Source organism: Somniosus microcephalus, chromosome 8 (assembly GCF_052327205.1).
Source record: "Somniosus microcephalus isolate GS21.2 chromosome 8, FLI_Smic_1.0, whole genome shotgun sequence".
Taxonomy (NCBI): domain Eukaryota; kingdom Metazoa; phylum Chordata; class Chondrichthyes; order Squaliformes; family Somniosidae; genus Somniosus; species Somniosus microcephalus.
In genome coordinates this window covers 68,490,229-68,562,317 of record NC_140994.1, presented here as the reverse complement: position 1 = coordinate 68,562,317, position 72,089 = coordinate 68,490,229, and the positions used below count along the sequence as shown (strand labels likewise).

The window sequence follows — 72,089 nt, the reverse complement described above, 5'->3', positions numbered from 1 at the left end:
TTTTTGGCTTTTAGTGGAATATGTTTCTCTTGAACTCTATCGATTATCCTTTTAAAGATTTCCCACTGTTTTTCAGTCTCTTTGTTTTTCAAGATTTTCTCCCAGTTTATCTTCTTTAGTTCCACCCTCATATCCTCATAATTTGCTCTTTCCAATCTATTACCTTAGTCTTTGACCTACTTATGTCACTCTCAATCCTATGTGTTTTGGTTCATTACTCATTACAACAGCGATTCTTTTCTTGTTGGACTTACATACTGAGTGAGAAAGACGTCCTGTATACATGGTAAAAACTCAATTCCCTTTTCTCCCTTTGCTACTTCTTCCTGCCAGTTTTGTTGGGGGTAGTTGAAATCTCCCGTGATTATTATTCTATGCCTGCTACTCAGCTTGTAGATTTGCTTACATATTTATATCTCAAATTCCCTTCCACTATTTGGTGGTCTATAGTATTCCCCTATTAGGGTGATGGATCCCTACTTACCTTTTAACTCAATCCATTTGCATTCTGTATCTATCATACTTGGCACATCCTAGGCCCTAAACTAGTTACATCCTTTTTTTCTACTGCCATTATGTTATCATTAACTACTACAGCTACTCCACCTCCCCTCGTTCATTCCCTTTCCTTCATGAATGTGTTGTATCCTGGAATATTTAGTTGCCAATCCTGTTCTCTATGTAGCCATGTTTCAGCCATCCCGACTATATCCAGATACTCTCTACAATTATTGCCTCCAGTTCATCCATTTTGTTTTGAATACTACGTACATTGCTGTACAAACAATTTAAATTGTTCTCATTTATTATTCCTCTCTCTTTGTTTTTAGTAGTTATTTTACCTTTATGCTCTATGATTTGATCTGATCGCTGGCCATTCGTGTTATCCTTGTTCCTTCCTTTAGTTTGTCCTTTACTCTCTTTTCCTGGTTCTTTTATTGTTAGATTTCTGTAATTTCTAGCAGTTCCCACCACCCACACCCCATGTTATTAGCTTAAAGTCTTATTTAAAGCCCTTGTTATCCTTTGTGCAAGGACCTTGGTCCCAGCCCGGTTCAGGTGCAGCCTGTCCCAATGGTACAGCGCCTGCCTGTCCCAGTACTGGTGCCAGTGTCACAAGAAATGGAGGCCCTACTTCCCAAACCACTCCTTTAGCCATGTGTTGACTTTCCTAATCTGTTTGTCTCGCTGCCAATTTGCATGTGGTTTGGTTAATAATCCTGAGATGGAGGACAACAGCATCCGCCCCCTTCCGTTCCAGATTCTTTTCCAGCTGTTTCGAGTTGTCCACCTGAGAGGGCAGTTGGGGCCTCGGTTTAATGTCTCATCTGAAAGATGGCACCTCCGACAGTGCAGCATTCCCTCAGTACTGCACTAAACTGTCAATCTAGATTAAGTGCTCAAGTCTCTGGAGTGGGATTTCAATCCACAACCTTCTGACTCAGGGGCCACAGTGCTACCCACTGAGCCAAGTTTGCTTCAACCTGTCTTAGTTTATCCTTCATTTTGATATTTTTGTTAATTTTAAGCCTAATGAGCTGGTTTTACACTCAGCAGAAACATTGGTGACGTATTTATTATTTGGGTCAACCCAGACACTTTGATCCCTAGAAGTTGCTCATATTTTGTTGGAGATTAAAGATTACCCCTTTTCTGTTCATACATGTCACCAATTTCCACAGTTCTCTCTCCATGTAATGTTGCAGTCATTTCTCTAACTTTGTTCTTGAATGCTAATTTCTGCGCTTTGACTGTCTTGTATTAAACACATGAGATTAGTGTTAGTTTAACTCAAGTTAAAAAATCACATTCTGAACAGCTCAGCAGTAAATCAATGCAGTCAGCCTACACTGCCCTGGAAATTGGTTTCGGCCTGTTTTCAGACACAGAATGGCCAGCACACTCAGACTCACACCAGACACCTGAGACCCGAGGCTCGACTGACGTTGGACCTCGGACCTCCTCAGCATATTTCTGTCGAGCTGTGAACACCAATCGAGTGTCGAGAGAAAACTCGCTGCACTCTGGAGCACCAATTTGGGCCAGCTGCCTCTCCAGGCAGTGACCTCAAGGTGGTCCTGGGAAGGAGGAGCGAGGAGACTGGGAGCGGGTGAACGCAGGCCGGCAGTGGCTATGCAGCAGAAAATAATATCAACAGAGCAGCCAATATGCACACAGCAAGTTCTAACCAACATATTACTTTTTTATTCATTGGATGTGGGCGTCGCTGGTAAGGCCAGCAGTTATTGCCCATCCCTAATTGCCTTTGAGCAGGTTGTGGTGAACTGCCTTCTTGAACAGCTGCAGTCTGTGTGCTGAAGATATTCCCATAATGCTGTTAGGGAGGGAGTTCCAGGATTTTGACCCAGTGACGATGAAGGAACGGCGATATATTTCCAAGTCAGGATGGTGTGTGACTTGTACGATAGCAAAATACTGCAGATGCTGGAAATCCGAAATAACAACAGAAAATGCTGGAAAAACTCAGCAGGCCAGGCAACTTCCGTGGAGAGAAAAATAGAGTCAATGTTTCGGGTGAACCCTTTGTCAAGACTAAAGAGGCACAGAAAATGAAATAGATTAAAAGGCCAGGCTGGGAGAGAACAAAAGAGAAGAGACATTAAGAGGTATTCAAAACGAGACGAGATGGTGATAGGACTAGTGGAGACAAAAGACGGCTCTAGATTAGGTGTGAAATGCGCTGGCAGAATGGGAGACAGCTGCCATGCGGGAGAGAGAAAAAAAAAAGAAAGGGGGGGAAAGTCCAAAACAAAGCTGTGGATAAAAAATATAAGTAAAAATGTAATAGGGGCCGAGGTTATGATCTGAAATTGTTGAACTCGATATTGAGTCCGGAAGGCTGTAAAGTGCCTAATCAGAAGATGAGGTGCTGTTCCTCGAGTTTACAGTGAGCTTCCGTGGAACAATGCAAGAGGCCAAGGATGGTGAGGTCCGAGTGGGAATGGGGCGGTGAATTAAAATGACAGGCAACCGGAAGCTCGGGGTCACCCTTACGGACTGAACGGAGGTGTTCCGCAAAGCGGTCACCCAATCTGCGTTTGGTCTCCCCAATGTAGAGGAGACCACATTATGAGCAGTGAATACAGTATACTGTGTGTGACTTGGAAGGGAACTTGGAGTTGGTGGTGTTCCGATGCGCCTGCTGCCCTTACCCTTCTACATTGTAGAGGTCGCGGGTTTGGGAAGTGCTGTCAAAACAGCCTTGGTGAGTTGCTGCAGTGCACCTTGTAGATGGTACACACTGCAGCCACAGTGTGCCGGTGGTGGAGGGAGTGCGTGTTTAAGGTGGTGGATGGGGTGCCAATCAAGCAGGCTGCTTTGTCCTGGATGGTGTCGATCTTCTTAAGTGTTGTTGGAGCTGCACTCATCCAGGCAAGTGGAGAGTATTCCATCACACTCCTGACTTGTTTCTTGTAGATGGTGGAACTGCTTTGGGGAGTCAGGAGGTGAGTCACTCGCCACAGAATACCCAGCCTCTGTCCTGCTCTTATAGCCACTATTTATGTGGCTGGTCCAGTTAGGTTTCTGATCAATGGTGATCCCCAGGATGTTGATGGTGGGGAATTCAATGATGGTAATGCCATTGAATGTAAAGGGGAGATGGTTAGACTTTCTCTTGTTGGAGATGGTCATTGCCTGGCATTTGTGTAGCGTGAATGTTACTTGTCAATTATCAGCCCAGGCCAAAATGTTGTCCAGGTCTTGCTGCATTCGGGCACGGACTGCTTCATTATCTGAGGAGTTGCGAATGGAACTGAACACTGTGCAATCATCAGTGAACATCTCCATTTCTGACCCTATGATGGAGTGCAGGTCATTGATGAAGCAGCTGATGATGGTTGGACCTAGGACACTGCCCTGAGGAACGCCCGCAGTGATGTCCTGGGGCTGAGATGATCGGCCTCCAACAACAACAACAATCTTCCTTTGTGCGAGGTATGACTTCAGCCAGTGAAGAGTTTTCCTCCTGATTCCCATTGACTTCAATTTTATTAGGGCTCCTTGATTCAGAGAAGGTTCACTCGGTTGATTTCGGAGATGAGGGGGTTGACGTATGAGGAAAGGTTGAGTAGGTTGGGACTCTACTCATTGGAGTTCAGAAGAATGAGAGGCGATCTTATCGAAACATATAAGATTGTGAGGGGGCTTGATCAGGTGGATGCGGTGAGGATGTTTCCACTGATGGGTGAGACTAGAACTAGGGGGCATAATCTAAGAATAAGGGGCTGCCCTTTCAAAACTGAGATGAGGAGAAACTTCTTCACTCAGAGGGTAGTAAATCTATGGAATTTGCTACCACAGAGAGCTGCTGAAGCTGCAACATTAAATAAATTTAAAATGGAGATAGACAGTTTCCTTGCAGGTAAGGGAATTAGGGGTTACGGGGAGAGGGCAGGGAAGTGGACGTGAGTCTAGATTCGGATCAGCCATGATCCTATTGAATGGCGGAGCAGGCCCGAGGGGCCGTATGGCCTACTCCTGCTCCTATTTCTTATGTTCTTATGTTATGTTCTTATGCCACACTCGGTCCAATGCTGCCTTGATGTCAAGGACAGTCACTCTCACCTCACCACTGGAATTCAGTTATTTTGTCCATGTTTCGGCATGAGTAAGCAAATCATCCAGGGGAGCTTGTTTTGTTTTGGTGACGTTTTGATGAACACATTTTCTGCAGATGATAAATTACCTTTTGGTTTCAACTTCCAGTTTCAATTACAATTCTGCAAAATCATCTGACTCTAATGGGTGTGGATGGTATATAAATATTTTGGAAGAGCTCGGTTTTTGTAGCTGATGAGATAACAGAGTAAATGTAAACAAGCAACTGGCCTATTCATTCAGATCATCATGAGGTAAAAGAGATTTTTATCTGTAAACGTGTATAGCAAAGGTCTCAGCCGTGGCTCAGTGGCAGCACCCTCGCCTCTGAGTCAGTGGGTTGTGGGCTCAAGTCCCACTCTAGAGAAATGAGCATATAATCCAGGCTGACACTCCAGTGCATTACTGAGGGAGTGCTGCACTGTCAGAGGCACCAACTTTCAGATGAGACATTAAACCAAGACCACATCTGCCCTCTCAGTTGGACGTAAAAGATCCCATAGCAATATTTCGAAGAAGACAGGGGAGTTCTCCCCGTTGTACTGGCCAATATTTATCTCTTAACCAACATCACTGAAACAGATTATTTGGTCATTATCAAATTGCGTTTTGTGGGACCTTGCTGTGCGCAAATTGGCCGCCTCATTTCCTATATTACAATACTGACTGCACTTTAAAAGTACCGTATTGACAGTAAAGTGCTTTGGGATGTACTGAGAGTCGCGAAAGGTGCTATAGAAATGCAAGTCTTTCTTTCTATAAAAAATCCTGTCCTTTATATTACACTATAATTAAAGCATAGAAGCCAGTGTTGTAAAGTGTTCTAAAATGGCAGTCAATTCACACATCCACCACTGAGTGAGAAACAAGGGCCTGGATTTACTTCTGCTATAGCACCCAAAAATGGAAGGAGATGGAAAATGGGGTGAGGAAGCCAACCGTCAGATCCTCACACCTCAGGGCACCTCCAGAAAGTCCAGACCCCATCTCCCGCCCCATCAACTTGGCCGCCTTCCTGCATTTAATATGTTGGTGGGATGAGGAGAGCAGGGCGTGGGAAGCAGGCCGACTTCCCTGCCTACAAGCTGATGTATCAGCAAACAACATGGGTGGGGTGGCAGTACAAGCTGGAGAAGCAGCAGCATGCCCTTTTGGACAGCGATGACCCAGCAGTGGGCACCTCTCCCTCTCTTCTGTCCCAGTCACTAAGTTTATACAAACCCCGGCTCATTCAGAGGTGGTAAATAAAATGACATTGCCAATCCTTGGGGCACTTCTGCCCCATTAATGGCGGCTCTTCCTCTTTCTGGTGTTGCTGTGCAATGCCACAATTCCCTGGCTGGTAGTGGTGGCTCCTTGAAGTGTAGCAGAGATCCCGCTGAGAGCCTGCCCTGCAGCTCTAATGAGCCCCAAACCCAGGAAAATGTGTCATTTCTCGACGGAGTCAGAGGGCTGGATTTTCATTGAGGAGGCGGGTAGGAGGCGGGACTACAACTTTTGGGGTCGTAGTCCCGCCTCCATCGAGTTGTGGCCAACCCACGTGATTTAGACTTGATTGACATTGTTGAGCCCACCCAGCGGGTTCAGCAGGCCAATTAAGAGCCACCCGGCAACAGGTGACGTCACAGGTTGAAATTTCATCTGTCAACTGCAGCTGTACAGGGCACTGGTGAGACCACACCTCGAGTACTGTGTACAGTTTTGGTCGCCTCATCTGAGGAAGGATGTTCTTGCCATGGAGGGGGTGCAGCGGCGATTCACCAGGCTGATACCAGGAATGGCGGGAATGACCTATGAGGAGAGACTATGTAGTTTAGGGATGTACACACTGGAGTTTAGAAGATTGAGAGGGGACCTCATAGAAGTGTATAAAATTCTGACAGGTCTAGACAGACTGGATGCAGAAGGAATGTTTCCCTTGGCGGGTGAAAACAGAACTAGAGGACATAATTTAAGGATAAGGGCTAAACCATTTAGGACAGAGATGAGGGGGAATTTCTTCACTCAGAGAGTGGTGAACCTGTGGAACTCATTGCCACAGAGGGCAGTGTACGCCAGCTCATTAAATATATTTAAGAGGGAATTAGATATATTTCTACGGGCAAAAGGGGTTAAGGGTTACGGAGAGAAGGCGGGGACGGGATACTGAATTAAAGGATCAGCCATGATCTCATTAAATGGCGGAGCAGGCACGAAGGGCCGAATGGCCTACTCCTGCTCCTATCTTCTATGTATCTATGTATAAGACCTTTTGACAAATGAAATATCAGCGTTTCACAGCTGTTTGAAGCTGTCAAACACTGACAATCTGTACTCCAGGTTAATTCCTTCCTCTCAGGATGATTTAGAGATCTCCCCTGAACAGAAAGCAGAGGCTGCAGATTTTGACAGGTCGCGGCCATTCTGCTTTCTGTGCCGGTGAAATGAGGGACTCCCGAGACCTGAAGGAAGGAAGGCTGTAAAGGTAAGTAAAGGTTAGTAGAACTTCTTTAAACACTTTACACAGACCAAACACACTTACCTCTGCACTTATGCACCCATCACTCACCTGAACACCGGACATCTCGACCCCTCCAAGCCCTTCATCCTTGCTAACTTGCCGTGGTTTGGAGCCATTGGGAATCCCACATTTCAAAAATGAAAATAGGGATTAGGCTAAAAACTGCCTGTTAACTACCTGTTAACAGGCAGTTAATTGGCACTAATCCCCTTCCTGCCTCAGGGAGGTGGGTCCCAGTGCGGGTCGGGTACCCGGCTCCTTTGAAACTGGCATGGAGGCGGGTTGGGGGTGGGATGGGGCGGGACCCCCCGATTTCAGGATTTTAAACCCCCACACGCCTCCAATCCCGACTCCATGGCCCAATGAAAATCCAGCCCAGAGTGTTCGGTGGAAGCCCCGCTTGACTCACTTCTGACATCGAACCCATCCTGGAGGAAATCCCAGCCCAGAAAGATATAATGATATAACAAAGATATCATGAAAAAAGTGTCAGGGATGGTTGAAGTAGTGTTGCTAACTCTAATTGGATGTATTTCTGGAGGTTCCGTCACATGACCTCCTACCTCCAACAGCCCCACCCCCGAGCTCCCGCAATTAATCACCAGACACGCCCATCCTCACGACGCCCCATCTTCCCACACCCACTGGAACGCACACAGACTCTTCATTAATCGATTGGATGGTTCTTAAATGTGAGTCAAGCTGCCTTTTTCCCCATTTACAATACTTTCTTAAAACTTCATTCACGGGATGTGGGCATCGCTGCAAAGCTAGTTGCCCTTGAGATGGTTGTGGTGAGCCGCCTTCTTGAACCACTGCAGTCCGTGTGGTGAAGCTACTCCCACATTGCTGTTAGGTCGGGAGTTCCCGGCTTTTGACCCAGTGTCAATGAAGGAATAGAGATATATTTACAAGTCAGGATGGTTAATGCTTTCTGTCTGGAAGACACCGTACACAAAGACCAGAGGAGATGGAACCTAATCATGAGATTCGAACACAATGATCCAATTGCCAACTAAGCAAAGTGAAGCTCAGACAGCCATCAACAAGGAATGTGACTAATGCATATTGAAAAAAGGTATAAGAATGTTAACATCCAAACCCCAAGCCACACGGAGGAGACGACTGCAAAGAAGATAGGAGAGAGGGTGTCCAGCGAAGTCTTCCACGTCAGCACGTTCCATCGTCCTTGGTTGTATGGGAAGTAAAGCTTGTATTTTAAACAAATCATTACTGTCCAAGTTTGTATAATGCATGATGTGTGTGTTTATTAAACTATTCTGGTTTACTAAAGCGAGCACCCTTTGTCGTCACCATTTATGCCAGTTGAGTCTAAGTAAATAAGGCATTTCAAACTGCCTACAGCTATCTCCTCCCTCGTTTCCTTGAGTCTGTGTGGGTGCATACCATCTGGACCTGGGGTTTATCATTTTTTAGTTCAGCTAGTTTGTCAATTATTTTCTCCCATTCTTTCCCAACTGTATTAATATTCTTTTTAAGCTCATCCTCTAGTGAAGTGTCGATTTTGTTATCTTCTTTAGTAAAACTGAGGCGAAGTAGTTATTCAATACTTCTGCCTTTTTCTGTCATTACCTGTGAGTTTATCTTGCTCATCCTTTAGTGGACCTATCACTACTTCAATTTCCCTTTTGTTATTTATGTTTCTATAGATTTTGACCCAGCGCCAATGAAGGAATAGAGATATATTTCTAAGTCAGGATGGTGTGTGACTTGGAGGGGAACTTGGAGGTGGTGGTGTTCCCATGCGCCTGCTGCCCTTGTCCTTCTAGGTGATAGAGGTCGCGGGTTTGGAAGGTGCTGCTGAAGAAGCCTTGGCGAGTTGCTGCAGTGCATCTTGTAGATGGTACACACTGCAGCCACAGTGCACTAGTGGTGGAGGGAGTGAAAGCTTAAGGTGGTGGACGGGGTGCCAATCAAGTGAGCTGCTTTGTCCTGGATGGTGTTGAGCTTCTTGAGTGTTGTTGGAACGGCACTCTCCAGGCAAGTGGAGAGTATTCCATTACACTCCTGACTTGTGCCTTGTAGATGGTGCAAAGGCTTTTGGAAGTCAGGGTGTGCATCATGTGATGCAGAATACCCAGCCTCTGGCCTGCTCTTGCCGCCATAGTAATTATATGGCTGGTCCAGTTAAGTTTCCGATCAATGCTGGCCCCAGGATGTTCAGGGTGGGGGATACGATGTTGGTAATGCCATTGAAGGTCCAGGGGAGGTGCTTAGACACTCTCTTGTTGGAGATGGTCATTGCCTGGCACTTTATTACTAATAAACAACATTATTATTCAAAGAAAATGAAAAAAGTACACAATTTAATTTAATATCCCCATGAATGTTCTCCCTGGTTGTTCAGAGCAGTGTGCTGAAGATTATTCTTCAATTCCCTGAGACACCAGGACAATCCTGGAGGGTTGGCGTCCCCAGGTTGAAGGCAGTCATGGTATGTACAGGGTTAAAATTAAGCCCTGTCTACTGATTCATCAAGCTTTGTGGAATTTACCTTAATTGAGGATTTGGGTGGAAGTGGGAAGGCTGTGGAGGAGACAATTTGAAAAAAAGTAAAGCACCTCTGTTTGAACTATAGATGCCAAAATTATTGTTTGAGAACCAAAGATCTGTTCTATAATTGTTTCCATTGCTTTGTGTAACCCCATCTCTTCTGTTACTATTGGTGGTTTTCTCACTGGCGTCAAGGGCCATGGAGTCAAACCAACCCTTCAGTGCCTAAAAGTTAAAATTCAATCTATCCACTGTCACGTGATTGCCTCAGGATGAAGAAGCTGTGGATCGTCGCGTCACAATCGGGTAAATTTTCTAGCATCACAGTTCACTGTACATTGAGGAGACAAAAGCCTTTTGCTTGCCTGTGTGCACCAAATATATATAACACTCTGTAATGTCCGTGTGTAATTGAGACACGGACTGCAGAAGTTGGTTATAACAGGTGTTTACTGAATGGAGACAAAACTGGAACTACTATACAAAGTTACTCCACAGGCTTATATACAGGGGTGGTCACTACTGGTACTGCAGTATACAGAGGCTGCAGAATATAGTTCCTTCTTCAAGGTACATACACTACAATTCCTCCCCTTTTAGCTAAACAGTACATAACATTCGATTAATAATTAAATAACATATTTACAATTACAGTTGCTATATACATTAGCTGAAGTTAATCAATTATAAATTCAGTCTTTGAGGAGGCTTCCTGATTCTGTCCGGATAACGCCTCTTTGGGGTATCAGGTTCTTCTGGCAAAGTTGATTCGGGATCAACGTCGTTGTTTGGTTCGTCTGCTTCCAATATCACCGATTCTGAGGTAGATGCAATTGGTACTTCGGTTTCATCACCAGGTGTATAGGATCGTGGTGTAGATTTGACGTTTTCCAGTGACTCTAGAATCTGGTCAGCATGGCGTCTTACAATGCTCTCTCCAACGTCCATGGTATACATTAGAGGTCCTTGCCGTGTGCAGATCGTTCCTGGCTGCCATTTCTCTGTGCGGTAGTCCCGGGCCAAAACTGGTTGACCTATCTTGAAACTCCTGGTTGGCCTTTCATTCATATTCTGAAACTGCCTGGTCTCCACATCTCTTCTGATGTTTGGCTTAACCAAATCCAAGCGGCATCTTAGTCTTCGATTGAAGAACATCATGGCTGGAGTTTGGTTGGTAACCGCATGTGTCGCATTTTGGTAGGCAAACAAGAAGTTATCCACCTTGTGTTGTAGGGGTATGTCTTCATTACACATTGCCTTGATAGCCTTCTTGAATGTTTGAACGAACCTCTCAGCCAATCCATTGGTGGCTGGATGATATGGGGCGGATGTGTAATGCTTAACACCATTGTTCTTTAAGAACCTCCGGAACTCTTCAGACACAAACTGTGGTCCATTGTCGGAGCAAATCTGTTCAGGCAGCCCATTTCTGGCGAATATGGTTTGTAAGACTTTGATAGTTTTTTCTGTGGTGGTTGAGGACATTTTTATTACCTCTGGCCACTTTGAATGTGCATCCACCACAATTAAAAACATCGAGTCCATAAATGGACCAGCAAAATCAATGTGTACCCTTTGCCATGGAGATGAGGGCCACTCCCATGGATGTAGAAGGGCTTGTGGTGGGGCATTTTGGACCTTCTGGCATCCTGTACAGCTCTTGGTCATCTCTTCGATTTCTCTATCGATTCCCGGCCACCACACAAACGCTCTGGCTAAGATCTTCATTTTTACCCCTCCCAGATGACCCTCATGAAGCTCATTGAGCACTCTATCCTTCAATTTGGGTGGAATTACTACTCTGGATCCACACATCAATGTTCCTCGGCACACTGACAGTTGTTCTCTTCTCGGCGAGAATGCTGGCAACAGTGGTTCGCCATGTGCTGGCCATCCGTTCACCGTTAAATCATAGACCCTGGAGAGTGTCGGGTCATTTCGTGTTTCCTTTTCTATGTTTGCATTCGTCACAGGTAGACATTCGACTATGGTCGAGTGGAATATCTCCACAGGATCCACTGCAGGTGCTTCTTCCACCGTCGGCAACGGTAGGCGCGACAATCCATCAGCATTCCCATGCTGTTTAGTTCCTTTGTACTCGATGTCATATTGGTGTGCCCCTAGGAAAAGGGACCACCTCTGTAGCTGTTGTGCTGTCATTATCGGGACGCCCTTCTTAGGGTTGAAAATGGAGACAAGAGGTTGATGATCAGTTAGTAGAGTAAATTTCTGTCCGTGCAGGTAGTGATTGAACTTCTTCACCCCCCACACCAGGCTGAGGGCCTCTCTGTCAATCTGGGCGTAGTTACGCTCGGCTGAAGTTAACGAGCGTGACGCAAAAGCTATCGGCCTCTCTGAACCATCAAGGAATTTATGTGACAGTACCGCTCCAACGCCGTAGGGAGACGCATCACACGCCAGTCTTATCGGTAGTGAAGGGTTGTAGTGAGCCAATACTTCTCTTGAAGTGATCAGGTCTTTACACTTCTGAAAGGCCTGCTTACATTCATCGCTCCATTTCCATACTACTCCAATTTGTAGCAGGGCGTTCAGTGGGTGCAGAATTGTGGACAAATTCGGCAAAAACTTATGGTAGTAATTCACCAATCCGAGGAATGACCTCAGCTGCGACACATTTTCAGGCGCTGGAGCCTTAACTACCGCTTCAATTTTGTCAGGGGACTTATGTAACCCCTCTTCATCAATCACGTGGCCACAATACGATATTTGTTTCTTAAAAAACTCGCACTTGGGGCGATTGGCTCGTAGCCCATGTTCTCTTAGTTTAGTGAGCACCTACTCTAGGTTGGCAAGGTGTTCACTGTCATTTTCACCTGTCACTAGGATGTCGTCCAAGTAACACTGTGTCCCCGGAATCCCTTGCAGGACTTGTTCCATCGCTCTTTGCCATATAGCCGGAGCTGATGCTACTCCGAATACCAGTCGATTATACTGGTAAAGTCCTTTGTGAGTGTTTATCGTGAGATATTTCCAAGAGGATTCTTCAACCTCCATCTGCAAATATGCTTGCGCTAGGTCAATTTTTGTAAAACGTTTCCCTCCAGATAGTGAGGCGAAAATATCTTCTATCCTCGGAAGAGGATACTGTACTGTGTGAAGGACTGGGTTCACAGTCACCTTGAAGTCCCGACAGATGCGAACCTTCCTTGGCTCCTCAGACTTATTGTTTAACGTTTTCTTCATGAGAGGAACGATGGGTGTCGCCCACTCGCTCCAGTCTACCTTAGATAACACGCCTGCATTCTCCAGATTCTCCAGCTCTGCCTCGACGGCTGGGCGAATTGCATACGGTACCGGTCTTGCTTTGAAAAACTTGGGAATTGCATTCTCTTCTATTTTTATCGAGGCGGTTATGCCTTTAAGAGTTCCCAGTCCTTGTTGAAATACCTCTTTAGCGTTAGCTAAGATTTTTGACAATCGACCAGGTGTGACGTCGTCATCCTTTTTACCAGCCACAGTCAGTGCCTGAATGGAGTGCCAGTCTAAACTTATCTTTTTGATCCATTCACGTCCCAATAATGATGGTCCACCATCTTGCAGTATGTACAGATACAATTTCTGTATTTCCTTGCCGTTGTATTCGACAGGCACCCTTATTTTCCCTCTGGGGTATGCTTTCTGCCCCGTATATGTCTTCAAGACAATGGATGTGTCTTTCAAGGGTATGTGTGAGAATAGCCGCTCGTAGTCTCGTCGATTCATGACGGTTAGGGCTGATCTTGTATCCAATTCCATTTTGACTTGGGACCCTGCTATCGTGAGGGTGACCCAAATGGTTTGGTGATCCTCTTTTGCAAATACGTTGTGTAGTTTGAGACAGCTTAGTCTCTTGTTCCCGGATTCACTATCGCTCTTCTGGTCTTCGGAACTACTGTCTGTCATCTTTTGTACTTTCCTGTAATTTTCCTTAGTAGTCTTTTTGTTGTCGTTAGTCTTCTTCCCGGACCTGCAAACTCGTGCAATGTGCCCCATCTTTCCGCATTGCCTGCATGTTTTGTCCTTGAACCAGCAGTCCTTCTGGTCATGGGTTGTTCTGCTGCAGCGATAACATTTTTCAAATCCCCGTGTCATTTCATGGGTGCCGTATTCCTGTGGCTTTTGCTGTATTTCCGCAGCTCCCCTTGCTGCTGCTTTGTACGATACTGCCACGCTGAAAGCCTTATCTAGCGTCAGCTCTTTCTCTGAGAGTAACCTCTTCTGGGTTCCTTCACTCAGGAGTCCACAGACAAATTTGTCCCGTAGGGTATCTGCCAGTCCTGTTCCGAACTGGCAGTGCTTTGATAGCTTGCGTAGTTCCGTAAGGTAATCAGCATTGCTCTCATCTTTATGCTGATTTCTCTTGTGGAATTTAAATCTTTCTGCTATCAGCAGCGGTGTAGGATTTAGGTGTTCCTGTAAGATATCAACAATTTCGTTAACACTCTTCTCCATCGGTTTGACTGGAGTGATCAGGTTTCGCAATAGGCCGTACGTTCTTGCGCCCATTAAGTTTAGTAGTACCGATGCCTTTTTCTCATCGGCTACTTCATTTGCCTTGCAATATACTTCGACTCTTTCCACATACGTGGTCCAGTCTTCTATTTCATTATCGAAGGCAGTGATATTGCCAGTCTTCGGCATCTTGGAGATCTAAGATGGCGCCTCCCGCGCCTTGCCTTCTTCCCCGATTGAACAAAATGGCACCTCCCGCGCTTTGCCTTCTTCCCCGATTGAACAAAATGGCGCCTCCCGCGCTTTTCCTTCTTCCCCGCAGGATTAAGATGGTGCCTCCCGCGCTTTCTGTCTTTTCCGCTGCTGCCAACGCTGTTGCTGGTGTTTTTATGCCTTGATGGCGACGCCCTATGGTCTTCGTGCACTTCCCCCCGCGCTGCTGCCAACGCCGTTCTCCACGGTCCCCGTGGCAAACTGCAGCTCCTCGCGGCATTCTGCGCTTCTAATTTCTTTTTCTTTTATTTTAATTACTGTTCCCGTCGTCAGAGCAGACCCTATGGGACACTTTCCTCCCTCTTCTCGGGTCTGTACGCTGCCCGGCTTCGTAGCACCGGCCGCGCCCTGTGTGCTCCACCCTCTCTCTCTCTCTCCTCTTCCCGACAACGCTGCTCGGCCCCGTTGAAAAGCCACCCGATCGAGCTCTATCCCGCCGCAGCCCAGGAAGGATCAGTGTACTACCTGCCACCAGCCCGATTAGCTGGAACACCATAGACTGGAGAACCAAGCCCAGCTCTCGACAGCCTCTCCTGCAAATCTTCGAATTCAATGAATCAGAGGGCGGTTGCCCACGGTCGACGCCCGTTTCTTCTGTTTGTTTTTCTTTTTGGATTTCTTCCTTCTGGCTTCGACCTCTAATAACTTCGCTTCAGGGATGGATCCCCGTGAGGTGGTGCAGAACTGTAGGTAGGTTCGGATCTGTTCGTCGCCAATGTAATGCCCGTGTGTAATTGAGACACGGACTGCAGAAGTTGGTTATAACAGGTGTTTACTGAATGGAGACAAAACTGGAATTACTATACAAAGTTACTACACAGGCTTATATACAGGGGTGGTCACTATTGGTACTGCAGTATACAGGGGCTGCAGAATATAGTTCCTTCTTCAAGGTACATACACCACACACTCAGTGAGCTCTTGATTAGAGGTGGATACGGTGCCTTCCCAGTACCAAAAAACACAGCCTGGACCTGGAAGGACCCAAGAGCCTCAAAGACGTTTGTTTCTCATTTAATATGCTCTGCCAATTTTTCCGTTCTTCTCCTCTCCTGAAGATGCTGCCTCATCAGTGGTATAGTCCCATGGACACTGAACATCCTCCAATACTGTTTCCAGTGGGGTTCCACAGGGCTCAGTACTGGGCCCTTTGCTTTTTGTGGTATATATCAATGATTTGGACTTCAATGTAGGAAGTATGATTAAAAAGTTTACAGATGATACAAAAATTGGCCATGTGATTGATAATGAAGAAGAAAGCTGTAGACTGCAGGAAGATATCAATGGGCTGGTTAGGTGGGCAGAAAAGTGGCAAATGGAATTCAATCCAGAGAAGTGTGAGGTAATGCATTTGGGGAGGGCTAACAAGGCAAGGGAATACACAATAAATGGTAGGACACTGAGAAGTGCAAATGATCAGAGGGACCTTGGAGTACATGTCCAGAGATCCCTGAAGGTAGCAGGACAGGTAGATAATGTGGTTAAAAAGGCATACGGGATACTTGCCTTTATTAGCCGAGGCATAGAATGTAAGAGCAGTGAGGTTATGCTTGAACTGTATAAAACACTAGTTAGGCCACAGCTAGAATACTGCGTGCAGTTCTGGTCACCACATTACAGGAAGGATGTGCTTGCACTAGAAAGGGTGCAGAGGAGATTGACGAGGGTGTTTCCTGGGCTGGGGAATTTTAGCTATGAGGAAAGATTGGAGAGGCTGAGGGGAGACCTAATTGAGGTGTATAAAATTATGAGGGGCCTAGATAGAGTGGATAGGAAGGACCTATTTCCCTCAGCAGAGGGGTCGATAACCAAGGGGCACAGATTTGAAGTAATTGGTAGGAGGTTTAGAGGGGTTTTGAGGAGAAATGTTTTCACCCAGAGGGTGGTGGGGGTCTGGAACTCACTGCCTGAAAGGGTGGTAGAGGCTGAAACCCTCATCACCTTTAAAAAGTACTTGGATATGCACTTGAAGTGCCGTAACCTACAAGGGTACGGAACAAGTACTGGAAAATGGAATTAGGCTGGATAGCTCTTTGTCGGCCGGCACGGACTAGATGGGCCAAATGGCCTCCTTCTGTGCTGTACATTTCCATGATTCTATGATTCAATACCTAAAAACCAGTTTCCAGCATTGCACATACCTGAGACAATACCTCCACAGAAAGGCTGAACCCTTCCAGATGCTGCTTTTTCAATAGGTCTAAGAGTGGCATGAGGCCTCTGCAGCCTCTTCCAATGTTAAGTTCTTCCATTGTCTGAATCCTCTGGACCTTCCCAACCATTCCTTTCTAACCTTTCTCTAATATCACTATGGCTACAGCGAGCAGTGCAAGGGACTTGTTTCACTCCACAAATAACAGCTGTTAAGTTTGCTGCCTATGTTAAAGGCTGGTCTGAATGTTCCTTACAGAGCTGGTACAGTTCACCATCTCAACGTATGGACTCTGAGCGACACTTACTGTCAGCAGCAGCACAGATCAGTGGCACAAATAAAATTGTATGTGTAATTTCTTTCTATTTTTTATTTTAATACTCATTCTCTGATATTACAGCAAATTAACATTGCTGGTTGGAAAATCTGTATCTGCAACTATAAAGCTTCATTATTTTTAACCATTTTAATCTATCTTTATATCCTTTAGCCGTAAGTCACCCGGTGGAATTGAACTGCTTCCATTGAAGAGGCTGGAAATCAGGGACGGCTCGTTACAGAGAGAGAGAGAAAATAATCTTTCTTCAGGCGTTATACCGACCATTCGCACAAATGCGTCCACTACATGCGGCGGGGACAGTACTCACGAATATTTATGCATTTACAAATAAAAGGTTGCTTGGAATGAAAATATTAACAGCATATATTAAATAAGTTAAATCAGATGAGTACCCTGCCAAACCTATTCATAGCTCACAAAGCATCACTGCATCTTTCAATTGCTGTGTGTAGTTTTAGCTGAGAAAGGCAGTGTTGACCTAGAGAGAAAGGCATAATTCACAAAGAGCAGTGAGATGGTGGAGGGGCGCTGGACTTTCTGGTGGTGCTCTGAGGAGTGAGGATCTGACGGTTGGCTTCCTCGGCCCATTTTCCTCCCCCTTCCAAGTAAATCCAGACCCTTGTTTCTCACTCAGTGTTGGATGTGTTCAGTTAATAGTTTCACTTTGATAAAAGCAAATAAGCTGGAAATGATAACACACTGAGCACCAATCTCGATCAACTCACCTTTGGAGATAAAGTTGAAGAAGGAATTTGCTGCATTTTCCATTCGAACAGCATTATGAGGTCTAGATCATTGGAATTCCTTCCGTATTTTAATTTACATTTAGACTATTGACTAAGGAGTTTGCTTCCAGGAATAAAATAGCATACACAATAGTATACATTACAAAGCAGTTGAAATGCACAGAGCTGGGGTAATTTGTTCACAGTGGGACCGTAAGAACATAAGAATTAGGAGCAGGAGTAGGCCATGCTGCCCCTTGAACCTGCTCCGCCATTCAGTAAGATCATGGCTGATCTTCTACCTCAACTCCACTTTCCTGCCCTATCCCCATATCCCTTTATTCCTTTAGTGTGCCAAAAACTATCGATCTCAGTTTTGAATATACTCAACAACTGAGCATCCACAGCCCTCTGGGGTAGAGAACTCCAAAGGATTCACAATCCTCTGAATTAAGAACTTTCTCCTCATCTGAGTCCTAAATGGCCGAGCCTTTATCCTGAGGCTATGACCCCTAGTTCTAGACTCTCCAGCCAGGGGTAACAGCCTCTCAGCAGCCTGTTAATCCCTCTAAGAATTTTATACATTTCAATGAGATTACCTCGCATTCTTCTAATTTCTACAGAATATCGGCATATTCCACTCAATCTCTCCTCATCGGACAACCCTCTCATTCCAGAAATCAATCTAGTGAACTTTCGTTGCTCCCCCTCTGAGGCAAGTATATCCTTCCTTAGGTAAGGAGAGCAAAATGTTGCACAATACTCCATGTGTGGTCTCACCAAATCCCTATATAATTGCAGCAAGATTTCCTTATTCTTATACACCAACCCCCTTGCAATAAAGGCTAACATATTATTTGTCTTCCTAATTGCTTGCTATACCTGCATGATATCTTTCTGTGATTTATGTACGTGGACACCCAGAATCTCTCTGCATGCCAACATTTACCAGTCTCTCACCCTTTAAAAAGTATCCTGCTTTTCTATTCTTCCTAACAAAGTGGATAATTTCCCATTTCCCCACATTATACTCCATCTGCCGCCTTCTTGCCCACTCACTTAACATGTCTATACCCCTTTACAGCGCCTTTGCATCATCCTCACAGTTTACTTTCCCACCTAGCTTTGTATCATCATCAAACTTGGATACATTACACTCAGTCCCTTCATCTAAGTCGTTGATATAGATTGTAAATAGCTGAGGCCCCAACACTGATCCTTGCGGCACCCCTCTAGTTACAATCTGCCAACCCGAAAAAGACCCATTTATTCCTACTCTGTTTTCAAGACACGCCTAGCAGTTTCTCTGGAATGTGTAATTAGATCCTCCCTGCCTACGTAATCAGTAACTTTGCAAAGCTCACTTGGAACAGACAGAGCTCACCCTCGCGGGTTAAGATATTCTCCCACCAGCCCCCAAACATGTTCCTGCCCCCACCGCGCAAGTTCCTGACCTCCTTCCCCCCGCCAAAGCTCCTGACCTCCTCTCCCCCCCCCGCCAAACTTCCTGACCTACTACCCCCGCCCAAGTTCCTGACCTTCTCCCCACCAAGTTTCTGACAGTTTCCCGTCACCCAAGTGCCTGACTTTCCCCTCCACCCCACCCAAGTTTCTGTCCTCCCCACGCCCAAGTTTCTGACCTTCTTTCCCCCCGGGTTTCTGACCTTCTCCCACTGCCCAAGTTAATCTCCCTCGGATTCATGAACTTATCCCCCTCAAAAAGATCCTGACCTTCTCCCCTGTCCCCCCCCCCCCACCACAGATGGGGCATTGTGTGGGTCATGGATTGTTAACAGGTTTATTGGGTATGAAGTGAATAGTGACAGTGTCGTGACTTCCGGATCTTGTCCAGTCCAATGATGTCACTTGCCATGCACGTGCCGAGCATTCCAAGAAATCAACTAGGTCTAGGGGGAGGAGAGGGAGAACGTGGTGCGGGTGTAAAGGGGATGGGGTTCGGAGAACGTGATCCGTCTTACCATCTGGATCACGTTCTCGCTCTCATTCCCCCCCCTTTATACCTGGATCACGTTCTTCCCCCGTCCCCATTGTGTTCTCCGTGCTCCTTACATCTCCACCACCCCCACCCCCCCCACAGTTCCTGACCTTCTCCCATGGAGCTTAAGGAACAACTGCTGGGACTGCGCATGCGTGGGTTTGGTAAACAGCGCGCATGCATAGGAGGTGATCAGTGCACATGCGCGGCTCCAGTATACTGCGCGCATGTATAGAAGGCCACAAAAATGTTGGTGCAGATAGTCACTTTGTTATAAATTTCCCCTTACCTGAACCCTCCCCCCACCCCTGCCTTATTACATTAAAGCCCTGTCTACCGCCCTAGATATTCGATTCTCCAGGACACTCGTCCCAGTCTGGTTTATGTGGAGTCCATCCTAATGGAACAGCTCCCTTTTGCCCCAGTGCTGGTGCCAGTGCCCCATGAGTTGAAACCCCTGTCTCCTACACCCACTACTCTTTCAGCCACGCATTTAACCTTCTAATCTGTTTGTCCCTATGCCAATTTGTGCATGACTCAGGCAGTAATCCAGAGATTATTACCTTTGAGATTCTGCTTTTTAATTTGTACCCGACCTCCTCAAACTCTCTCAGCAAAACGTCATTCCTAGGTCAACCTATGTCGTTGGTTCCCATGTGGACCACAACAACTGGATCCTCCCCTTCCTGTTGCAAGTTCTTCTCCAGCCGTGAAATGTCCTTTTCCGGGGCTCCCGGTCGCAGCAGCAGAGAACTGTATCTATCCCCCTGACTATATTTTGCCCTACCACTACCACATTCCTTTTTGCTCCCGCCCTGCCCCCAACCCCCGCCATTCAAAGGGCCTCCTGTTCCACGGGACATGGTCAATTTGCCTATCCTCCCTGCAGTTTTTGTTCTCATCCACACAGGTAGCACATACCTCATGCCTGTTGGACAAGGGCAAAGGCTGAGGCTCCTCCACCACTGCAAATGAGGTCTCTTTACCTGCCTGACTCGCAGTCACATCTTCCTGTCGCTCACCATTAACTAAATCTAAATCACTATCTAAACTAAGGGGTGTGACTGCCTCCTGGGTCAAAATGTCCAGGTAACTCTGCCCCTCCCTGATGCACCACAATATTTGCACCTCGAACTCCAGCTCAACAACTCTAAGCCAAAGTTCCTCAGCACTTACTGCAGATGTGTTTGCCTGGGATCATGCTGCTCTCCACAAACTCCCACATACTGCAGATGTGGCACATCTCCTGCACTGCCATCTCTATACAACCTTTTATTAATTACTTTAATTAATAAATGCTTTTATGTAATTAATTCACTTGGTTTATTTTTAATTTTTTTAAACTCTCTAGTTTAAATTATTACTTTAATAATGTATTAGCAAGTTATAGGTGTAGTGTCCGTGTGTAGATAAAGACACTGAAGACAGGAGTTGGTTCATAGGTATTTACTAAGCAAGTCTGGGGGGGGGGGGGGTTTCTAAAGGATATACACAATACACAGGCTTATATAGCCCAAGTGGCAATTACCGGCATTACGCACACCTGGGGCTCTTAAAGGCACATACACCATAATTGCTCCCCTTCTAGCTAACTAGTACATCATATTTTAAGTAATTATTAATTACATGTTATATGCAAAATAATATACATTGCTGTATTAATTAATTATAAGTTAGTCTCTCAGGAGGCTTCCTGACTCGGTCCGGATAACGCCTCGGTGGTGTAGTAGTTTCTGGTGGTGTAGTAGGTTCTTCTGGCAAGGCTGATTCGGCTTGAAGGCCAGTGTCGGGTTCATCGGGCTCCAGTATCACCGGATCGGAGGTAGATATGGGTATCTCTACTTCATCGTTAGATGTATAGAGTGGTGGTGTAGGTTGTCCCTTTTCGGATGACTTGATGATTTGGTCAGCATGGCGCCTTATTATGCTGTCTCCGATGTGCACGGTATACATCAGTGGTCCTAATCGTGTGCAGATAGTTCCAGGCTGCCATTTCTCGGTACGGTAGTCCCGGGCCAAAACCGGTTGGCCTATCTGGAAGGCCCTAGTTGGCCTTTCATTCATGCCCTGAAACTGCCGGTTCTCCACATCCCTTCGGATGTTGGGCTTGACTAAATCCAGCCGGCATCTTAGGTTTCTATTGTAGAACATCATGGCGGGAGTTTGGTTAGTAACCATATGCGTTGCATTCCTATATGCAAATAAGAAGTTATCCACCTTGTGCTGAAGTTTTATGTCTTCATTACCCATGGCCTTGATGGCCTTCTTGAAGGTCTGGACAAACCTTTCAGCCAATCCATTGGTGGCGGGATGGTATGGGGCGGACGTGTAGTGCTTTACCCCATTGTTCTTTAAGAACTTTCTGAATTCTTCGGACACAAATTGCGGTCCATTATCAGAACATATCTGCTCCGGCAGCCCATTCCTGGCAAATATGGTCCTTAATACTGTGATGGTTTTTTCCGTGGTGGTGGAGGACATCTTTATTACCTCCGGCCACTTGGAGTGTGCATCAACTGCGATTAAGAACATTGAGTCCATAAATGGACCAGCAAAGTCGATGTGCACCCTTTGCCAGGGAGATGAGGGCCACTCCCATGGATGTAGAGGGGCCTGTGGCGGAGAATTTTGGACCTTCTGGCATCTTAGGCAGCTCTTGCTCATGTCTTCGATGTCTCCATCGATACCTGGCCACCATACAAACGCCCTAGCTAGGTTCTTCATTTTCACTCCACCCAGATGCCCCTCGTGAAGCTCCTTTAGCACTTTATCCTGGAGTTTGGGTGGAATCACCACTCTGGATCCACACATCAAGGTTCCTCGGCACACTGACAGCTGTTCCCTTCTTTGCGAGAATGCTGGCAACAGTGGTTCGCCATGTGCTGGCCATCCCTTCACTGTTAAATCGTAGACCCGTGAGAGAGTAGGGTCATTTCTTGTCTCCCTTTCAATGGCAGAATTTGTCACCGGTAGACATTCCACTATGGTAGAGTGGAATATCTCTACTGGGTCTACTGTAGGTGCCTCTTCTATCGTTGGCAACGGTAGGCGTGATAAACCGTCAGCATTCCCATGCTGTTTTGACCCTTTGTATTCAATGTTGTATTGGTGTGCCCCTAGAAAAAGGGACCACCTCTGTAGTCTTTGTGCCGTCATAATGGGGACACCTTTTTTAGGGTTGAATATGGAGATGAGGGGTTGATAGTCAGTCAGCAAGGTAAATTTTTGTCCGTGTAGGTAATGGTTGAATTTCTTCACTCCCCATACCAGGCTGAGTGCTTCCCTGTCTATCTGGGCATAGTTACGCTCAGCTGAGTTCAATGAGCGTGACGCAAAAGCTATCGGCCGTTCCGAGCCATCAGGGAATCTATGGGACAATACCGCTCCTATGCCGTAAGGGGATGCATCACACGCCAATCTGATTGGTAGTGATGGGTTGTAATGAGCCAAAATTTCTCGGATGTGATTAAGTCTTTACATTTATGGAAGGCACGTTTACAGTCTTCGTTCCATTTCCAAATCACTCCTGTCTGTAGAAGATCATTAAGAGGGTGTAGAATAGTTGATATGTTCGGTAAAAATTTATGATAGTAATTTATTAATCCCAGGAATGACCTTAATTGTGAAACATTTTCAGGTGCTGGGGCTTTTATAACTGCTTCAATTTTTTCAGGTGACTTATGCAACCCTTCCTTATTAATTATGTGGCCACAATATGATATCTGATTTTGGAAAAATTCGCACTTGGGGCGATTTGCTCGTAGGCCCCGTTCTTTCAGCCTAGTGAGCACCTGCTCCAAATTGGCAGTACTTTGATAGCTTTCTTAATTCGTTTAGGTAATCAGCGTTACTTTCATTCTTGTGTTGATTTCTCTTGAAGAACTTGAATCGTTCCGCTATCAGCAGCGGTGTTGGGTTTAAATGCTCCTGTAGGGTATCAACAATTTCTTTAAAAGTCTTGTCCTTTGGTTTGGCTGGAGTGATTAAATTTCGTAACAGCCCGTATGTCTTCGCGCCCATTAAGTTCAGAAGTACTGAAGCTTTTTTTTCATCTGTTATTCCATTTGCAGTGCAATAAACCTCTACTCTTTCCACGTATGTGGTCAATCTTCTATTTCGCCATCAAAAGCCTCAATATTACCAGATTTAGGCATTTCAGAAAAGATATGGCGCTTCCCGCGCTTTTTTTTTTCTCTCTGTAGCAACGATATGGCGCTTCCCACACTTTCCCGCCGCTGCTACCGATAACAACGCTGTTTTACTGTGGTTTCCGTTTATTCACTGTTGGAGACGCGTTCCCGACGGAGGTCTAAACGCTGACCAGCTTGCCGCGCCGGCCGTCTCTCGAGTGCACCCTCCCAGTCCGTTATTGCTTGCCTCCGATTTCGCTGCCTGTCTCAGCTGTAGAGCCCGCCGCTGGAGCTCCAGCCTGACGCCCAGGAAGGATTAGCGCAGTACCTGTCACCAGCTTGGCCAGCTGGTGAAACCACAGTTTCTCTTACTTCCTTGAGTCTTCTGGACGCTGGAGGAATCGATGTCCTTGAGGTGCTGCTGAATTGCAGGTAAGTCCGTTTCCACTTCGTCGCCACTGTAGTGTCCGTGTGTAGATAAAGACACTGAAGACAGGAGTTGGTTATAGGTATTTACTAAGCAAGTCTGGGGGGGGTTTCTAAAGGATATACACAATACACAGGCTTATATAGCCCAAGTGGCAATTACCGGCATTACGCACACCTGGGGCTCTTAAAGGCACATACACCATCATTGCTCTTAAAGGCACATACACCACAATAGGTTCCTAGTTCCTAGTTTAAAGCACTCCCCCAGCTCTTAGCACCTCCTTCTCCCTCTGCACCAGCTCTGCACACATACAGATAAGGGTATACTGCTGAACCAAAACTGGTGATTGTCAGAAGAAAAAAGAGACAATAGGCAGATCTGTTTATAGTGTTGTATCATGTAAAATTTCAAATAAAATTAAAATGAATCTCCACTCAGACTTTGCAGATAATACAAAGTTAAACTTAAATTCTATACTGAATCAAGTATTCTATAAGTGCCTCAGGCAGATATTATGGATCATGGTTATCTAGAGGTAATTACTCATGTAAAACAGTGAGTTACAGCACATCCTGATGAACAGACTAAAACACTCAGAATTGTAATTGTCAGAGCAACAGAACATTCAATAAATTGCAGAATGCAATTGGACATCTTGAACCTGAATTTGGTTCCAGAGGTCACTCAGCTGGTCGCTGTTGCCTGTTTCCATTACACTGCTGCTGGTTGGTACTGGTCTCTGGTCCAGTGACTGCTGCCTGCTGGTTTGTACTGGTCTCTGGTCCAGTGACTGCTGCCTGCTGGTTTGTACTGGTCTCTGGTCCAGTGACTGCTGCCTGCTGGTTGGTACTGGTCTCTGGTCCAGTGACTGCTGCCTGCTGGTTTGTACTGGTCTCTGGTCCAGTGACTGCTGCCTGCTGGTTGGTACTGGTCTCTGGTCCAGTGACTGCTGCCTGCTGGTTTGTACTGGTCTCTGGTGCAGTGACTGCTGCCTGCTGGTTGGTACTGGTCTCTGGTCCAGTGACTGCTGCCTGCTGGTTTGTACTGGTCTCTGGTCCAGTGACTGCTGCCTGCTGGTTTGTACTGGTCTCTGCTCCAGTGACTGCTGCCTGCTGGTTGGTACTGGTCTCTGGTCCAGTGACTGCTGCCTGCTGGTTTGTACTGGTCTCTGGTCCAGTGACTGCTGCCTGCTGGTTTGTACTGGTCTCTGCTCCAGTGACTGCTGCCTGCTGGTTGGTACTGGTCTCTGGTCCAGTGACTGCTGCCTGCTGGTTGGTACTGGTCTCTGGTCCAGTGACTGCTGCCTGCTGGTTGGTACTGGTCTCTGGTCAAGTGACTGCTGCCTGCTGGTTGGTACTGGTCTCTGGTCCAGTGACTGCTGCCTGCTGGTTTGTACTGGTCTCTGGTGCAGTGACTGCTGCCTGCTGGTTGGTACTGGTCTCTGGTCCAGTGACTGCTGCCTGCTGGTTTGTACTGGTCTCTGGGCCAGTGACTGCTGCCTGCTGGTTTGTACTGGTCTCTGCTCCAGTGACTGCTGCCTGCTGGTTGGTACTGGTCTCTGGCCCAGTGACTGCTGCCTGCTGATTTGTACTGGTCTCTGGTCCAGTGACTGCTGCCTGCTGGTTTGTACTGGTCTCTGCTCCAGTGACTGCTGCCTGCTGGTTGGTACTGGTCTCTGGTCCAGTGACTGCTGCCTGCTGGTTGGTACTGGTCTCTGGTCCAGTGACTGCTGCCTGCTGGTTGGTACTGGTCTCTGGTCCAGTGACTGCTGCCTGCTGGTTGGTACTGGTCTCTGCTCCAGTGACTGCTGCCTGCTGGTTGGTACTGGTCTCTGGTCCAGTGACTGCTGCCTGCTGGTTTGTACTGGTCTCTGGTCCAGTGACTGCTGCCTGCTGGTTGGTACTGGTCTCTGGTCCAGTGACTGCTGCCTGCTGGTTGGTACTGGTCTCTGGTCCAGTGACTGCTGCCTGCTGGTTTGTACTGGTCTCTGCTCCAGTGACTGCTCTGTTGCTTTCCTCATTATCAGGTATTATAAATAGAAGTTAAATATTATTAATTTGCAAAACATATACTTTTTAAAAATACAAAGGCCTAGAAATTCAGTGGGCTGCACCACCCGTTAGCGCCCAAAGAGGGCACTTAGTGGGTTTTACGCCACTGGCCACGCCTCCTGCTAAATTTAGCGGGACGCTAATGGCGGAGCTAGCCATTAGCACTGCGCTGCCACCGATGACGTCATCGGTGTGCGCAGCACCCCACTAACGCTCCGACCGTGAAATTTGGTAGCGCCCCTGCTTTAACGCCGGTCGCAATTTGCGACCCGTTCAGGGGGACCTACCTGCGGCGGTAGAGGCGCGGAGGTGCGGGGCAGCCATTTTTTTTGCTGGCCGCCTGCCAGCACCTCTTCACGCCGCCATCCCCGGCCTCCTGAGCCTCCCCCCCCCGCGTTGTGCCGGCCGTGTCCCAGGAACCCGGCACTTCTCCTTGGTGCCGGGCTCTTTTGCCGGCACTCACGATCGCCGATCGTGCTGCAGCAGGCCCCTCCCCTTTAAGAAGGGGAGGAAGGCCTGTAGTACCACAGCATGCCGTGCCACAGCGTGTGCCGCTGCGGCACGTTGCGCTGCAATTTTCAGTTGCAGCACCCCAAGAGGGATGCGGGGCACCTCGAGTAGCGCTGCGCTTCCGTCTGGGGCGCTGAAACTGAATTTCCGGCGGGCGTTCGCGACTCCTTCCGGGGCAGTACTTCCAGCGCCCTGGCGAGAAAACAGGGCGCCAGTGAATTTCTAGGCCAAAGTGTATAGTTGTTCCTAATCCCTTGACCCAAATTGTATATGTCTGATAGTGTTTCAGGATGTTAACAATTACATAACAAGAAAGACTTGCATTGATATAAGTCGTTTCACGACCTCATGACATTCTAGCTTTACAGCCAATGAAGTACTTTTGAAGTGCAGTCACTGTTGTAATGTAGGAAAACATGCAGCCCTTTTGTGCACAACAACGTCCCACAAACAGCAATATCATAATGACCTGATAATCTGTTTTAGTGATGTTGTGTTGAGGGATAAATATTGACCAGGACACTGGTGAGAAGCTCTTCTTTGAATATTGCCACAGAATCTTTTACGTCCACCTGAGAGGGCAGATGGAGCCTTGTTTAAACGTCGCATCTGAAAGTCAGCACCTCCCTCAGCACTGCACAGCAGTGCCAGCCTAGTTTAGGTACCCAAGTCTCAGGAGTGGAGCTTAAACTCACAACCTTCTGACTCAGAGATGAGGCATGCAAGCTCATGAAGGGCGATGATGACTAAGAATAGCTGGGAAAAGTTGAAAATCTTGTTCCCAGTCTTCATAGTCCAGTGGTGCTGGTTTTGCAGAGTTCCATGGATTTTGTACAGTTTTAAATATTGCGTTATGGCAGGATTTTAGGGCAGTTTATAATGCAAAAGAAACACTGCTTGGGATACAGTGACTGTAAATGGTTGTGAAAGATTAAAATGTTCACAGTCACCATGTTTTGGATAACATGATATTATTTTCTACGTTAATGATGATATCCTCCATCTCTGACCTCTTGTGTATCTCCCATTTTATTGGCCCCACCATTGGCAGCCGTGCCTTCAGCTGCCTGGGCCCTAATTCTGTAAACCCGTCCCTAAACTTCTCTGACTCTCTACCTCTCTTTCCTCCTTTGATATGCTCCTTAAAACCTACCTCTTTGACCAACATTTTAATCACATGCCCTAATATCTTGTTCTGAGGCTCGGTGTCCAATTTTGTTTGATAACACTCCAAGTGCCTTGGGAAGGGTCACTATAATAAAGGAGCGATATAAAGGAAGTTGCTGTTGTTGTTGGAAACGCTCGTCATTTCATCTGGCCACGTTGTGCCTTTCTTCTGGTTGTTTGAAGCAGCTCCCGGGAGAATTGCGCCTCTTAAATTTCATGCCATAGTGGCGCCCCCACTCCCCACTCCGTGACCTCAACACACTTCCCGCTCTGTGACCTCAACACACTCCCCACTCCATGACCTCAACACACTCCCTGCTCCGTGACCTCAACACACTCCCCGCTCTGTGACCTCAACACATTCCCCGCTCCGTGACCTCAACACACTCCCCGCTCCGTGACCTCAACACACTCCCCACTCCATGACCTCAACACACTCCCCGCTCCGTGCGGCAGCAGCGGGAGCTCGAGCAGCGGCAGTATTTAAGGTAAGCCCGAGGCGCGGGTAGGCCTCAGTGCGGCAGCAGCGGGAGCTCGAGCGGCGGCAGTATTTAAGGTAAGCCCGAGGCGCGGGTAGGCCTCAGTGCGGCAGCAGCGGGAGCTCGAGCGGCGGCAGTATTTAAGGTAAGCCCGAGGCGCGGGTAGGCCTCAGTGCGGCAGCAGCGGGAGCTCGAGCGGCGGCAGTATTTAAGGTAAGCCCGAGGCGCGGGTAGGCCTCAGTGCGGCAGCAGCGGGAGCTCGAGCGGCGGCAGTATTTAAGGTAAGCCCGAGGCGCGGGTAGGCCTCAGTGCGGCAGCAGCGGGAGCTCGAGTGGCGGCAGAATTTAAGGTAAGCCTGAGGCGTGGGTAGGCCTCACCAATCTCCAATCTCAGAGGCAGAGAAGTAAAAAGTAATTGAGTTGTGACGTCACCACAAAGCAGGTAAGTGATTGGTTGGGAGTATTTCTCTCTTTTTAAAAAACTTTAACTCTGTGGTTTATAGTTTTTATAAGGTCTCTGTGGTGTAGCGGGACAGTTTGTAAACCAGGGCCCTTAAATTTATCGTTTAAAATAATATTAATAAATTTAATTAATTACATAGAATGGGAAAGCAGGTGATGTGTTACTGCTGCAATATGTGGGAGCTGGTGGACACCATTGACGCTCACGGTGATCACATTTGCAGTAAGTGTTGGCTGTTCGAGGAACTCCGGCTCCATGTTGAAGAGCTGGAGTCCGAGCTTCAAACACTGTGACACATCAGGGAGGGGGAGAGTTACCTGGACTCTGTGTTTCAGGAGGTAGTCACACCAATTAGATTAATTAATTCAGATGTAGTCCGTGGTCAGGGACAGGATGGTGTGACTACGAGTGAGGCAGGTACGGGGATCCAGGAGGTAGTGTTGGAGGAGCCACAGCCCTTGCTCTTGTCCAACAGGTTTGAGGCTCTTACTCCCTGTGAGGATGGGAGCGGGGACTGCGGGGAGGATGAGCAACCTGGCCACAGCACCGTGGAGCGGGGGGCCATTCAAGTGGGGGGAGTTAAAAGAAATGTTGTAGTGGTAGGGGATAGTATCGTTAGGGGGATAGATAGGGTTCTTTGCAGCCGAGAGCGAGTGTCCCGAAGGCTGTGTTGCGTGCCTGGTGCCAGGGTTAAAGACATCTCCTCTGGGCTGGAGAGAAACTTGGAGTGGGAGGGGGAGGATCCAGTTGTCATGGTCCATGTTGGTACCAACGACATAGATAAGACAAGGAAAGAGGTTCTGCTGAGGGAGTTTGAGCAGCTAGGGGCCAAACTAAAAAGCAGAACCACAAGGGTAATAATCTCTGGATTACTAGCTGAGCCACATGCCAATTTGGCTAGGTTAAATAAAATTAGAGAGTTAAATGCGTGGCTCAAAGACTGGTGTGGGAGAAATGGGTTTTGCTTCCTGGGACACTGGCATCAGTACTGGGACAGGAGAGAGCTGTTCCATTGGGACGGACTTCACTTGGCCAGTGCTGGGACTAGAATCCTGGCGAATTGAATAACTAGGGCTGTAGAGAGGGATTTAAACTAATTAGTGGGGGGGAGGTTTTAAGAGAGCGAAAAATAAAAATGACAGCGGAGAAGGCAATAGAGCAAGGTAGCAGTGGGGAAATTAAAAACCAGAGCATGTCAGGAAGGGACAGAATGTATAATGATAAAGGTAAAGTAGTAAAAGGGGTAAAAGCAGGAATAAATTGTCAGAAAACATATTTGAAAGTTCTTTATCTGAATGCACGCAGAATTCGTAACAAAATAGACGAGTTGACGGTACAAATAACTACACATGTGTATGATCTGGTGGCCATTACGGAAACATAGCTGCAAGATGATCATGACTGGGAACTAAACATACAAGGGTATTTGACAATTAGGAAGGACAGACAGGAAGGAAAGGGAGGTGGGGTTGCTATGTTAATCAAGGATGGAATCACTGCAATAATCAGAAATGATATTGGGTCAAAGGATCAGGATAGTGAAACAGTTTGGGTGGAGATAAGGAATAATAAGGGGAAAAAGTCACTAGTGGGCGTAGTCTATAGGCCTCCTAACAGTTGCAACTCTGTATAAATCAGGAAATAGTTGGGGCTTGTAATAAGGGAGCAGCTATAATCATGGGGGACTTTAACTTTCATATTGACTGGGCTAATCAAATTGGGCATGGCAGCCTGGAGGAAGAGTTCATAGAGTGTATTAGGGACGGGTTCCTTGAGCAGTATGTAACTGAACCAACCAGGGGGCAGGCAATCTTAGATCTGGTCCTGTGTAATGAGACAGGGTTAATAAAAAATGTCCCAGTAAAGGATCCCCTTGGAATGAGTGACCATAATATGGTTGAATTCCAAATTCAGTTTGAGTGTGAGAGAGTTGCATCTCAAACCAGCGTACTGAGCTTACATGAAGGAGACTATGAAGGTATGAGAGTAGAATTGACTAAAGTGGACTGGGAAAAAAGATTAAAGTGTAAGACGGTACAAGAGCAGTGGTCTACATTCAAGGAGATATTTCACATCTTTCAAGATAAATATATTCCACTGAGGAAAAAGGGGAGTAAAAGAAAAGACAGCCATCCGTGGCTTAGTAAAGTAATAAAGGATAGTATCCGACTGAAAACAAGGGCATATAAAGTAGCCAAATCTAGTGGGAGGATAGAAGATTGGGAAGCATTTAAAAGCCAGCAAACAATAACTAAAAGATTAATTAAGAAAGGGAAGATAGATTATGAAAGTAAACTAGCAAAAAATATAAAAACAGATAGCAAGAGTTCCTACAGCTATATAAAAAGAAAAAGGGTGGCTAAAGTGAACATTGGTCCCTTAGAGGATGAGACCGGGAAACTAGTGGTGGGGAACATGGAGATGGCAAAGACGCTGAACAAATATTTTGTATCAGTCTTTACAGTAGAGGACACTAAAAATATCCCAACACTGGACAAACAGGGGGCAATGGGGGGGGAGGAGCTAAACACGATTAAAATCACTAAGGAAATGGTTCTCGGTAAAATAATGGGACTTAAAGCGAATAAATCCCCCGGACCTGATGGCCTACATCCTAGGATCTTGAGAGAAGTGGCGGTAGGTATTGTGGATGCATTGGTGATTATTTTCCAAAACTCCCTGGACTCAGGAAAGGTCCCGGCAGATTGGAAAACTGCTAATGTAACACCCTTATTTAAGAAGGGAAGTAGACAAAAAGCTGGAAACTATAGACCAGTTAGCCTAACATCTGTGGTTGGCAAAATGTTGGAGTCCATTATTAAGGAAACAGTAACAGAGCATTTGGATAAACATAATTTAATAGGACAGAGTCAGCATGGTTTTATGAAGGGGAAGTCATGTTTGACAAATTTGCTCGAATTCTTTGAGGACATAACATACAGGGTGGATAAAGGGGAACCAGTGGATGTAGTGTATTTGGACTTCCAAAAGGCATTTGACAAGGTTCCACACAAAAGATTACTGATCAAGATAAAAAATCACGGGATTGGGGGAAATATACTGGCATGGGTGGAAGATTGGCTATCTAACAGAAAACAAAGAGTTGGGATAAATGGTTCATTCTCGGGCTGGCAATCAGTAACTAGTGGTGTTCCACAGGGGTCAGTGCTGGGACCCCAACTCTTTACAATCTATATTAATGATTTGGAGGAAGGGACCGAGTGCAACATATCCAAGTTTGCCGACGATACAAAGATAGGAGGGAAAGCAGTGAGTGAGGAGGACATAAAAAACCTGCAAAAGGACATAGACAGGCTAAGTGAGTGGGCAGAGATTTGGCAGATGAAATATAATATTGGAAAGTGTGAGGTTATGCATTTTGGCAGAAAAAATCAAAGATATTATCTAAATGGAGAGAAACTGCAAAGTGCTACAGTACAAAGGGATCTGGGGGTCCTGGTGCATGAAACACAAAAAGTTAGTATGCAGGTGCAGCAGGTGTTCAGGAAGGCCAATGGAATCTTGGCTTTTATTGCAAGGGGGATGGAGTATAAAAACAGGGAAGTCTTGCTGCAGTTATACAAGGTATTGGTGAGGCCACACCTGGAATACTGCGTGCAGTTTTGGTTTCCATATTTAAGAAAAGATATACTTGCTCTCGAGGCAGTTCAGAGAAGGTTCACTCAGTTGATTCCGGAGATGAGGGGGTTGACGTATGAGGAAAGGTTGAGTAGGTTGGGCCTCTACTCATTGGAGTTCAGAAGAATGAGAGGTGATCTTATCGAAACATATAAGATTGTGAGGGGGCTTGATCGGGTGGATGCGGTGAGGATGTTTCCACTGATGGGTGAGACTAGAACTAGGGGGCATAATCTTAGAATAAGGGGCTGCCCTTTCAAAACTGAGATGAGGAGACACTTCTTCACTCAGAGGGTAGTAAATCTATGGAATTTGCTACCCCAGAGAGCTGTGGAAGCTGCAACATTAAATAAATTTAAATCAGAGATAGACAGTTTCCTAGCAGATAAGGGAATTAGGGGTTACGGGGAAAGGGCAGGGGAGTGGACGTGAGTCTAGATTCGGATCAGCCATGATCCTATTGAATGGCGGAGCAGGCCCGAAGGGCTGTATGGCCTACTTCTGCTCCTACTTCTTATGTTCTTATGTTCTTACCTCAACACATTCCCCGCTCCGTGACCTCAACACAGTCCCCGCTCCGTGAACTCAACACACTCCCCGCTCCGTGACCTCAAACCCCTCCCCGCTCCATGACCTCAAACCCCTCCCCACTCCATGACCTCAAACTCCTCCCCACTCCATGACCTCAAACCCCTCCCCACTCCGTGACCTCAAACCCCTCCCCACTCCATGACCTCAAACCCCTCCCCACTCCGTGACCTCAATCCCCTCCCCACTCCATGACCTCAAACCCCTCCCCACTCCATGACCTCAAACCCCTCCCCACTCCATGACCTGAAACCCCTCCCCATTCCGTGACCTCAATCCCCTCCCCACTCCGTGACTTCAACACCCCACTCTCCGATCCATGACCGCACTAACCCCCCACAGTGCTGGTGTCCTTCTCGGGAGTAACCAGACCAGCTTGTGGGTGGGCGAGACTTGTGGGCCTCGATATTAACCTACCCCCGCCATGATGGGTGGGAAAGGGTCGGGGGAGTTAAAGGCTTAAACACAAGAAACGCGTCCCAAGCGCCCAATGCCTTTTTTACGCTGTGGAGAGGCGAGACACTTAATTAACATATTTAAATCGGGCTCCCACAGTGCAATTGGGAGATTGGGACTGGGGAGGTTTGAAATGAGAGGGAGAGGGTGACAGGACTTGGAGGAGTGGCTTGGGGGGAGAAAGTAATACTTGGGAATGGGGATCGGGAGATTGGGGTTCGGATAGGTGTAGAGTGGGAAACTTGGACTTGGTGGATAGATTCTCTGTTCTACCCGATCGAATCTCTTTATCATTTTGACGACCTCAGTTAGATCACTCTTTCTAAAGTGAAGGGAATTCAAGCCAAGTTTGTGCAATCTGGCCTCATAATTTAACCTTTTAAGCCCTGGTATCATTCTGGTTAATCTTCAAATGTAAGTATCTACTGGGAAATTGGAAATTCTGTTCCTCTGCAGTCTAAGTCTCTCAGGTTTTGTGGGTGGTGTGAAGATGTTGTAAGATATGGACAGAAGCGGGTTGGACTAAGATGGCTTCCATGGCCCCGATACCTGCTCTGCTCAGCGCTGATGAATTTCCAGGAGAGGCCCTGAAACAGGGGCGAGTTCCCTCATTAACATATGCAGGGGGCCTACTGCCTGTTTTAGACAGCCAACAGGGATGCCTGAATATTGTCGACCCAATGATGTCTGAATGGCGTCGGATGTATTTCAGGCACACTTGGCTAAATAGGAGACAGAGCCGGGAAATTGATGCTTTTTTCTCCCATTATGTACCCGAAAAAACAGGCGCTGCATGGTCCAAATTCCACTCCTCTTACTACAGAAAGTAAGTTGGTGTTTGTACACCTGGGGAGCAGTTCATGGAAATTATCGCATCGCTCCGCTACCATTATAATTCCACCCACTTAACATACAATGAATTCTTTTATAAAGTCCAGCCATTGTTGCTATGCAGCAGAATATACTATCATCAGAGCAACCAATATACACACTGCAAGCTCAAAACAACACGCGAATAGTCACATAATCCGGGGGGAGGAGTTATTTTGTTTTGGTGATGTTGATTTCTGCAGCTGATATGGTATCTGTTGTTTTCAACTTTCAATCTCAAGTACAATTCTCAAAGTGCAAAATCATCTGACTCTAAAGGGTGTAGATGGTATACAAATATCTCAGAAGAGCTGAACGCACTTAGTTCTGTTTGTGCAGCTGATCAGACAACAGAAGTAAAAGTAAACAAGAATCAGGACTATTCATTCCAATCATCATGAGGTAAGAGACAATGTCATGTGTAATAGCTTATATAGTATAGGAAATAAAAACAGAAACTGCTGGAAATACTCAGCAGATCAGGGGACATCTGTGGAGAGTTAACGTTTCAGGTCGATGACCTTTTGTTAGAAACTCTGTTTCTCTCTCCACAGATGCTGCCTGGACTGCTGAGTATTTCCAGCATATTCTGTTGTTATTTCAGATTTCCAGTGTCTGCAGTATTTTGCTTTTATATATAGTAATAGGTGTCAGACGTGGCTCAGTGGTAGCAATCTCACCTCTGAGTTCGTGGGTTGTGGGCAGTACTGAGGGAGGCTGCACTGCCGGAGATGTTGACTTTCGGATGAGAAGTTAAAGCGAGTCACCATTTGACCTCTCAGTTTTACGTAAAAGATCCCATGGCACTATTTCGAAGAAGAGCAGGGTAGTTCTCCCCGGTGTCCTGGAAATATTTATCTTATATATTAAACTTGTATTGAATACTTGGAGTACTCTGCACAGTTCTGCATATAATGCAAAAGAAACACTGCTTGGAATACAGTGACTGTAAATGGTTGTGAAAAATTAAAATGTTCCTCGTCACCATGGTTTGGATAACATGAAATTACTTTCTACCTTAATGATAATTTTCTGCAACTTTGCCCGCTTGCTCATTCACTTCATTCACCCCACCATAGACAGCCATGCCTTCAGCTGCCTGGGCTTTAAGTTCTGGAATTCCCTCCCTAAACCTCTCTGACTCTCTACCTCTCTTTCCTCCTTTCAGATGCTCCTTAAAACCTACCTCTTTGACAAACATTTTGGTCACATGTCCTAATAGCTTGATATGAGGCTCGGTGTCAAATTTTGTTTCATAACGCTCCAAGCACCTTGGGAAGCATCACTATATTAAAGAAGCTATATAAATGCAATTTGCTGTTGTTGTAAACTCTCATCGTTTCATCCGGCCCATGTTGTGCGTTTCTTCTGGTTACCGAGTTTGAAGCAGTTCCCAGGAGAATTGTACCTCTTAAATTTCACGCCATGGTGGCACCCCCACTCCCCACTCCATGACCTCACCAACCTCCTCATGCTCCGTGATCTCAACAGCGCCCTGCCCCCCCCCCCCCAACGCCCCGTTCTGCACTAACTCCCCACACTGCTGGAGCCCCTCTCGGGAGTAACCGGACCGGCTTGTGGAAGGGAGAGAGGCATGTGTGCCTCAAAATTAACAAACCCCCCACCCCCCGACGGGCAGGAGAGGGTCAGGGGTGTTAAAGACTTACATACAAGAAACAGGTCCCAACACACCGTGCATGTGCCCACTGCTTTTATTACACTGTGAAGAGGTGGGGCACTTAATTAATACCTTGAAATCGGGCTCTCACAGTGCAATTGAGAGATTGGGACTGGGGAGGGTGGAAATGGATTGGGAGATTGGGACTGGGGAGGGTGGAAATGAGAGGGAGAGGGTGACGGGACTCGGGGGAGGGACTCGGGGGAGTAAGAAAGCCAAGGGAATGGGGATCGGGAAATTGGGGTTCGGGCAGGAAACTTGGACTTGGATAGTTTCTCTGTTCTACCCTATTGAATCTCTTTATCATTTTAAAGACCTCAGTTATATCACTCTTTCTAAAGTGAAGTGAATTTAAGCCAAGTTCGTGCAATCTGGCCTCATAATTTAACTTTTTAAGCCCTGTTATGCTTCTGGTGAGTTTTGCTGTAACCCTTCCAGGGCTAATATAACTTTCCTGAGGTTTTGGGGGGGAAATTCATTATAGCCCAGGAATGGGCGGTAACTTTTGAAAAGTTTGAGAATTTGCGCCAGGCTCTAATGCTTCAGACTGCACGCAAAATTAAGTCTCATTGCACAAAGAAAGGATTGGAGCGCAAAATCAAGCACTGATGGCCTTGCTCAGTGGTATTAAATGTGAGGCACTGACCAATATCAGGTGCAGTCTAATCACAAGTCATCATTGCAAAAGGCGCTTTCCAGTTCTTAAAGGGGAAGTTCGTTGATGCTGCAGAACCTCATTCTCATCATTGCTGGCTGTGCAGCCCCCATAAATGTAACCAGGTGTAACACTTTGATATGTTGTGAGAAAAAATGTAACTAATTGTTAGTAGTCAGAGCACTCTTGATACTAAACAACCTTTAAATGACTGTCACAATGTCAAACTGACAAGGAAGCAGTGAAACACCACAAAGCTGACAGCTGCGACTCATTACTGAGGATGCCTTTAAATACCGCCCCTGGAGCCGGAATCCACCTGCTTGACGCCTCCTCTCCCTGTTGCTGCCGGGACGAGGCGCTAAGGCAGGGGGCTAAAATGAATTTTGAAGATTGGGTGCGCAGTGAGCTCACTGATGTCACGATCTGCCTGGTATTGAAGTCTCTGGCGGTAACTGTCAGCGACGGCACTACGGGGGGCTGGATTTACCATGTGTCACTGGATTTGCCTCACCCTGGTGCTACTGCATCAGTGCCACATTAGCGCCCCCGCCAGGCACTAACTGAAGGCGCTAAACAGCTGAATTTCCCCCCCTTGGTGTCCAAATCGGAATGCAGTACTCCCGATGGGGTCTGACCAAGGCTCTGTACAGCTGAAGCATCACTTCCTCACTTTTGAGTTTCACGCCCAACAGTTCATTAGATGTTCTGATTACTTTTTGAACCCATGCAGCAGCTTATAGTGATTTGTGTCACAAGGCTACCTCCAATTCCCTGCGCTCTCATTTTTGCTAATTAGCTCTTGTGTGGAACCTTATCAAATGCCTTCTGGACAACATGCATAGACACCCCCCTATTCACAATGCAAGTGACGTCCTCAAAAATTAGACTAGATTAGTCATCCATGACCTATCCTTGACTCTTTGGGGGCGATTTTGTCAATGGGGGTGCATTGGAGGCAGGACAGCTGCTTGTCAGGTTTTAGTCCCGCCTCCATTGACTTGTGGCCAACCCATGCTATTTTCCCTTGAACGACTTTGTTAAATTCCGCCCAGCGAGCTTAGCAGGTCAATTAAGGAGAAGCCGGTTACAGAGAACGTCAGTGTATGACGTTACATCTGTCAAAAATTTTTGACAAATGAATTGTCATCATTTAAAAGCTCTGTGAAGCTGTCAAACACTGACTCATCAAACCTCTTTTGTGAGCAGAAATTAGATGGATGTTGCATTGGAGAATGCAGCAGCCATCTGTCATCTCTGCTGGTGAGATGCGAGACTCTCCGCATCCCCAACTGTTGAAGCCTGCAGGAAGAAACAAAGGTAAGTGAACATTTTCTATCACTTTCCACTTACCTCACATACTCACCTCTCCACACTTGCACCCATCACTCACCTCCACAGCGCACTTTTGCACCCCTCTGACCCCCACAGACCCACTACTCGCCTCGGTGACCCTGGCGGGGTTTTCCGATGTCGGGAAGCCCGCGCCTCTGGTGGAAGAATGGAGATAATCCTCTGAACTGCCTGTTAACTACCTGTTAACAGGCAGTTAAGAGGATTATCTCCATTAACAGGCAGTTAAGTGGCTCTGATCCCCTTCCTGCCTACAGGAGACATGACCCGGCGTGCATCATCTACCCGCCTCCTGGGAAGATGGCACAGAGGCGGGTTGGGGCAGGATGGTTACCTGTATTGATTTCTTTGTGGGTTCAATGACGAGACATTTATGAAAGAGAATGTCTTTTAATCTAAAGCTTGTTCAACTCTTTTGACAGCATTTACAGGAGACATCATGCTAGTGATGCCTCTAGAACGAAACTGAAACTAAACTAAACTGCCTTGCTTGTCTCGGTCACATGCCCTCTGCTGGTCAGGCACAAGCAATCAATACATGCAAACATGCTGGTAAGTCATCATAATCAAACAGGCAAATACCATCTCTATTTGCTGATATCATTACATCTCCTTTTCTTAAAACAAAAGTATTTTACTTTTAACTAACAACATGTTTTCTTTGTATTAATCTGCATTTTAACTGTAACACTTAATGAACTTACATTATCATTATCATGATCAAGGTTTTTTAACCTTGCTTTGTGTGTTCACATGAAATATGTCAATACACTAGAACTTGAAGAAAGAATAAGATAACATTACTTCCTTCTATAACAATAGTCCTTAAATTTGCTCAATGAGTCTCTCAGGAGGCTTCACGTGTCTTGAGGATTTTCTGATTGATTGTCCTTGAATCTGAGTTGTTGCCTCAGATGATGGTTTCTCAGCTGTGTGATCAGGTTGTTCAACAGTATCAGTCTCTTGACCTGCTGTGGCTGGTCCCATGAGAAGATCTCGGTGATTTCTTCTCAGAACAGCACCCTCATCTGTCTGAATGGTGTATGATCTTGGTTGAACTTCACTCAGGACAGTTCCCTTCTGAGTCCATGTGTTTGTTTTGTCTTTGAACCTTACTTGGTCACCAGTGTGGAGTTCAGGTAGGTTTTGTGTTCCTCTGTCATAGTAGTACTTTTGCTTTTCTTTCTGTTGTTCTTTGAACTTCCTCACTTTCTCCCCCTCTTTTGTTTTCAGGAGGTTCTCCGGGATGGGTAGGTTTGACCTTAGCCGACGTCACATCAGGAGTTGGGCTGGTGACATACCACACTCGAGCGGCATTGTGCGGTATACAAGCATGCTCTGGTAGAAGTCAGTTCCACTGTCTTTTGCCTTGTACATCAGTCTTTTCACTGTCTGGACCGATTTTTCCACTAGACCATTGGACTGTGGAAAGTGAGGACTTGACGTTGTGTGGACAAAGTCCCACTCTTTGGCAAAGTGTCGGAAACTTGCATTGTAAAACTGGGGTCCATTGTCTGTGAAGACCTCGCTTGCCACGCCATGTCTGGAGAATATGGCTTTCATACATGTTATCACAGCATCTGCAGTGGTGGTGTACAGTCTACAAACCTCTGGATACAGGGAGTAATAGTTTGTGACTACAAGATAGTCCTTCCCTTGACATACAAATAGGTCAGCGCCTACCTTCTGGTAAGGTCTGTCTGGCGCTGGGTGTGGCTTTAGTGGTTCTACCGGATTGCTTGCTTGATATTTCAGGCATATTGTGCAGTTTGACACCTCATTTGTCACATCTTGGTTGATTCGTGGCCAGTACATCACCTCTCGTGCTCTTTTCTTACACTTTTCGATTCCCAGATGTCCTCCATGGATCTTTTTTAACATCTCTTTTCTCAGACTCTTTGGGATAACTATTTTACTTCCTTTGTAGATGATGTCTTCGACCACTGATAGTTCCACCCTGCAGTTCCAGTACTCTGCCCTGTCAGGTGAGCAGTCTTGCTTCATGTTGGGCCATCCATCCAAGATGCTTTTTCTCAGTCGTCTCATTGTTTCATCTTTGTTTGTCTCAGTCTTTATGAGCTCCATTTTTGCATCTGCTATGGGCAGTGCACTTGTGATCATGTCCACGTAGGCGTTCACTTTTTCATCCATTGTGGTGTTTGCGGGCTCACTTGGGTCAACAGCTCTGGACAACGTGTCTGCTGTATACATCAGCTTACCCGGTGTGTACGCAACATTCAGTGTATAGCGTTGCAGCCTGATCATCATTCTTTGTATTCTAAGCGGACAGCTATTTAGTGGCTTTTGGAACAATGCAATCAAGGGCTTATGGTCAGTCTCTACACTAATTGCTTGTCCTGCCACAAACTGGTGAAATCTTTCACAGGCGTATGTGATGCTGAGCAGCTCCTTTTCTATTTGAGCATATCGCGTCTCCGCGTCTGTCACTGAGCGCGATGCATATGCAATAGGTTGCCAGTAGTCATATTGTTGCAGAAGAACGGCACCGAGCCCACTCTGTGATGCATCTGATGATATCTTGATGGGTCTCGCTGGGTCATAAAACCTCAGAACTGGTTCCTCTGTGAGCAGTTTCTTTAGATTGCTCCATGACTTCTCATGCTCATGATTCCATTCCCATTCTATGTTCTTTTCAGTTAGTCTTCTCAGTGGCGCCATCTTTTCTGAGAGGTTGGATATGAATTTCCCCATGTAGTTGATCATTCCATTAAACCTCTGCACGTCCTTTTTGCATTGTGGCTTTGGCATATTCTCAATGGCGGACACCTTTCTGGGATCTGGTCTGATGCCCTCACTGCTAAGGATATCTCCCACGAATTTCAGTTCTGCCACCCCGAGCTGGCATTTCTCTCTATTCAGCTTCAGGTTTGTTTTCCTTGTTGCTTCCAGCACTTTTTTCAGTCTCTCGTCGTGCTCAGTTCTCGTGGTTCCCCATACTATGATGTCATCCATTGATGTATCAACTCCCTCCAGGTGCTCATAGATCATATGGATAGTTTTGTGATACACTTCAGGAGCTGAGGCATTGCCAAATGGCAACCTTAGGAATCTGTATCTGCCAAATGGGCTGTTGAACGTGCACAGTCTTGAACTTGCTTCCTCCAATTTCATCAGCCAAAATCCTGATGATGCATCTAACTTGCTGAAATACTTTGCATTTGCAAACTGTGCCATGATTTCCTCACATGTAGGAAGCTTGAAGTGCTCTCTCTTTATTGCTCTGTTTAGGTCTCTTGGATCCAGGCAAATTCTGAGCTTTCCATTCTTTTGTCCACTACGACGAGGGAACTCACCCACTCAGTTGGCTCATCTATCTTCCGAATCACGTTCAGGCTTTCCATCCTGTCCAACTCTGCCTTCAGTTGCTTTTGAAGAGCAAACGGGACTTTTCTGCATGGATGTATGACCGGTGTCATACTTTTATCTACTCTGATCGTGTGTTCTCCTGGAATGCAGCCTAGACCCTTAAATAGGTCGTTGTACTCTTTCATGAGTTCATCATAGACTGTCTCTCCTTCGCTTTCCACAACGAGGACTCTCTTTACCAGGTTCAGTCTCTCACAGGCTTTTAAACCTAGTATGGCTTGCACATCCTTTGACACCACGATTAATGCTAACATGTGCTCTCTGTCCTTGTGTGTTACTTTGACAATGCATCTTCCTTTCACTGGTATATCAGTACCTGAGTATCCTGTCACTTTCATTTTTATTCCGTGTATCTTTGGTCTGGGTCTAATTTTCTTAAAATCAGTCTCTGATATCACATTAACTTGTGCTCCAGTATCCAATTTAAATGGAATGTGTATGTCATTCACTTTTAGTGTCAACATCCAGTCTCTTTCTTCTTTTTTGTTTTCAGACACCACATCTACATAGAACTCCTCTATGTCGCTTTCATCTACTGCATGGACCTTGCTTTGTTGCATTTGGTTCTTACAGCAACGGGCATAATGGTTGTTCTTGTTGCAACTATTGCATGTTTTACCATATGCTGGACACTTTCTTGGTGGATGCTGTGTACCGCATCGACTACATGACTTTCGATTGTCCCTTTCATTTTCGTTCGCTGGCCACGCCTCTTTTTTCACATTGTCGCTCTTTTTGTTAAACGGTTTGTGTCCGTTCTTACTCACTGCATCCACGTTGCAGCTACTGTCACTGAACAGCTCCTTTGCCTGCGACTTCACAGTCTCTGTAGCCCTATACAGTGCTATGGCTTTTCCCAGGTCTAGATCTTGCTCTCTTAGCAGTCTTTCCCTTAGACCATTATCCAGAATACCACACACCAGTCTGTCTTTTATCAGCGAGTCTGTCAGTCCCCCAAATTCACACGATTTGCTTCTGTTTCTCAGTTCAGTCACATACTGATCAATAGTCTCACCCGTTTTCTGTACACGTGAAAAATCTGTGCCTCTCAAATGTCACGTTATGTTTAGGTATGCAGTAGGCCTCAAACTGTTCCATTATTTTATCTAGCTTCATTTTGTCTCCATCAGCAGCGAATGTGAAGTTATTATACACCTCCAGCGCTTCATCGCCCACGACATGTAAGAACAGTGACGATTTATTTTTATTACTTTTCTCATCAGCTCCGATTGCTGCTAAATACAACCCCACACGTTGTTTGAATCTCCTCCAATTTTCAGCCACATTACCTGTTAACTGAAGCTTCGCCGGTGGGTATAATCCTTCCATTTTTTCACTTCGTTAGCTATTCTCCAAGGTAAGTAACGATGTTCACTTTTGGCTTGCTAATATGTGGAGAGCTGATTTCACTTTAGATTTTTCCTCTTCATCTCTTTCAATCACTTCTGACACCATGTATTGATTTCTTTGTGGATTCAATGACGAGACATTTATGAGAGAGAATGTCTTTTAATCTAAAGCTTGTTCAACTCTTTTGACAGCATTTACAGGAGACATCATGCTAGTGATGCCTCTAGAATGAAACTGAAACTAAACTAAACTGCCTTGCTTGTCTCGGTCACATGCCCTCTGCTGGTCAGGCACAAGCAATCAATACATGCAAACATGCTGGTAAGGCATCATAATCAAACAGGCAAATACCATCTCTATTTGCTGATATCATTACAGTTACCCACCCCTAGAATCTGCCATTTCCCCAGCAGTCTTACCTCCCCAAGGCTGGCAAGATCGCACCCTTTTTGATCAGTTTATACTTGTCCAAGTGCTCACTCACTATCTCTGATGTTAGATTCCAGTGCACCCTATTTTGTGCTGGTTTTCTGGACTCTGCAGCAGTGATTTTAAGTAGAACTCATTCCCTCTGTTCAGAAATCATCAGAAGCTCTGAGATTCACTGTGAAAGGGCAGTAGACAGGGCTTTAAACTAATGAAGGGGGGTGGGAGGATTTTGGAAAGAGTAAATTTAAAAGCAGCGAGAGGAATTTCAAGGCTCCAAAACAGAGTAGAGTTGTGGGTAAAAATAAGCAGTGGGTCAGGAAGGGACAGAGAGAGTAACAAAGGTAATAAGGCATCAGCGACTAAGGTGACATCATGGAAAAATAGAAATAAGTCAAAGCTAAAGGCACTATATCTGAATGCACGAAGCATTCGCAACAAAATAGATGAATTTATAGCACAGATAGAAATGAACAGGTTTGATCTAATAGCCATAACGGAGACGTGGTTGCAAAGTGGCCAAGGTTGGGAATTAAGTATTCCAGGATACATAACTTTTAGAAGGGATAGGCAAAATGGAAAAGGAGGAGGGGTAGCCCTGACAATAAAGGCTGGGATTAAGACAGTAGAGAGAAAGGATCTTAGCTCTGAAAATCAAGAAGTAGAATCAGTTTGGGTGGAGCTAAGAAACAATAAGGGGCAGAAAACATTGGTGGGAGTTGTTTATAGGCCCCCAAACAGTAGTTGTAATGTAGGGCAGAGTATAAATTAGGAAATTAGAGGCACATGTAACAAGGGTAATACAATAATCATGGGGGACTTTAATCTACATATAGACTGGGCAAACCAAATTTGCAGTAACAGTATGGAGGACGAATTCATGGAATGTATGCAAGATAATTTTCTAGATCAGTATGTTGAGGAACCAACTAGGGAACAGGCTATTTTAGATCTAGTATTGTGCAACGAGAAAGGATTAATTAATAACCTTATAGTAAAGGGGCCTTTATGGAAGAGTGACCATAATATGATAGGATTTTATATTGAGTTTGAAAGTGAATTCGTTAAATCTGAAACTAGGGTCTTAAATCTAAACAAAGCAAACTACAAAGGTATGAGGAGTGAGTTGGCTATGGTAGATTGGGAAACTACATTAAAAGGTATGACAGTGGATGAGCAATGGTTAGCATTTAAAGAATTAATACATAATTTACAACAAATATACATTCCTTTAGGCAGAAAAACCCCACAGGAAATGTGGTCCAACCGTGGCTAACAAGAGAAGTTAAAATAGTATTAGATCAAAGGAAGAGGCTTATAATGCTGTCAAAGAGAGTATTAAGCCTGAGGATTGGGAGGATTTTAGAATTCAGCAAAGGAGGACCAAGAAGTTGATAAAGAAAGGGAAAATAGAATATGAGAGTAAACTAGCAAGAGACATAAAAAGAGACTGTGAAAGCTTCTACAGGTATGTTAAAAAGGAAAAGGTTAGCAAAAGTAAATGTGGGTCCCTTATAGGCTGAGACAGGAGAAATGATAATGGGGAATAAGGAAATGACAGAGAAATTAAACAAATACAATGGGCTTGATTTTGCCAGGCCCAAGGAGGCGGGATTGGAGGCGTGTAAGGTGGTAAAATTGCAAAAAATGGCGTGCAGGCCCAATCCCGCCTCCATCCCACCTCTGAGCAATTTTCCCACATGCGAGTTTTCTGACCCCATGTCATTAAGGCCCTTAACAACCATTTAATTGCCTCTATAATCCCATTTTAAGAGGCCTTTCTGATTTTTCCACTTTTCCCACATGCTGCACGCCTCCTCTGGATCACGCCAGTGAATCCTGGTGGCATCACAAGTGGATTGCTTACTAACAACTGCAGCTCCACCATTAAAAAGGAGTTTTCACAAATCATCATTTGCAGGTGGCAGAACTTTGTTGTCTCAGGTCTGGGGGAACTTTTAGCAAGCATACTCATTGTTGTGGCAGTTTGGAGCCTGACACCCATCTCCAGTGTGACCTCCTGGGAAACCCCTCTCCCCATCTTGAATGAGGACTTCCTCAACTGAGGTATATACCAGAAGAATAGAAACTATTTATTTCCTTTCCCCCTGGACATCAGATTCGGATGAAAACCAGCCGCGGCAGCAGCAGAACACTGAACAACAGCAGCACCAACTGCAGGCGCAACAGCAGGGGCTCCAAGCTGCTGCTCACCCACCTGAAGCTGCACAGGCCAGAAGGCGCCAGTGCATGGAAGCACGTCGGCACAGGAGATACCCCCAAAACAGGGTCTACAGGTAGAGGATGAGCTACCTCAACATGACTGAGCAGCAGTGCCAAAGGAGGCTCTGGCTTTTGCGAGAGGTAGTGGGTGACATCTGCGCAATGATGCAGTAAGACCTGGAGCCCAGAGGAGCAGGTGGACACCCCTTACCAGTGGTCGTCAAAGTAACCACCGCACTCAACTTCTTTGCTTCAGGCTCATTCCAGGGATCAGCAGCAGACATCAGTGGCTTCTCCCAGGTGGCCGCACACACTTGCATCATGCAGGTAACCGATGCCCTCTTTGCCATCGTGCACAATTACATCAATTTCTCCAAGGATCAAGCCAGTGTAACTGCGCGTGCAGTTGGGTTCGACAATCTGGCAGGCTTTCCAAGGGTGCAGGGCATCGTAGACTGCACATATGTGGCCCTTAAGGCACCCCATCACAATCCAGGTGTTTTTGTCAACCGCAAGGGCTTTCACTCCCTCAACGTACAGCTGGTGTGTGACCACAGGAAGGAAATTTTGCATGTTTGTGCCATGACTCCTTCATCCTGCGCCAGTCTAGTGTGCCTCCGCTATTTAGTCCACCAGACCAACTTAACGGATGGCTACTTGGAGACAAGGGCTATCCCCTGAAGACGTGGCTAATGACGCCATTGAGGAGCCCATCCACTGAAGTTGAGGAGCGCTACAACTCCAGCCACATTTCCACCAGATCCATAATTGAGCAAACCATCAGCTTGCTGAAGATGCGCTTCAGATGCCTTGATAGATCAGGTGGAGCCCTGAAGTACTCAGCAGCCAGGGTCCCAGAATGGCCATGGTTTGCTGTGCACTTCACAACATGGCACAGCATTGTGGCTTGCAGATGCCTGAGGAACAAGTGGCTCATCACATAGACTCCTCAGATGAGGAGGAGGAGGAGGAGGAGAGCGACAATGACCACCTTGCAGAGGCGCATCAACCAGCGGCAGCAGCATGCGAGCACATTGCTGCCCGGGATGTAAGGCACGCACTCATCTTGGCCAGATTTGCTTAGCCTGCACAATCAAACACTTTTGCCTCGCACCTTCTTATCAGATCATCGACAATGGCCAAGAACCTGCAGCTTCCTATCACTCTGACCACCATACTGACAATTGCAAGTAATCCTAAGCCCTCAAAGTGGAAGTCCCATTATCGAAATGACACACGCCACAACTGCAACAGCTTGCCATCAGAATTTTTAATGACAATAACCAACTGATGGCTTTTCAAAATTAAGCATAACATTACACCCAAGTGACTACCCTTGTGACTACTTGTGCAGTATCTTCCTCTTACGCGTGCTCCTACATGGTGCTTCCCCTGTGGCTTCAGCAGATGTGGAGGCCCCTTGCTCATGTTCTTGCTGCTCCTGTCTCGACACCTTTGGTGGGCGTCCTCTGGGGTTGTGAACCTATGAGGGCTCGGCAACAGTCTGCTGCTCCTGTGGCTGTGCAGGGATTGAGACGCTGATCTCAGTTGGGTGGGGACTCTGGTGGGGCTCTGACCGAGGGCTTTGCAGTGATATGGAAGTGTGAGCACTTGGAGAGGAGCCCCCACTTCCTTGTTGTCTGCCACTAACATCCCTCTCATGGGTCAGCCCCACTTCAGAGCTAGCAAGTGGCTTGACAGCACCTTGCTGCACTTCAGGGGAGCCATGAGGACCCGTTTCTGTACTGGAAGTCCTACTCCCGAGGACTTGCATGAAGGTCTGCTTTGTTTGCTCAATAGCTGACCATCGCTCCTGAAGAGATGTCAGTCTATTCTGAACAATTACCATGTTTTCCATACCCTGGCGACTAAGCTCCTCCATGGACGTAGCCATCCTCTCCTCTACCGTAGCCATCCGGTCCTCTATGGTAGCCATCCTTTCCATGGAGGTTTCCATCTTTTCTGTGGTGATGCGTTCGTGTGCCAATGCCTCCACAAAGGCTCTGCTCATGTTAGCAATGGACTCCTCCATTCGCTCCACACTCACAGTGATCCTGGAGACAAAACCTGCCAGAGACTCCTGCACCTGTTCCTGGAGTTCCAGCACCGCTCTCCTTCTGGATGGACCCGGAGGCATAGGGTCGACATGCAGCGGAGCTGAGCTGGGTGCGTACTGCGCCCTCTGACGAGGATTCTCCACTGCTGTCTCTGTCGCCACCATCTGCTGATGCTCACTTGTGAGCTGTGATACACCAGGTGACAACTCTACTCTATGTCCTGAAGGTCCCACCGAGGTGTGAGTGTCTGCGCTGGTGATGTGTGCGCTTAATTCTGCTGACGCAGCGTCCTCAGAGGGTGCAGCTTCCTCTAAGGAGTCTGGAAGCTCAGGCTCTTCCTCCTGGACAGTGGGGATGGGGGCTGCCGATGGTCCTGAGGGGGAGTAAAGGAAAGAGTTAGAGATGTGAGGTCAAGGTTACATGTACATTGAATAGTGCAGATGATCATAAGTCAATCTGTTAGAGCATCAGATTCATTATCAGTGACTCATGCAATGTCAATGAGAGAGATGCCAAACTATTCTGCCATCAGCTTGCGGTGATGCGCCTGCCTGTCCGTCCCCCACTTGGGAATCGTCCTCGATCCCGGCAATTTCCAGAGCCGTCTCCTCCGAGGTGGCGAGCTGGGCTACTGAGGTTGGCCCTCCTCCTGTCCTTGCTCTTTCCCTCTTATTGTGGGCTCTCCTTTCCTGCAATGAGGGACACAAGTGGAGTTTGAGTGAGAATGAAGGAGTGAGTGTACAGATTCCATAGCATAGATGCTTAGAAGGAGACAAAGGGCCCTCCCTGTGTGTTGTAAGTTGTCATTGCATCACAGTGATAGAGAGTGTGAGGGCTGCATGGTCGAATAGTTAAGTGAATGTGACCATAGAGAGAGAGGGAATTGGGTAAGGGTGCAAGGATGTAAGCGTCAAGTGGGATGTGGAGGAAGAGGTTGGCAAAGCAGAGTGAGGAGAGGTGATGGGGATCAGATTGAGGGTGATGGGAAAGTCACACTCACTTTTCCTGTGCGCAGAAGGTCATGAAACCTCTTCCTGCACTGCAGCCATGTTCTGCAGCACATAGACATAGGGTTGACCTCCTGGGCCACTTGCATCCACACAGCTTCAGTCTGCTGGGGAGTCTTCTTCCTCCCTGAGGAATGGAAGAGCACCTCCTTATTTGCTCTTGCTCCTTCCACCAGAACTTGCAGGGCGGTGTCATCGAACCGTGGAGCACACATTGGCCTACTGCTGGATATAGTTGCTGAATGAAGTGATCACAGCATTGGGCATAAAGTTTGCAGTCTCCAGAAGAAGCAAGGCTGCTTGCAGGCCTTAAATCCAGCAGCATTGATGATGTCATCGGAGGTGACTTTCAGGATGGAAAGACTAATTGGGCCAGGGGTTCCCACACGCTGGAAATCAATTGCCCAATTAGGGGAAAATCGCGCTTTTTCCCACATCACACTGGAGTCGGGTTCAGGACTCAAAAAACACCTGACACACCCCCAGACCACCCCAATGGCAAAATCGAGCCCATTTTATGCATCTGTCTTCACGGAAGGGATGCAAAAAACTTCCCAGAAACAGTGGAGAACCAAGGGCCTAGAGAGAATGAGGAACTGAAAGAAATTAGTATTGGTAAAAAAGTAGTACTGGAGAAATTAATGCTACTGACAGTCGATAAATCCCCTGGACCTGATGGCCTATATCCTAGGGTTTTGAAAGAGTTGACTATAGAGATAGTGGATGCATTGGTTGTCATTTTCCAAAAATCCATAGATTCTAAAATGGTTCGCGCGGATTGGAAGGTAGCAAATGTAACCCCACTATTTAAGAAAGGTGGGAGAGTGAAAACGGGGAACTAACATAGAAACAAGGAGCAGGAGTAGACCATTCGGCCCTTCGAGCCTGCTCCGCCATTCAACGAGATCATGGCTGATCATCCAAACCCGAGTACCCGGTCCCTACACCGACAGCTATCCCACCCAAGCCCTATCCACGTAACCCCATAACCCCACGTATTTAATCCCCCCTAACACTAAGGGTCAATTTTTTTTATCATGGCCAATCAACCTAACCCGCACATCTTTGGACTGTGGGAGGAAACCGGCGCACCCGGAGGAAACCCACGCAAACACGGGGAGAATGTGCAAACTCCACACAGACAGTCACCCGAGGCCAGATTTGAACCCAGGTCCCTGGCGCTGTGAGGCAACAGTGCTAACCACTATGCCACCATACAGACCAGTTAGCCTGACATCAGTATTAGGGAAAATTCTGGAATCTATTCTTAAGGATGTGCTAACATGCCACTTAGAAAATAATAATAGGATTGGGCAGAGTCAACACGGATTTCTGAAAGGGAAATCGTGTTTGATAAACCTGTTAAGAGATTTTTGAGATTGTAACTAGCCGAATAGATAAGGGGGATCCAGTGGATGTGGTGTATTTGGATTTTCAGAAGGCATTCAATAAGGTGCCACACAAGAGGTTATTAAACAAAATTAGGGCTCATAGAATTGGGGGTAATATGGATTGAGGATTGGTTAGTGGACAGAAAAGAGAGAGTAGGAATAAACCGATCATTTTCGGGTTGGCAGGCTGTAACAAGTGGGGTACCGCAAGGATCAGTGCTTGGGACTCAGCTAATCACAATCTGCATCAATGATTTGGATGAGGGGACCAAATGTAATATATCCAAGTTTTTGCTGATGATACAAAGCTGGGTGGGAACGTAAGTTGTGGGGAGGATGCAAGGAGGGTTCAAGGGCAGGCTAAGTGAGTGCGCAAGAACATGACAAATGGAGTATAATGTGGAGAAATGTGAAGTTATCCTCTTTGGTCGGAAAAATAGAAAAGCAGAGTATTTTTTAAATGTTGAGAACTTGGAAAATGTTGGTGTTCAGAGGGACCAGGGTGTACTTGTACACAAATCACTGAAAGTTAATATGCAGGTACAGCAAGCAATTAGGAAAGCAAATGGTATGTTGGCCTTTATTACAAGATGATTTGAGTTTAAGAGCAAAGACATCTTACTGCAATTATAGAGGGCCCTGGTGAGACCACACCTGGAGTATTGTGTAGAATTTTGGTCTCCTTACCTAAGGAAGGATATACTTGCCATAGAAGGAGTGCAACGAAGGTTCACCAAACTGGTTCCTGGGATGGGGGCATTATCCTATGAGGACAGATTGAGTAGACTAGGCTTATATTCTCAAGAGTTCAGAAGAGAGGTGATTGACGTAATAAAGACTCACTACGCACTTGCCTATACATAAAGCAAGGCTTTAATCGACTTGTAACAAAACATGGAGGTCTAGTTAGTAGTCACTAGCTTCCTGTTTCCAGTTTGTCTCTGCCAAGTTGGGCCCATGCCCGAGTATTTATACTCCTCGGACGGCGCCCAGCTGGCCGTTCAGTAGTACTTCCTGAGTTACTTCTTGTAGAAGTTGCGATTTATGACATTCTTCCTCCCTAAAAGGTTTGGAAGTCCAGTCTTCCTTTAACGGACTAGACGGACCAAAAATAGCCGTAGTCGTTTAGCTTTCTGCTTGTGAGTGGAAGGCACGTCTCCCCAGACCGTATCCTGGTCGCTGGGTTGCTTGGCCCGTACCGGTAAGTCGGTAGAGTCCGCGTCGTCTTGATCGTCCTGTGGAGGCCTGGGAATATCATGACTCCGGGTGCGGGTCCCCACAGGCGCAGAGCTGGCCTCATCCATGGTCATAGCCGGAGATTGTCTGGCGTCCTGATTTCGGGTGGCCATCCTACAGGGAGCGTTCGGCTCCCTGAGTTCATCTGGTAGCACTGCCGGCAGATCCCTCAATGTCCCAGGTAGGGCGTCATCCTCATAGGGGTGCGGAGTGTTGACATCATTGTCGTGGGATCCTTCATCATTCAGGCCCGTGTGACCGGTTGGGCAGGGAGCCAGATCTCTGAGCGAGACGGTGGACTCCCGGCCATCGGGGTACCGCACGTGCGCATACGTGGGGTTTACCTCCGTTAACTCCACCTCGTCAATGAGAGGATCGTTCTTGGCAGACTGGATGAACCTCCGGAGTAGCACAGGGCCTGGAGCCACCAACCATGACGGTAGAGATGTCCCATGTGTAGAGCGACGCCGGAACTTGAAGAATCGCTCATGAGGTGTGACATTAGTGGATGTGGAGAGAAGAGACCTGATAGAGTATAACACGTCGGGGAGCACAGTTTCCCACTGCTGGTCTGGTAGGTTGCATGACCTCAGAGCCAGACGGACAGCGTTCCAGATGATGGTATTGTATCGTTCAACCTGTCCATTGCCGATTGGATGATATGGTGTCATCTTACTCAAGGCGATTCCCCGTTGGGAGAGATAACTTTTAAGTTCACTCGACATAAAAGAGAGACCCCGATCCGTGTGGATAAAATTAGCCATCCCGCAAAGGGAAAAGACCTGATCGAGGCATTTAATTACCGTAGAGGTAAGCATATTAGGACAGGGGAAGGCAAAGGGAAAGTGTGAATACTCGTCTGCCATCGTAAGTAGGTAGGTGTTCGGCGTCGATGAAGGCAATGGCACTTTAAAGTCTATACTGAGCCTTTGCATAGGCTGCATTGCATGTATGAGTAAGTCATCTGATGGGCGGAAGAATTGTGGTTTCAATTCAGCACAAATCCTACAGGAGGAGCATGTTTTCTTTACATCCTCCGTTGAGAATGGTAGATTTTTGGAGCGCACAAAGTGCAACATACGGGTGTTAGATCCGTGATTCTGAGAGTATGATGTTTTCAAATAACTACACGGATGCTGTAACTTAACAATCAACAGGTGTTTACTGGAGTAGGGTAGTCTCAAGACTGGGGGTACAGAGGCAAGCTCAAGGCTTATATACAGGTGTGGTCACAGCCGGTACTACAGTATACAGGAGCTGTAAAAGTAGTTCTCTCTTAAAGGTGCATACACTACAACTCCTCCCCTTTTGATTAGCAGTACCCATAATATTCAAATAACAATTAACACTTTAACATGCACATTAAACAAAAATAGTCCATTTATAGGTTCAGTCTTTGGGGCGGCTTCCTGATCCTTTCTGGATAGCGCCTTTCCTGAGGTTCTTGTTCTTGGTGCGGAGGCGATTCTGGCCCCTTTTCGTCAGTTAGTTCATCAGTTTCCACTGCTACTGGTTCTGAGGTAGATGCTACCGGTATGTCGGGTTCATCCCCAGGTACTCGAGACATGGGGTTGACTCGTTCCTGTGACGCTAAGATCTGATCGACGTGGCGTCTCACAATGTTATCCCCGACATCCACTGTGTACATTAATGGCCCCTGCCTTGTGCATATTGTTCCGGGTTGCCATTTCTCTGTTCCGTAGTCACGGGCCAAGACTGGTTGTCCAACATTGAAGCTCCTTGTCGGCTTCTCATTGATGTGCTGGAATTGTTTATCCTCAACATTTCTTCGCACATTTGGTCTGAGCAAATCCAGATCTGATCTCAACCTTCGGTTAAAGAACATCATGGCCGGGGTCTGGTTGGTAACTGCATGTGTCGCATTTCTGTAGGCTAATAGGAAATTGTCCACCTTATGCTGTAGTGGAATTTCATCGTCGCACATGGCCTTTATCGCCTTTTTAAAGGTTTGTACGAACCTCTCAGCCAATCCATTTGTGGCTGGATGATACGGGGCGGATGTATAATGCCTTACCCCATTCCTTCTCATAAATTTCCAAAACTCTTCGGACACAAACTGTGGTCCATTATCAGAGCAAATCTGCTCTGGCAAGCCGTTCCTGGCAAATATGGTCCGTAGGACTGCAATCGTTTTCTCTGTAGTGGTTGAGGACATTTTTATCACTTCAGGCCATTTCGAGTGAGCATCCACTGCTATTAAGAACATTGAGTCCATGAATGGACCAGCAAAATCAATATGCACCCGGTGCCATGGAGAGGAGGGCCACTCCCATGGGTGTAGAGGGGCATGTGGTGGTGCATTTTGGACCTTTTGGCATCCTGAGCAGCTCTTGGTTAGGTCCTCGATTTGTTGATCGATCCCCGGGCACCACACATAAGCCCTAGCAAGGCTTTTCATTTTCACCCCTCCCAGATGACCTTCATGAAGCTCATTTAGCACTCTCTCCCTTAACTTGGGTGGAATCACCACTCGGGATCCACACATCACTGTCCCCTGGCATACTGACAGCTGTTCTCTTCTGGATGAGAATGCTGGCAACAGTGAGTTGCCATGTGTTGGCTATCCCCTCACCGTCAAATCATATACCCGAGACAGTGTCGGATCATTGCGGGTCTCCTTCTCTATATCCGCATTAGTTACTGGCAATCGTTCAATTATTGACGAATAAAATATCTCGAAAGGGTCCACTGCTGGTGCTTCCTCCACAGTAGGCAGTGGCAGGCGTGATAGCCCATCAGCATTTCCATGCTGTTTCGTGCCTTTATATTCCATTTCATATTGGTTCGCCCCTAGAAAAAGGGACCATCTTTGTAACCGTTGTGCAGTCATCACCGGAACGCCCTTCTTTGGATTAAAGATGGAGGCAAGTGGTTGGTGGTCAGTCAGCAAGGTGAACTTCTGCCCATGCAGATAGTGGTTGAATTTTTTTACTCCCCATACTAGGCTGAGGGCCACCCTGTCAATCTGGGCGTAGTTGCGCTCGGCTGAGGTTAGTGACGGAGACGCAAAGGTTACTGGCCTCTCCAACCCGCCTGGGAATTTGTGCGACAGCACCGCTCCAATACCGTAGGGTGATGCATCACATGCCAAACGAATTGGTAGTGCTGGGTTGAAATGGGCCAACACCTCTTTTGATGTGATCAATTCTTTGCACTTCTGGAAAGCTCTTTTACGTTCGTAATTCCACTTCCATGGTACCCCTGTTTGCAGTAGGGTGTTCAGTGGGTGTAATACCGTAGACAAATTTGGTAAGAACTTATGGTAGTAGTTTACCAGCCCGAGGAACGACCTCAGTTGTGAAACATTTTCCGGTGCTGGAGCCTTGACTACTGCCTCAGTCTTTTCAGTGGACTTATGTAACCCCTCTTCATCGATAACGTGGCCACAATACGAGATCTGCTTCAGGAAAAACTCGCACTTGTGGCGATTAGCTCGTAGCCCATATTCCTTTAATCTAGTGAGCACCTTCTCCAGGTTGGCGAGGTGATCACTGTCATTTTCGCCCATGACCAGGATGTCGTCCAAATAACACTGTGTCCCTGGAATCCCTTGCAGGACTTGATCCATCGCCCTTTGCCAAATAGCCGGAGCCGATGCTACCCCGAACACCAGCCAATTGTATTGCTAGAGACCTTTATGAGTGTTGATCGTGAGGTATTGTTTCGAGGCTTCTTCTACCTCCATTTGCAAGTACACCTGGGCTAGATCAATTTTGGTGAAGCGTTTACCTCCAGATAGCGAGGCGAAAATATCCTCAATTCGTCGAAATGGATATTGTACCGTGTGAAGGACTGGTTTCACTGTCACCTTAAAATCCCCACAGATGCGGACCTTCTTTGGTTCCCCAGGCGTATTACTCAACGACCTCTTCATTACAGGAATGATGGGTGTAGCCCACTCGCTCCAGTCTACTTTGGACAGTACTCCTGAGCGTTCCAACCCTTCCAGCTCTGCTTCGACGGCTGGTCTGATCGCATAAGGCACTGGTCTGGCCTTAAGAAACTTTGGGCTTGCATTTTCCTCTATTTTAATCGTTGCTGTTATGCCTTTTAGTGTTCCGAGTCCCTCCTGGAACACTTCTATTGCGTCAGTTAGCATTTTTGACAGTCGTCCAGGTGTGACGTCGTTATCCTTTTTGGCCTCAACCTTCAGTGCCTGTATGGAATGCCAATCTAACTGTATCTTCCGGATCCATTCACGTCCTAGTAGTGGTGGTCCTCCATCTGGCAATACATATAGGTCCATTTTAGGTATTTCCTGGCCTTTGTATATCACTTTCACCCTTATTTTTCCTTTGGGGTAGACTTTTTGCCCATGTACGTCTTCAAGACAATCTCTGTAGCTTTCAAGGGTATGTGTGAAAATAGCCGCTTGTAGTCCCTTTGTTTTATGACTGTTAGGGCTGATCCTGTGTCCGATTCCATTTTCACTTGGACTCCGTCTATCTTGTGTGTGACCCAGATAGTCTGGTGATCCTCCATTTTGGTTACCTTATGTAGTTTCAGACAACCCAGCTCCTTGCTTCCGGAGTCTGTATCACTTTTCTGTTTGTCTGAACGACTGTCCATCACCTTATGTACCTTTTTGTACTTCTCCTGTGGAGATTTCTTGCTGTTGGTTTTCTTTCCTGACCTGCAGACTCTTGCTATGTGTCCTGCTTTTCCACACTGTCTGCACACTTGGTCCTTGAACCAACAATCCTTCTGGTCATGTGTTGTTCTGCCGCAGCGATAACACTTCCCTGTTCCATATGACATTTCATTGGTGCCATATTCTTGTGGTCTCCGTTGTATCTCTGCAGCGCCCCTTGCGGCTGCTTCGTGTGATACTGCCATGCTGAAAGCCTTGTCCAGCGTAAGATCCTTTTCTGATAGAAGCCATTTCTGGGTTCCTTCACTTTGAAGCCCACACACAAACTTGTCCCTTAACGTATCTGCTAGTCCCACTCCAAACTGGCAGTGTTTCGATAAGCTTGCGCAGTTCCGTTAAGTACTCAGCATTGCTTTCGTCTTTGTGTTGGTTCCTTTTATGGAACTTAAATCGTTCTGCTATCAGCAGCGGTGTGGGGTTTAAGTGGTCCTGTAGGATTTCTACTATGCTTTCGAAATTCTTATTCACAGGCTTCTCTGGGGTTAATAGGTTTCGCAGTACCCCATAAGTTTTTGCACCCATGGAATTTAACAAAACCAGTGCTTTCCTAGCATCTGGCACTTCATTCGCCCTGCAGTACACCTCAATATGTTCCACATATGTCCCCCAATCTTCGAATTCATTGTCGAACTTAGAGATACTGCCACTCTTCGGCATCCCTGGGTGTGATTTAACTGTCAAAAATGGCGTCTCCCGCACTTTCCCTTCTTCTCCGCTGGCACAAAATGGCACCTCCCGCGCTTTCCTTTCTTCCCGCGCTCACCCTTCTTCTCCGCTGTGGCTTCTAAAAATGACACCTCCCGCGCCCTTCCTTCTCTCCACAGCTCAATGGCGTCTCCCACACTCTCCCTTCTTCTCCCCATGGACACTGTTCAGCCCTTGAGCCCTGGCTGTGCTCTGCGCGCTTTTTTTTTCTGTGCGCTTTTCCCGTTTCCGCCGCTCGGTCCTGAATCCGGCTGCTGCTTTACCCTCTCTCTCTCCATTTGTTTTTCCTCGACGCCACTTGGTTTTCAACCCCTGGCTGCGCCCTGTGCGCTTCACCCTCTAACTTACCCCATCGACGCTGCTCGGCTTTTTCTCTGCCGTCGGTCGGCTCCAGACGTCGCTGTCTGGGAAGGGTCTGCGCTGTACCTGTCGTCAGTCTGTTGCTGATCGTCGTGGCTGGGGAACCAAGCCCGGCTCTCAACAGCCTCCCCTGCAATGTTCACTCTCTGCCGGATGACTGGGCGGTTGCTCCTGGTCCACGCCCGTGCTTCTGGCCTCGACTTTCTTCCACCGCCCTCCCGGAGCGAATCCTTGAAGGGAAATGCAGAGTTGCAGGTAGATTCGAATCGACACTCATCGCCACTGTTAGATCCGTAATTCTGAGAGTATGATGTTTTCAAATAACTACACGGATGCTGTAACTTAATAATCAACAGGTGTTTACTGGAGTAGGGTAGTCTCAAGACTGGGGGTACAGAGGCATGCTCAAGGCTTATATACAGGTGTGGTCACAGCCGGTACTACAGTATACAGGAGCTGTAAAAGTAGTTCTCTCTTAAAGGTACATACACTACAACGGGTAATGCCAGGATGGCATAAGTCCATATGCAGATCCGTCAGAGTCAACGTTGACATCGAAGAACAAAATGCCCGTGTGAAGGTATCTGGGGCCACATTCTGTTTGCTGGGTCAGTAACGGATAGTATATCCAAAGGCGGCCAGCTCCATCCTCCAGAGTTGAATTTTATTATTTTTGATTTTCGTGCGCTTCCGGTTATCCAACATGAATGCCACGGAGTGCTGGTCAGTTATGAGCATGAAATGACGCCGAGCAAGAAAATGACTCCATTGGCGTACAGCCATCCCTTCTCGACAGGGGGTTAATGGAGCTCGCTACCCTGTAAGGTTCTGGATAGGAATGCCACGGGTCGACCACCTTGATTCAAAGTAGCTAAGATCGCCACCGCCGATGCATCACATTCGACCACAAAAGGAAGGTATTCATCAATGGAGCGAAGCGTGGCTTTCTCCAGCTGTCATTGGAGGAGGTTGAAGGCAGAAATATCTGTTGCTTCCAATGGAAAAGACTTCGCATGAAGCAGGGGCTGTATTTTATCGGAGAAGTGAGGTATCCATTTTGCGTAATAAGCAAACATGCCAAGTGCCCGACGAAGAGAGTCGAGATTTGTAAGGGGAGGGAGCTCCTTAAGTGGACGAAGTCGCTCTGGGTCCGGTTTAATAACACCGTTGCCCACCCAGTAGCTGAGAATGTTCACTGATGGCACCGATTTCACCGATTTGGATTCGTTTAACGTTAAGTGGCGACGACGGAGAATGTCCAAAAATCTCTGAAGATTGGCGTCATGCTCCTTTTGATCATGGCCGGCAATAGTGATATTGTCTAAATACGGAAAGGTATCCATCAAGTTCTCTTGCCGGACTAGGCCATCCATTGCCCGTTGGAAGATGGCCACCCCATTGGTGACCCCAAATGGAAGGCGATGAAACTGATAAAGCCGACCATTGGCCTCAAAGGCCGCATACTTTTTGTCAGAGTCTTTCTGATGGTACGCGCTCGTTAAATCGAAGGTTGAAAATACCTTGTATTTGGCAAGGTTGTTGACCATGTCATCTATGCGTGGTAGCGGGTAGGCATCTAGATCGGTATATTGATTAATAGTCTGCGAATAATCAATACACAGACATTTCTTATGTTGTTTTAAAGGGTTTTTCACAATGACGACCTGAGCCCACCAGGGAGATGAACACGGCTCGATAATACCGTCAACTAAAAGGCGAGAGATTTCTGCCTCGATAAATGCTCGGTTGTCTTGGCTAAAGCGCCGCGATTTGGTGGCTATGGGTTTACAACGGGGGGAGAGATTGGCAAACAGGGAGGTCTCACCGAGTAAGGCCGCCGAGAGTGCACAAAACGGCACCTTAGAAATGGTAAGCTCCGGCTTCGACCCTCCAAACTCAAAAGTGAGTCTTTTGTGCTGCTTCTGGAAGTCCTGACCCAGAAGCACATCGCTACATAAGGTATTGAGTACTCCGAGCTGGGTGGAGGGATACGTGCGACCATTGCGGATGAGGTTGACTAAACAGAAGCCAGAAGGATTGGTGGTCAGAGTCGTCAGAGCCATTGCAATCTCCCTGCCCGAGAGATAAATGCGCAGTTTTAACCTGCTGACCACCCGCTTACTAATGAAGCTGTCAGAGGTGCAGGAGTCGATTAGCGCGCTTAGAGCGTGCCCATTTACTGAAACCTTCGTGGCTGCATGAGACAAACTTTGGGGAAAAACAGCTGTGATGGGAGGAGGGGTAATTTTTCCTTTGGCAGCTGTAGCCTTAGCAGTGGTTCTTGGGGGAGGAGCAGCTCCATAGATAGCAGCTGTGAAGCCTTTCTTGTTAGCAGAGGCCCGTGACTGGCATACCTTGGAAAAGTGTCCTTTCTTGCTGCAATGATTGCAGGTCGCATTATGAGCCGGGCAAAATTTTCTGTAATGAAACGTACCTCCACAAAAGAAACACTTTCTTCCTGATTGCCAGGATGCTGCTAGGGTGGGGTCGTCATCAGCAAAGGCCTCTAGGGTAGGGTCGTCATCCGTTAGAGTCATCATCAGCGGGGGCGTCCACCTGAGAACTATTGAAAGACTTATTAAAGGTGATAGCCGCCGCCCGTGCACGTGGTGGGAGATAAGTGTCTGCATTATTCTTGGCCAAGTCCAGGGAACACGCCTGGTCATAAGCAGCCCGTAAATTGAGGGTTTTATTTTCCAGCAGGCGCTGACGTATAAAAGGGGACGCAATCCCATTGATAAAGGAATCACGGATTAGTTCCTCTTGATACTGTTCAACTGTAACCACTTTAAGGTAGATGCAGGGTGGATGTTTCCCCTTGCTGGGTAGTCTAGAACCAGGGGATCACAGTCTCAGAATAAGGGGTTGGCCATTTAGGACAGAGATGAGGAGAAATTTCTTCATTCAGAGGGTGGTGAATCTCTGGAATTCTCTACCCCAGAGGGCTGTGGAGGCTCAGTTGTTGAGTATATTCAAGATGGAGATCGATAGATTTTTGAATATTAAGGGGATCAAGGGATATGGGGATAGTTCAGGAAAGTGGAGATGAGGTAGAAGATCAGCCATGATCTTACTAAATGACGGAACAGTCTTGAAGGGCCAAATGGCCTACTCCTGCTCCTATTTCTTATGTTCTTATGTATTATAAATAAGTTACATTACACAAGTAATGTTGACTACAGTTCAGTTGTAACTTTAGTATTGAGAGTCACCAACACAGTTCACTACTGGAATATAAATTAAATGCCACAGATTAATAATGTACCATTGTTAAATATCCCTGCTGTGTCATCTAGTGATAATCAAAGGCCAGTGTTAGAATTAAGCAAGAGGATCAAAATGCAAAAAGGATGAGTTACATTTGCAGATAAAACGGATTATTATTTTGTTCTCTTGCAGCAATGCACAGAAGGATTTGTTGAAAGAGAAGCTCGATCAGCTTCAAAGTCACTTCACGTGGGGCCCACAGCAAGTAAACATTGACTTGGATGATATAAAGCAAAGATTGCAAGATTCAATACAGGCTGGTGTGAAATATCAAGCCATGTCTTACAACCATCTCGCTTTTGTAAATTGTCTGCAAGGCAACTGTGAAGCGGCAATTCAAAACTTAAAGGAAGCTGAAAAGATTCTGAGAGAGAATCATGAACATGAATTTGAAAGAAGAAGCATCATCACCTATGCAAACTATGCCTGGGTATATTATCACATGGGACAACTGACAGAGGCCCAGTCCTACCTCGACAAGCTGGAGATGATCTGTAAACGACATACTAATGGCTCTCGGTATACAGCACTGATACCTGAAGTATATGGGGAGAAGGGTTGGTCACTGTTGAAATCTTCCACGAAATATTATGAAGAGGCAAAGGAATGTTTTGAGAAGGCTCTGGAGGAAGTTCCTGATGACACTGAATGGAATGCTGGTTATGCAACTGTTCTGTTTCGTCTGGAAGGGGGTTCTTGTACCCCAGAGAGCTGTGAACCCAGTCAATCAATGAAGCAGTTGCGACGTGTGCTGGAGCTTGATCCAGATGACTCTGTAGCCATGGTGCTGTTGGCTCTAAAACTACAAGATTTCAATCAAAAGGAGGAAGCTCTTAAATTAGTTGAACAAGCATTGCAGAAGTCCCCTGACCTTCCATATGTAACTCGTTATGCAGCAAAATTTTTGAGAAGGGATGGAGATGTGGAAAAAGCTGTGGAGCTGTTGAAGAAAGCATTAGAAATTAGTCCAAACTCTACCTTCTTACACCACCAAATAGGTCTGTGTTACAGAAACAAACTATATCAACTGATCAACAATCCAGGCAGCAAAAACCCTCGTAATCCTGGTTTTCAACAGAAAGCTGAGTTGATCAAACTATGCAAGTACTATTTTGAAAAGGCATTTGAACAGAAGCCATCATTTATTTTTGCACAATTGGATTTTGCAGGAATCTGTTCATTAGGTGGAGAATACCTCAAAGCAGAGGAGATCTACAGCAATCTACTGAAATTAGAGGATAATCGTCCTGATAAGCAGACTGTATATTTGCAGGCTGGGTTATTTGAACTGTATCACAAAAGATCTGAATCAAAGGCCATCACCCATTTTCTGGAAGGACTTAAAATCCAACGTGGCACAAAAGGTTGGGAATTGTGTCGCAAAAACTTGAGAAAGATTGCAACAAAACAAATTGACAGGAATCCCAGAGACAGCAAGGCCTTTGGTGTTCTTGGGTTACTGCACCAGCTGGACGGGGAGAAGTGTGAAGCTATTGAGTGCTTTGAAAAGGCCTTGGAGTTTGATTTTGGCAATGAAGAATATCTAAGTTCTCTTTGTGAATTACGCCTTTCTATCTAGGTCAACGCTGACTTTCCCAGCTGAAACTACACACAGCTGGGTAGAGTTTCTGCTTTGGGCGCAATTGGGAACTTAGGCACAAATTGTGCTGGAAATTGCGCTAGATAGGTTACAGTTCAAGCTTCCGCTAGAATGTATTTGCATAATCACAAACAAAAAATCTTCAATGAACCAGTCCAAGCGATCAGTGTAATAAAATGTAATCAGTTCCTTTTCTTTCAATTAAAAAATATTCATTGTTGTATTTAAGAGTGATAACTTGGTGCAGTTTTATTAATACAGCTGAAAATGGATTTACCACAAAAAAATAAGCATTTTTAATAGAAGTGTCCAGCATTTCACTGGTGAGAAACCTGATGTAAAATGATTGAAAATGACTTTAAAAAGCTATACTGAACCATTTATTAGTTTCATTGTTGTCAGTTTGTAAGTAAATTAAAATATTTAATATGTAAAACTTTTAAATCTTGCCCACTACTGCCTGGGTGCCTAAGAAAACGAGCTCAATTTGAAAACCCTCCTCGAACGGCCGCAAACAGGAGCAATCAGCGGAAACTCACCATCCTCGGGATTCCGATCTGGGGGCGTGGCCAGTTTTGGAGGCGGGGCCAGCTTCGGGTGGAATGATTTTTAAACCAGCGTTAAAGATCACGGAAAACTCGATTTACACTTGACGTAAATCATGCTCGAATTTCCGTGATCTTTTGTGCTGGTTTGGCCGATTTCACCCAGATCGTACGAATAAAACTAACACAAATTAGCGAAAACTCTACCCCAGTGTTTGAAAGATGCATTGATGCTCGCCGATCTATGGACAAGTTTGGCAGGATAATCTTCTGACTTAACTAATATAGACTGTTAGTACTTTTATTCCAAGCAGCCTTTTCTTTGTAAACGCATAAATATTTGTGAGTACAGTCCCCACTGATTTGCCCACTATACATGATGGCCGGCCAGTGTAATAGAAACATAGAAGCATAGAAGATAGGAGCAGGAGTAGGTCATTCGGCCCCTCGAGCATGCTCCGCCATTCAATGCGATCATGGCTGATCATCCAAATTCAGTACCCTGTCCCTGCTTTCTCTCCATATCCCTTGATCCCCTTAGCCTTAAGAAATATATCTAACTCCTTCTTGAATATATTTAATGAATTGGCCTCAACTGTCTTCTGTGGTAGAGAATTCCACAGTTTCACCACTCTCTGGGTGAAGAAATTCCTCCTCATCTCTGTCCTAAATGGCTTACCCCTTATCCTTAGACAGTGACCCCTGGTTCTGGACTCCCCCGCCATCGGGAACAGCCTTCCTGCATCTAGTCTGTCTAGTCCTGTTCGAATTTTATAAGTTTCAATGAGATCCCCTCTCATTCTTCTAAACTCTATTGAATATAAGCCCAATCGACACAATCTCTCTTCATACGTCATTCCTGCGATCCCAGGTATCAGTCTGGTGAATCTTCGCTGCACTCCCTCCATGGCAAGAACATCCTTCCTCAGATAAGGCGACCAAAACTGCACACAATACTGAAGGTGTGGTCTCACCAAGGCCCTGTACAATTGCAGCAAGACATCCTTGCTCCTGTATGCAAATCCTCTCGCTATGAAGGCCAGCATACCATTTGCCTTCTTAACTGTATGCTGCACCTGCATGCTTACCTTCAGTGACTGGTGCACAAGGACACCCAGGTCTCATTGCACTTCCCCTTTTCCCAATCTATTGCCATTCATATAATAAGCTGCCTCCCTGTTTTTGCCACCAAAGTGGATAACCTCGCATTCATCCACATTATACTGCATCTGCCATGCATCTGTCCAATCGCTCAACCTGTCCAAATCGTACTGGAGTTTCTCTGCATCCTCCTCACAGCACCCACGCCTACCCAGCTTTGTGTCATCTGCAAACTTGGAAATATTACATCTAGTTCCCTCGTCTAGATCATTAATATATATTGTGAATAGCTGGGGTCCTAGCACCGATCCCTGCGGTACCCGACTAGTCACTGCATTCCACTCGGAAAAAGACCCATTTATTCCAACTCTTTGCTTCCTGTCTACCAACTAGTTTTCTATCCAAGACAATAACTTACCCCCAATCCCATGTGCTTTAACTTTGCACGCTAGTCTCTTACGCGGGACCTTATCGAAAGCCTTTTGAAAGTCCAAATACACTACATCCACTGGTTCTTCCTTATCTATTCTACCAGTTACATCCTCAAAAAATTCCAGTAGATTAGTCAAGCATGATTTACCTTTTGTAAGTCCATGTTGACTTTGTCCGATCCTGTCACTGTTTTCCAAGTGCTCTGCTATTACATCTTTTATAATGGACTCTAGCATTTTCCCCACTACCGATGACAGGCTTATCGGTCTACAATTCTCCGTTTTTTCTCTACCACCTTTTTTGAATAGTGGGGTTACTTTAGCTACCCTCCAATCCATGGGAACTGTTCCAGAGTCTATAGAATTTTGGAAGATGACCAGCAATGCATCTACTATTTCTAGGGCCACTTCCTTAAGTGCGCTAGGATGTAGATTATCAGGCCCTGGGGTTTTATCGGCCTTCAATCCTATCAATTTCCTTAACACCATTTCCCTAAAAATACTGATTTCATTCAGTTCCTCCCTCTCATTAGAACCTATGTTCCCTGACATCTCTGGGAGTTTACTTGTGTCTTCCTTTGTGAAGATAGAACCAAAGTATGTATTTAATTGGTCTGCCATGTCTTTGTTCCCCATTATAAATTCCCCTGATTCTGACTGCAAGGGGCCTACGCTTGACTTTACCAACCTTTTTCTCTTCACATATCTATAGAAGCTTTTACAGTCAGTTTTTATGTTCCCTGAAAGCTTACTCCCATATTCTATTTTCCCCCTCTTAATTAATCCCTTTGTCCTCCTTTGCTGAATCTTAAGCTGCTCCCAATCCTAAGGTTTCCTGCTTTTTCTGGCCAATTTATATGTCCTCTCCTTGGATCTTATGCTATCCCTAATTTCCCTTGTTAGCCATGATTGAGTCACCTTTTTTGTTTTATTTTTATGCCAAACAGAGATGAACAAATTCTGTAGTTCATCCATGCGATCTTTAAATGTTTGCCATTGCCTATTCACCATCAACCCTTTAAGTAACATTCCCCAATCCATCCTAGCCAACTTGCACCTCATACCATCATAGTTTCCTTTATTTAAATACAGTACCCAAGTCTCTGAATCAACTACTTCACTCTCCATCTTAATGAAGAATTCTATCACATTATGATCGCTCCTCCCCAAGGGGCCTCGCACAACAAGATTGCTAATTAATCCTTTCTCATTACATAATACCCAGTCTAAGATGGCCTGATCTCTAGTTGGTTCCTTGACATATTGGTCCAGGAAACCATCCCCTATACACTCTAGGAATTCCTCTTCCACAGTATTGTTACTAATTTGTTTAGACCAATCTATATGTAGGTTAAAGTCACCCATGATAACTACTGTGCCCTTATTGCTCGCATCTCTAATTTCCCATTAATGCCATCCCCAACCTCAGCATTACAGCTTGGGGGTCAGTATAAATCCCCCACTAATGTTTTCTGTCCCTTGGTATTTCTCAGCTCTACCCATACAGATTATCAGAGCTAATATCCTTCCTTACTATTTTGTTAATCGCCTCTTTAAGCAGCAATGCTACCCCACCACCTTTTCCTTTTTGCCTGTCCTTCCTGAATATTGTATACCCCTGGATGTTGAATTCCCAGCCTTGGTCACCCTGGAACCATGTCTCCGTAATCCCAATATATATCATATCTGTTTACATCTATTTGCGCAGCTAATTCATCCACCTTATTACGAATGTTCCTCGCATTAAGACACAAAGCCTTCAGGCTTGTTTTTTAACACTCTTAGACCTTCTGAATTATTGTTTACTGTGGCCATGTTTGATTTACACCCTTGATTTCTCTGTCTGCCACTTTTGCTTTTCTCCTTCCTGTCTTTTGCTTCTATCCTTGCTTCCCTTTCCTCTGTCTCCCTGCACAGGTTCCCAACCCCCTGCCATCTTAGTTTAAACCCTCCCCAACAGCATGAGCAAACACTCCCCCTAGGACATCTGTCCCGGTCCTGCCCAGGTGCAAACCGTACAGTTTGTAATAGTCCCACCTGCCCCAGAACCGGTTCCAATGTCCCAGGAATTTGAATCCCTCCCCCTTGCACCATTCCTCTAGCCACGTATTCATCTGAAATATCTTTCCATTTCTACTCTGACTAGCACATGGCACTGGTAGCAATCCTGAGATTACTACCTTTGAGGTCCTATTTTTTAATTTATCTCCTAACTCCCTATATTCAGCTTTTAGGACCTCATCCCATTTTTTACCTATATCGTTGGTACCTATATACACCACGACAACTGGCTGTTCACCCTCCCCCTCCAGAATGCCCTGCAGCTGCTCCAAGACATCATTGACCCTTGCACCAGGGAGGCAACATATCATCCTGGAGTCTCGTTTGCGGCCTCAGAAACGCCTATCTATTCCCCTTACAATAGAATCCCCTATCACTATAGCTCTTCCGCTATTTTTCCTCCTGTCCCATGCAGCAGAACCACCCCTGGTGCCAGGAAGTTGGTTGCTGCTGCCTTCCCCCGATAAGCCATCCTCTCCAACAATATCCAAAGCGGTATATCTGTTTGAGAGGGGGATGGCCACAGGGGAGACCTGCACTACCTGCCTGCACCTACTACTCTGCTTGGCGGTCACCCATTCCCTTCCTGCCTGTGCAGCCTTTACCTGCGGTGTGACCAACTGATTAAACGTGATATCCACAACGTCTTCAGCATCGCAAATGCTCCAGTATGTATCCATTTGCAGCTCCAGTGCCGCAATGCGGTCTGCCAGTAGATGCAGCTGGATACACTTCCTGCACCCAAGGTCGTCAGGGACACAGGAAGTGTCCCTGATTTCCCACATAGTACAGGAAGAGCATACCACAGGGCCGAGCTTTGCTGCCATGACTTACCCTTTAATTAATTTAAATTAAATCAATACCACCAATTATACTACAATTAAATGATATACTCTAGGGCCCTTGTTTCCTAGCACTCCCTGCTACACAACAGAAACCTTAGAAACTATAACCACAAAATTAAGACCGTCTAAACTTTATAAACTATGAACCTTAACTGTCAAACTATAGAGTAGTATAAATACTCACCTGGCCGTACTCACCTAATCAGCTGTTTCCTCCTGCCCGCGTCATGTTTTGAATCGTGACGTGGCTCTGGAACGCCGCCGCTGGTCTGTGAGATTGGTAAGCCTCTGAAAAATGGCCCGCGAAAGTGAGTTTAAATACTCACTGAACCTCCGCTCTCACCGCTCCCGACAATGGCCCGTGAAAAAAAGCCCGCAAAAGTGAGTATAAATACTCACTGAAACTCCGCTCTCACCGCTTCCGACACTGGCCTGTGTAAAAAAGCCCACGAAAGTGAGTTTAAATACTCATTGAAACTCCGCTCTCACGGCTCTTGACAATGGCCTCTGTTAAAAAGCCCATGAAAGTGAGTTTAAATACTCACTGAAACTCCGCTCTCACCGCTCCCGACACTGGCCTCTCTGCCTGAAGAAAGATTATTTTCTCTCTCTCTCTGTAACAAACATCCGCAGCTCCCTGATTTCCAGCCTCTTCAATGGAAGCGGTTCAATTCCATCGGGTGACTTACAGCTAAAGGATATAAAAATAGATTAAAATGGTTAAAAATAATGAAGCTTTATAGTTGCAGATACAGATTTTCCAATGAGAAATGTTAATTTGCTGTAATATCCGAGATTGAGTGTTAAAATAATCAATAAAAAGAAACTAGCTATGATTTTATTAGTGTCATTGATCTGTGCTGATGCTGACAGTAAGTGTCGCTCATAGTCCATACGTTGAGATGGTGAACCGTACCAGCTCTGTAAGGAACATTCAGTCCAGCCTTTAACACAGGCAGTAAACTTAACAGCTGTTGATTGTGGAGTGAAGCAAGGCCCTTGCACTGCTCGCTGTAGCCATAGTGATATTAGAGAAAGGTTAGAAAGGAATGGTTGGGAAGGTCCAGAGGATTCAGACAATGGAAGAACTTAACATTGGAAGAGACTGCAGAGGCCTCACGCCACACTTAGACCTATTGGAAAAGCAGCACCTGGAAGGGTTCAGCCTTTCTGTGGAGGTATTGGGCTGGATTTTCCTAAGCCCCTGGAGTTGGGTTGGAGGCGTGCGGGCGATAAAAATCGGAGATCCGGGGGTCCCGACCCCATCCCGCCTCCAACCCGCCTCCATGTCAATTTCATAGGAGTCGGGTTCCCGACAAGTGCTGGAACCCGACTCCCAGAGGCGGGAAGGGATTAAAGGCAATTAAACTGCCTGTTAACAGGTAGTTAACAGGTAGTTTTTTGCCTATTCGCGATTTTTATTGCAGGTTTGTGGGCTTCCCGACAGCTCCAAACCACGAAAAGTTTTCGAGGCGGGACGTGGGTCTGAGGTCTTGGAGGGGTCGAGATGCCCAGTGTTCAGGTGAGTGAGGGGTGTAGGAGTGCAAAGGTAAGTGTTTTGCAAGTGTTTAAATAAGTTTAACTTACTTTTACTCACCTTTACAGGAGTCCTGCATTCCGGTGTCGGGAGTCGGCTGCAAGAACCACAGAAGCTACGATTTTTAAAAAAAATCAGCTTCTTTGTTTCTACAGCAAAATGATTTTAAAGTTATCCTGAGAAAGGACTGAGGCTGAATTAGCAGTTTTTCAGTGCTTGACAGCTTCAAACAGCTGTTAAACATTGATATTTCATGTGCCAAAAGCTTTTGACAGATGAAATGTCAATCTCTGACGTCACCTGTTGCCGGGTGGCCCTTAATTGGCCTGCTGAGCCCACAGGGCGGGCTCAACAAGGTCAATCAGAGGAAAATCCAGTGGGTTGGCCACATCTCCATGGAGGCGGGACAACAAGCCCGAATGTGGGTTTCCCACCTCCAACCCGCCCCCGTAGCAAAATCCAGCCCAATGGCTCAGATAAGTTCAATGCTGGAAACTGGTTTTAAGGTAGTGGAGGTGCTACACAGACACCTGGGGGGTTAAATTGGATAGCCCCAAAGACGGGCGCAGGGATCGCAAAGTGCAATTAACCCAAGCCCGTTGATTGCAATGCAAGCAGCACGCCAACTTCATGCTGCCTGCTCATTTGAATGATCTCTGCATCCAACCAGCGCTAACCGCACTGTTCATTGGCTGGGCACATCAGCAGGGGGCCAATAGAGTGAGCACCACTCAAAGCTAGCCTGCACTGCTTGAAGCGAACCTGCACCTCTTAAAGGGGTGGGGCATTGTGGCTGGAGCGTGCGCTGGAAGCTGTGGCTAAAGTGATTCTGCCCTGGGAAAGAGTGAGGAATGTCCCAGGTCAGTGAATGCATCTTCAAATGCCAAATCTTAGCAACTGCAACACTAGCCTCACACACTGCTCAATTCACCACACCCCCATCACTCACCTACCTACAATCTCTATCAATCAGGCTGTATACCTAACATTCATAGCTTCACCTCACCCTCACACACTTTAAACTGCCACAAGCCTCACACCCACACTGCCAGCTATTCAACCATGATAGCCACTTCACCAAACAGATTGCACAAAGCTCACTGATACACTCCCCTCTCTCTTGCTGGACAAGGCGGCACACAACCAGAGGCCGCAGGAGCTAACTGGAGGTGGACAGGCATGCCTTGAAGGGATTTTTACTAGTCCTAGCCCTTTTAGGGCTACGCCGGATCAGGCGTATTTCTCAGACATTCAATTTCAACTAAAGGTTGAGGTAGCCGAATCCTAAAGATGCTTAATTGTGTCCAAAGGTCCGGGCTATCTCTCCCTAAAGGAAAAGAACAACCCAAGAATGTTGCCATCCTCCAGATAGCACTTTTAATAAGTTTAGCTAGATTGTAATGACCCGGATATTATGAGGGTCCGGAGTACTCCTTCAGAATTCTGTAACTCTTCACCAAAGAGTGTATAGAGATCGAGTTCACGAGTTATTGATACAGAAGACTTATGTGAGACAACTCTATAAATATATAGAGACTTATTAAAAGAACCAACATGCAATTAGTGAATCAGTCAATCGCAATGCTAACAGTCCTAGAAAGAGAAAAAATACTATCTTATTATTATTAACAGAGAATCTTACTTTTAAATCTTAACTTCACTACAGTATTACAGACCTTAAACTTTTCTATACAGGATATCCATCAATATCAAATACCTTTGATCCCTGAGGCACAAAGAGTTGGAGACCACAGAGCCGCCTCTGTGGTCAAGAATCGCTTTGCCCGATTAAAGCGAGTCTGATATCCCATTTGAAACTTCAATATTTATACCCTTTTCCAGTTGTATTTCCATTAAGGTTTTCTGCTGATGCAAGTCAATTATCCCTATTCATCTTTCTGCCGACCTCTGCAATTCTTACTGCCACATCAGCTTGTAATATTCCAGAATCTTGTCTCATCTCCTGGTGTTCTGAGTTTACCATATGGAATGGTGTGAAGGGCAGGTGTTCCTTATTTTATGTCATCTTTACGAGGGCAGATATTCCTTATCTTATGTGCCATCTTTACGAAGTTTAAATTGGAACACCGTATCCAGGGTGAACCACTGTTTTTGTTCCAAAGGTCAGCCTGTCGGAGCCCTTCACCTTCTGTTTCAATAAGGTTATTTATTCAGGATCAACAACTGTCTTATCTCAAGAGCCAGAATTCATTAGATAGTGTATTTTTCTGAATAGATTATATGGTGTAACCCTTCTGTAGGGCTTCGCAAGAATTTGGAAAATCTCTACAGCCCCGAAGATTATATTTTTGATAAAAGAAAACCTGGGTAGAATATACCTTTAAAAATCCAGGGCATCAAAATGGCCATCAGACCTCGTGGCAGAAGGAAAAAAAGGCAGCCTGTGTGTATGTGAAAAGGAAAATCAAAGATGGCTGTCCGGCCTCGTGGCAAAAGACACAACACAGCCTGTGCATGTGTGGAAAGGAAAATCAAAGATGGCTGTCCGAACTCATGGCAGGAGACAAAAGGACAGCCTGCTTGTGTGTCTGCAAAGGATTTGAAAAAAAAAACCAGCCTCTGAAGTAATGAGGTATTTAAACTGTCAATCAACTGCAGTTCAGGAAGTTTCAAACCGCAGGACAAAGGGGTTGTTTGTTTACAGAACTCTCTACAATGTTGACAAGAGATTAAATACTTGAGACTGTCAATCAATTGCGGTTGGGCGGGACCGCAGGACAATTGGATTTGTTTACACTAACATCCAAGGGCTGTTTACTCAGCACTTAAGGAAACAGACATGTTTGTTTCAAACTGAGACAGCTTTATTCAAACCAGTCAATGAATGTTTTTTTTTACAAACCACCTAGTGCTATTGACTATTCGTTTGTCCAGCACTTGAGATATCAGTAAGATATTTAAACTGAGTGAATACCAGTTTAAACGAATGGGGTAATACATTGAAACCCATCACAGTCAATGGGGACAGATCGATTCCCTTTTGTATAGCCCAGATACATCGGGATTTGGGCGCGAAGATTATGGCTCCCAATGGGTATAAAATAGCCTCTCAGGAAGCCATTCTCTCTCACTCTGCCACCTCGCCTCCATGTTCTGCCTACAGAAGAACAGCTCAGCAAGCCTGCCCAAAAGAAGTGGAATACCAGCAGTTACTTTTAAATACTGGGGTATCTCTACTTCGGGGCGGTGAAGAGTACAGACCGCAGGGGCATGGAGCATGCGTTTAAAATTGTAATTTTAGTCAATTTTCCCTCGTTGTGTCTGTTTTCTCCTCCCCTATTAAGTAAAAGTGCTGCACTAGGTAAAAGTGCTGTATTAAGTAAAAGTGTGCCGCACTAGGTAAAAGTGCTGTATTAAGTAAAAGAGTGCTGTAGTAAGCATAAGTGTACTGTATTTGAAAATAGTGCTGTATTAAGCATTGGTGTGCTGTATTGATTATTTTCAATTTATTTCCTTTTATTTCAATAAATACTGGTCTTCTTTGCACCCAACCACGAGTCTCATTTTGTCTACATCGCTACTGAATAAGTCCGGCGGTCAGAACCAGAAAAGGGGAGCGATTCGAAACTACACGGGCCTCTGGTGCGTTCTCCCACCCCTGCCACTCCACCAGTGCCTTAGGTGTTGCCTGTCAGCCAGCCAGCCGAGACTGCTGCCACCTACACCGAGATGGTACAGTCTGCAGCCGGGCTTTCTAGGCTCAGAGCTGCTTGAGGTTATCATCCAAGGTCATCTGCAGTCTCCCCTACTGAAAGTCAGCAGCCTTCCACCAGTCATGTTGCAGCAACTGGGGTAGCACTTCGTAGAATCACTAGGACAGGAAAAGG

General features: G+C 46.2%; 1 protein-coding gene across 1 annotated transcript; it reads left to right on the top strand.

The window, feature by feature from the left end:
• Positions 1 to 34,606: 34,606 nt before the first annotated feature.
• On the top strand, positions 34,607 to 61,944 carry LOC147113606 (interferon-induced protein with tetratricopeptide repeats 5-like). The gene is made up of 2 exons (XM_085994030.1): positions 34,607 to 34,756; positions 60,254 to 61,944. Exons 1-2 carry the CDS (start codon positions 34,752 to 34,754, stop codon positions 61,698 to 61,700), a joined length of 1,452 nt encoding a protein of 483 aa, XP_085850156.1. The 5' UTR covers positions 34,607 to 34,751; the 3' UTR covers positions 61,701 to 61,944.
• Positions 61,945 to 72,089: the final 10,145 nt, after the last annotated feature.